At 42.5% G+C, this 71,445-nt stretch overlaps 2 protein-coding genes across 4 annotated transcripts; both read left to right on the forward strand.

Moving 5' to 3' along the window:
- Nucleotides 1-25,446: 25,446 nt before the first annotated feature.
- Nucleotides 25,447-39,903, forward strand: STX16 (syntaxin 16). 3 transcript variants are annotated; one of them, XM_086622787.1, is made up of 9 exons: nt 25,447-25,581; nt 28,106-28,117; nt 30,518-30,625; nt 31,845-31,985; nt 32,537-32,699; nt 33,639-33,730; nt 34,915-35,058; nt 35,600-35,680; nt 37,931-39,903. In XM_086622787.1, exons 1-9 carry the CDS (start codon nt 25,447-25,449, stop codon nt 38,033-38,035), a joined length of 981 nt encoding a protein of 326 aa, XP_086478913.1. In that variant the 3' UTR covers nt 38,036-39,903. The 3 variants fall into 3 exon arrangements, with proteins under 3 accessions (XP_086478913.1, XP_086478912.1, XP_086478914.1); XM_086622786.1 differs by lacking the exon at nt 28,106-28,117; XM_086622788.1 differs by lacking the exon at nt 28,106-28,117 and having other exon boundaries at nt 25,447-25,527.
- A 3,177-nt stretch (nt 39,904-43,080) lies between these two features.
- NPEPL1 (aminopeptidase like 1) lies at nt 43,081-58,467 on the forward strand. The gene is made up of 12 exons (XM_086622741.1): nt 43,081-43,230; nt 44,375-44,560; nt 45,727-45,897; nt 48,318-48,407; nt 49,091-49,172; nt 49,369-49,511; nt 50,063-50,140; nt 53,731-53,831; nt 54,483-54,606; nt 55,769-55,945; nt 56,623-56,733; nt 57,568-58,467. Exons 1-12 carry the CDS (start codon nt 43,081-43,083, stop codon nt 57,724-57,726), a joined length of 1,572 nt encoding a protein of 523 aa, XP_086478867.1. The 3' UTR covers nt 57,727-58,467.
- The last annotated feature ends 12,978 nt before the right edge of the window (nt 58,468-71,445 follow it).

A 71,445-nucleotide genomic window follows, 5' to 3' on the forward strand; every position in this document is an offset into this window, starting at 1 on the left:
TGCTTAGTCACATTATAGGTAAAACAGTTGTCCTGAAAAAACAAGAGTAGCTATCTACTGCTTTCCCTCCTCTCTGCAGTGTGCTGAGCAAACGTTTGGACTGATAGAATATGCTTAATCTATGGAGGAGAAGTATCTTTGTTAGTTTGAAGCATCATTTTTCTTTCAAGTTCCATTAACAAGGTTTTGTGTTCCTTTAGGTGGTGTTTTATTATGATTTTAAAATGTTAACATAAATCCTGTTGTTCATCACTATATCTGCACTGATCTGATTTCATTAATTCCTATCTTTGCTCCTGCAGATTTTATTAATTTTATTCAGTATATGATTAGATTTTTAAGAGCCATCATTAAATTTCTAGCATTTGAATTAGTCCTCAGAGAGTCACCCTGTAAATGTGACCATCTTCAAACCCTTTTTTCCCTTTATAAGGAGTACTGTAAGCTCTTTTGTTTTATTCATGAAATGTCACATTGTCTAATATCGCAGCACTACATCACATAACACATCCAGTTCTGTAGTAGTAAATCCCTTTATGTTTCTACATTGTATTCCAATTTGCAATATTAATGCTGCACATAACATATAGTGACAACTGAAACTTTCAAAAGAACATATAATTTCCATTCCAGACACCCACTATCATTTCCAGTAATGGGTATCCAGTCTGAATGTATGTTTCCAGCAGACTGTAACAGTACGACCATTAAAGCACCAGTGGTACTTGTGAAACCGCAAATATGCAGGTAATGGTCTGTGAATAGTAAAACATTTCCAAGAACTTTGACTTTTCCATTTCAAATCTTAGTTTCCTGTTATTTCCCCAAAATACATAATAATAACAACAATCATAATGATAATAATAATAACAGTCAATGGCAGAATAATGGTGAAGTGTCTTCCAGTAACACATCAGTGCACAACGAAATTTCTGTACGTGGTAAAGCAATTGATCCTGCCAACCCTGACTAGAAGGACCCAAGAATTTTATGAGTAAACCATGGATGCCATCAAAAGGCAATTTTGATTTTATGTCTTGAAGGTCTCAAAGGGTTTCTCACTTCTTTCTGTGCCACCAGGTTTACGCAAGCGTTGCCACCTTCCCACTAAGTGACCCTTCCACCATATGTTTGGTGGAAGTCCATGTCTTCAGGGTTTCAAATCAGCCTTATCAGAGCCTCCTCTTCACCTCATCAGAAATAGCTCAGGCATTCACATACATGATGTTCCTGCCCTGCCTGCAGCTCTACTAATACCTGAAAATGTAAGAAAAGAAAAATGAGGAGTAGCTTTTGAAAATGTGATCGTTGAAATTTAGAAGACTTCAGATGAAGATAGCCCCATCCCCTCCTCCTCCTTGCACACCTCAACCGCAAGTTTAGATTTTTCAAGTTCTGGCTTTTCCTGAGGCCTCCTCCTCCATTAGGAAGTTTTATCCTTTCTTTACTAACTGTTTATACCAGAGGTAAATCCTCCCAGCTGTCCACGAGGAGTGAAGAGGTTCCCACAGTGCTGCTATCTCAGGGAGCACTGCAAGCCTCGGGGAACGTTTAAAAGGAACATACAGCCTGCACGTCAGGACCACATTTCTTTCAGACACCGGTGATTCAAGCTTTTAATTATCTCTTAGATATGTCAAGACAGGTGACAACATCACAGGCAAGGCTCACAATTCTCTGCTGGCATTGCATCAATGGTAAAGTCTGGCTGCGAAGCTATGACGGTGCCTGAAGATAAATGAGTCCCAGCATCCCAGCCTCTCCAAGCGCAGCCACTTTCACCCCTGGAATTTCACAGGTCACGTTGGCCTCAGCAAGTCAATAATTCTGCCCTGTGGATCTGTGTATACCCATTCTTTATGCACCAAAAGGATGTCCCTGGCAAGGCAAACAGTCCCTGCCATGCTGCGGGGTGGGAGATTCAATTCATCAAACCTCTCGGGTAAAGAACAGCCATCATCACAAACCTGGCTGAGCTCTCAGCTGCACCAGGTTCATGCTGTAAACTCTGCTTCTGTTTCCCTGAAGCTGAGCAAAAGTTGGGCTGAAAGTTTCCAGCATACTTCAGGACGGTCTTGGGGCTGCTGCAGCACACTCCAGCTGCTGGCCCAGCCGAGGAGCTGTCACGGTGTGTGAAGGCAGGGACAGGGGACAGGCAGCAAAGAGGCAGCCAGGGCAGCTCTGCTCTGCCCCGGGGCTCCTGGCAGGAGAATCCTCTGTCACTCTGCACAGGCAGTGTCTTGGTGGCTTTCTGCTGCCTCAGCAGAGAAAGCAACCTACTACCTCGACCAAAGTCTGAGGATTTAGCCCATAAATCTCAGGGCTTTGATTAATTCCTTTCCATTTTTTTTTTTTTTTTTGCTTTGCAGATGTTAACATTTTCCAAGCAGTTACACGCTACTTCGGTGAAGTGCAAAGAAAATAGAAACCATGTCTGAAATTACACAAAGGATAAAGTAGAATAGCATGCATTGGTTTAATGCAGCAATCAAGATTAGATAAGGAGCATATGCTCAGTGCTGGATCTGAGAAATTAGCAGGAATGCAAAAGACATTTTTAGCATGTGTTTCGGATATAAAGTCACTTTCTCTCCAGTGGAAACACGTTGTGCTCTAATACTGGTGTTTTCTTCCCTGATCCATCAGGTAAAAACATATTGCAAGAGGTAGAATAATGCTATTTTCCTGACAGTACAATTTTCTCCTTGCTAAAAACGGATTTATTGTGCCTTCTCAGTCAAAACCGATAGCATCCAGCATACTCCCATTTACCTCTTGCTGCTTCTGTCATCTGATATTTTTGTATAAACAGCTGATGATTTAAGATTTCAGCAGAAATGAAATCATTTTGCCTGGTAGAGGATGGTAAGCTTTGAGGCTGTGCAATCTTGATTATACTAATTTAACATGAAAATACACCATACATCTAAAACTTGCTTTCTTTTTTTCTGAAACTTGACAATTCAAGAGCACAGTTGCTTTCATCATCCACCATCATGATAACAGTGATGATGAAAAGGCGTATTAGCCATGCTTAAGTTATTTACTCAGAAAAATAAGTTTTAATATGGAAGTACTACCATAAAATTTGGGAACTCAAAAATGAAAGTTTTCCTGTTATGGTCTGTTAGTTGAAACATGGCAGTACAGATGTACCTAATAGCTGAGAGAAATCTGGAGTCTCAACAAAGACCAAATAAGCAGTTTTCACTGGGAATGTTTTGGGTTTGCCAGTCAAACTGACATGAGAAAAGATTCATTTCCACTCTTGAGGTTCTATACAGAATTGATGGAGATTTTTCATAATATGCTGTAGGAGTCTCACGTTGATGCTGTGGATCCAACAGCCAGGGACTGCTCTGTCCTTCTGACTCACTCTCCGGAGAAGCCCCAGTCTCCTTCTGTGGGTGTCTGGTGAGATGAGCCTCAATTTTAGGGACTCGAGTTAAAGCTAAACAGAAGAGAAACCTCCTACAGATAGAGCGATTTCTTTTGCGAAGAGTGGCTGAACAACTGAACCATTTCTGCATGTTTTCCATTTATATATAGCCTCAGTTGTTTTGCAAATTCAAGTGAGATATAAACACGTACATGTAGACATCTATCCCAGCAGTGCAGCGATGAACTACCGCTCAGTCAACCCCGTGGCACTGCTCTTAGACCACTCCTCTCGTTAAATTCCCAGTTTTATGCCTGTATGATTCTCTATGCAAGAAACAAATTAGTCCCATAGCACATGGGCTTCCACAACATAGTCATTAACCTCGTGTATGTGAGGCTCATCTGATGCTGCTTCTGATATATCAAAATCCCAGGACTGGAATACATGACCTCTTCTTTCTCCCTTCCTACTAAAGGGAATCACAATACATTTTTTATAAGGTTATGTACTCCCATATAGTGAAGGAAAACGTGCTGCTCTTGTGTGTGTGTGTACCTTATAAAAGAAATTCTTTTGTCAAAGAAGTCCCACAAATTATAGCCTAAGGCATAAGACAGAGATCTAGATCCCAACCCAGATTTAGATTTGAACACACTGTGATCAAAGATCTTGGAACTAAAGATAATTACACCCTGCTGCAACGATCATTGCTGCTTTAAAAATAAATCAAGCTGGTTAGAATCTTTTCACTGAAAGCATTTCCAAAGCAAAAATGGGAGTTGGATCAAGTACAATTTTAGGAAAATGTTATTTTTTAACTATTAAAAAAGATATTAGAAATTTCCGGGCACAACTTGGATTTTTTTACTAATTATATTTTCGCTCGAAACAGAGGTAGTGTTGACATTTTGTTACCTTCAGAAATCTCCCACCAAACACTTCAAGTGAAAAAATGTTAAGCAGAAAATGTTCAGTTAAAAATTATACAAGAAAAAAACCACAGCCTCCAAAAAAAAAAAAAGGAGAAACTAACTGGAGAAAACTAAGCTTTTAAATTCATAAAAATAGGATTACTTTTTATTTACAAAAGCGTAGATTTTAACTAGACATCGACCTAGCCTTTAAATGTGTGAGCCCAATGTATTGTCACCAGTACAACCGTAACAACAGTCATTGCTAAAACGGACTGGTGACATACTGGTGTACTGGAGTGTTACTATCTCAACACATGAGTTAAGGAAATCATTGTTACCATGCACAAAGCATGTGTCTTATAAATTAGACGGATGAAAATCAAAATCCCGTATTATTCTAAGCCCAAAATTATGGGGATAAACTTAGAAACTATTTTCGGATTTTCAGTATTCCCATGCCATTAATCTCTCTCTCTGCTTCTGCCATTATTACCATATTAAGTTAATAAGCCTACAGCCAGAAGAACCATCACAGAGTCCACTGATAACTAATAGAAATAACTTATTTCAATTCTGAGATTAATCAATACGTGGCCTAATTTTTCTAGCTCTGTTTTCGTCTTTGTGTAGAAAATGCACAGAATTTCAATGGCCATTTCAGAATCCTTTTTAAAAATTGAACACTAGAGATCATATTTTCCAAACCTGCCCAATCTGTCTCTTCTAATTAATGATGTGGTGCACTAAAATAGGTTGCTGTGTATTTTGCAGAGTGTTGCTTGAAGTTTGACTTGTATGACTGCCACTGGCTTTCACGGCTGTTGCCATGAAAACTCCAAATCATCATGAAAAAAAAAAGTATCTGTACAGCAGAATAAAGGCAGAAGGAACATGCTGAGGAATGAATATGCCTAAGTAAGCGTGCCATCATTGCTGTGTACCAAACATTGCTCCTCCAACGTGAGTTCCATCAAGGAGAGAAATGGCAGAGATGAGTTCTTGCACCGTTTAATCCTCAGCCTTGAGCTCAGCAGCACAATTAGCACCAGCACCTTCTGAACCAATTTAGCAGAACGAAGAGCAACGAGTCATTTCACAGGAGAAGTCAAAAACTGATCAGCTGAGAACAGCTTTTGATCACAATCCCTTCAGTGGCCCTTCCCTGGCCATGACCCACCGGCTCACCCCGGTGGCCCCTGTCCGTGGCCAGTGGCCCACAGAAGCTGGCAGCTTCTGCAAGGGCAACATGTCGCTGAGGGTTCCTTTGCTGGTGGACCTGTTCATAAATGAGTTCTGTTTAAAACCACCCAGCTGCAGAACTTGGCAAGGGGGCGGCTCCACGCCACAAGCACTAACTCAGTTGTCACTCTGGATACGGGGCTTTTACACAGTGTGACATTTCCACTGATGGATGGCGCACCCAGACATGGTGTCTATGTAATAAATGCATAGCAGTGAGTAAGCACATTTCATTCCCAAACAAAAATCATGCCTAGGAGAACAAGAAATCAACAGACACATTAAGGAAGTGAAAGGTCACGGGAGGGAGTTTTTCTCATTAACTCTTTAACTACTGAGAAGATGAAGAGTAGTCATTTAGCCAATGTATGGAGAGCTAACAGACTCCATTGCCACCTTCCTTCCCATCCACACCAGCATCTAACAACAGCGTAAGTGGGGATTTCTGATACTGCAAAATATTTTGTGTCTTGACGTAGAGAAAAGTCACTGAGATGGCTATCTGCAGCAGTCAAGGTCTGAAAGATTCTGGCCTGTTGGTTACAGCTTTAGCTTCTGCCACTGAGCCATAGCATGCAGCAGAGGTCTGGCAGTGTTACATCTCTAGTAGTATCTGCATGATTTAATTCAGCTGGTGTCCTACATAAATGACTCACAAAGGATGAGTGCACGCTCTGCAGGTGAGACCTTGCCTACCACCAGGTCAGTGGCCCTGCAGATTCCTCCAAATCCCTCAGGGTTTGTTCTACCAGCACAGCACATCTCCCCGTTGGACACTGTTGCTGGGGAGTCCTGATGGCCGTTTGAGCTCGGGGTGCAAGGCAAAGCTGCACACAGAGCCAGTGCCTGCCTCTCTCGTTTCAGATCCAAGCGTCCTCAGGGCCTCACTATGGTGAGTTATCTCTGTTTCTGAAACAATCTGCTGTATTTACTTCACAACTGCATATCTTTCTCACAATGTTTCTTCCTGCAGATCACGAAGAGAAGCCTGGCTTTCCACAGCTCTCCTAAATTCCCAGTCACTGCAGGCTACCTATCCTTTCTACCCCTATTTTCTGCATGCCATTTCCATGGCCTTTTAGAGAGGGGCGAATTCTCTCCCTTCTCTCCATCAGCACATGCTCTTCCTCTCTCTCATTCCAGTGGCTGAGGCAGGAACAGAGCACGGGACCGACAGCAAAGTGAGCACAGAGCTACTTGTGCCAGAGGAGCGGCCCTTTGCAGCACGCTACACCCCAGAAAGCCATCGGGTGGTCCAGGATCCATAATTTGAGACACACTGACAGGGAGAAACAGGCTTTCTCTGTTCTAGTCCAACACCATTTGGTGTTTTCTCTTACAGGCTGTTCTCTCCACCTCACTGCACAGAGAAAACACCCCAGAGTATCCTGTTCAGAGCCACTTCCTTACCCTACATCCCAGTGGATGCAGCTTCTGAAAGGAAGCAGAGTCGGCAAGGATGGAGTGCTTTTGGGAATCATTCCCAGCATATGGAGACTGCATTCTGCAGCAAGCAAGGGCAGTTCCCTCAGCAAGTGGAAAATGGGCTTCACCTCCCTGTGGTCTCACTGTGGTTTGCTTCCCTTGCGATATTATTTTTGAATAGCAGGCAGGAGCTCTGAGTTTCTTCTTCTGTTTAGTAAATCCAGTATCCAAACCTGGCCCACTTCTGGGTGGTCCTTGTGAAACACCAGAAAATCAGGCCAAGGCCATGTGATATAATAATCATAAGAAATACAGGGATTGCTTTGACAGATACCTCAAAATCAGTTTTTCACGAAATGGGATGTTTCAACCAACACGTCCACTTCATTTGTTTGGGTTTTTTTTTTTTTTTTCCTCCTGTTCCTTTTACTTACTCAGTGCCTTTTTTCTTCACTCTGGTAAGCCAGAATTACCAGCCTGGAAAATGAAGGTCACTGATGCATGATGCTTGACGCGGTCTTGGGCTGGGAGACGGTGCGCTGCACAAAATGCCTTCCAGGTTGAAGAATTCAGATCTGAGTTGCTGGGCAGACTGGCTGCTTTCATGACCAAGAATAAGAGATGCAAAAAGCCAGCCATTAAAGCCCAAACGTAAGCACGGTTTCCTTTTATTTTCCTGAATACTTTGTGGGCAAAGTTAGTGCTGAAGGGCTGATCTCGGCACACGGGGCCAGCCTGGCCCCTGCCAGGCGGTGCGGCTGCCCACGCACCCGCAGTGCTGCCAGCCAACTTCATGGGCAGCAGCCACCGCTGCATCCCACCGCACAGCAGATCATCAGCCAGTTTATCTCCCTGCGTGTTTGGGATATTCCTAAACATGCTAAACTCAGAGGGAAAATAAACATTATATTTCATCATTAACACACTTCTTCCCAGCCGCCAACTATTAACGATGTTATACTTAACTAACATTTTTTCATTCACAGCTTTTTGCAACTGCAGTGTATATATGCACAGTCATTTCTGGAGAGGAAAGGAACCCAAATCTCTTCAGAAGGAGAGGACGGGCTGGCCAGAGACACTGTAGTGAATTCCTATTCTGATAGCAATCAAATTAATAATTATTTGGAGCAGAAAGGCTTTTCCTTCTTAAGAGCCTGATCCAAATCACATTACGTCAGATAGACAAACTTATTTCTTCTCTTCAGTTGCCCATGCAACAGCGTCTAATTGGGCATTTATGCTCCTATTTGTCACTGCCCTGATTTAATTAATTGCCATAGGATTAAAAATACTGGTTTAATTCATGCTCACATTAATATTAATCATTCTTGTCTCTTTTTATAAACACAAGCCCTAATTCAAGTATCATAATTTTACACAGCAAACATAGCCAAAAATGTGATAAAGGAGATTTTCATGATCAGAGGTTGGCCGATAGAGACACATAGCTCAGGAACATGACCAAAGCAGAATAGTGTGATTGATTTTTCCCTTCCTTTACTCCCAGCTGCTGCGATTCCTATGAAATCTATCTTGAAACAGTGGAATCCTGTGAAGGGAGCAATCAGTGCTGGAAAGAAGCAGCCAGCATTAAAGGGGACACACACTGCCCCTTTCCTCCTGGCTCGGATATACATCTGGAGAGACAGTCATTGCACTCCTGGATGCCTCGTCATTCCCTTATGATCTGGGAACCCAGCTGCTGAGCTGAACTCACAGAGATGCTCAGGGTTTAACAGGCACACCTCGACCCTCCCGAAATCTTCACCCTCCAATTACCTGGCACTTTTCAAACCTGCTAGTTTTTCTTTGCTGTGTTACTTTCTTGCAGAGCTGCCTCTACCCTCCCAGCGTGTAAATAATGTAAAAAGACTGTTCCCTTTGTATTCAATTAGTGAGGGAAAACAGCTTTGTGGTTAATGGACCAGATGGGGACTCAGGAGAGCCGAGTTCATTTCCCAGTGCTGCCACACGCCTCCCGTGCCGCCTCAGCTTCCCAGGCAGCCTTGTTGCAGTCACCCAAGACGAAAGGAGAGTAACCCAGCAAGCGGGATTTCAAACAGCGAGCCCGGGGTGCCAAACCCACCGCTCATCCAACGACCTGGCACCAGTGACACCAGGACCCTGCCGCCCGCTGACGGCTCTGTGTGACCAGGGCCATGGGCTGAGCGGAGCACAGCACGGCGCCGTCCCTCCTTCGCTCCAGCAGCAAAGCTCCACCGTGGGATTTCTGACTACAGTGATTTATTGTCTGTTCCCTTGCACTGCATTGGACTGAGCCGCCGGGGCGCAGGGAAGCCGAGGACAAGCTGTGATGAAGGGGGCATCACTGCAAAGACAGAGAAAGGTTTGTATAACTGGAAAGGCAAAAGGTCAAATCTTTTATTAAAAAAAGTCCGTAAACAATTAAAGTAGCCACGAATACAGGAGGTAAGAGTGCAGCCATTAATATTTAGGGGAGTGAAGGAAGGAAGACAGAGAGATGAAAGCTGAACACTTTTTTGAAGCTCAGCCAAAGCTTTATCAACCATATAACTAAAAGAACATATCCTGCTCAGCAAGACACGTATTCACCCTGTTTCATTACATTCTGTTCTGTCCTCAGTCATGATGGATCCTGCTGAGACTCGTGTTTAACAGCTCCTTCCTGGAGTGGCTCGAGTAACAACAAGAAAAAAAATATTGTGAAAGTCACACCCCATTGAAATTGCATCCTAAAGGGACCTGGCGAGTGCAGTAATTACCAGAATGACTATGAACACCAGGGCCACACTTGGCTCAGAGGCTGCTGTACATGTTAGAATTAAAAAGGACTTTAAGCAGATGCAAGAAAAGTGGAAATCAGGGACCAAAGTGTAGGCACAAGAGCGATTCATCATTCCTGATAAGGAGCCATTAGGCTGGATTTTGATGGGAGCAGAACCCAGGGAAGCTGGCCTTTCTAAGCTTGCAAATGCAGCGTAATCCCCAACTGTTTTCAGATAATGGAAAACTGCATTAACCTTGTAATGCTTCCCTGGTGACTCTGTCACATTCACCCTCTTACAAGCCTCTCTGCTACTTTTTTTGTACCCTCTGATTTCTCCAGATTCTGATTTCCATCCTCTGGGGCCAATGTGAAATGCCTTGGTACATGAGATCAGAATCCGGCCCCTTGTTATTTCAGCCGGAACAAGATTTCTGGCTTGTTTTATCCATCAGGATAGCCTTGACATGCTTTGACTTGCCTGCACCAAAAATGTAAACAGCGGCACTAAGTACAACAATTAACATTGTGTCTCTGCAGATGTTTGTTTCCCTTGAAGGAGCTTGGAATTTGAGTGGGGAAAAGCAGGGTAGGCAGCAAACAGAGGCTAATGCAGTCTGGGGCAAACTTCCCAACTGCAGTTTTATAAACAGCTCAAGCTGCTCCCCTTTCTTTCAGTGATGTCACTCCTAACCTTGCAGCGGGCTTCGGCATTGCTATCCATCATCTGCCAGCTGCTATTCCTTCCACATCGTATAACGGGAGGCACATGGTGTGTGAAGGCGGCTGGAGTCTTGAAGAGTTTCAGCTTCATGTGAATGGAAGCCAACAAGCTTCAGATTCCCTGGATTTTTCATACAAACTATCTCACCCAAGTCTGCAGATAATGCCGTCTAACAGTTGTAGGTTCTAATTTCCAAACAGCAAGATAACCTTCATCATCAAGCAAAGGCAAAAATGCCATTAGCAGATAGAGAGGTGATTTCACTCAACCTAGCCATTTGCTCACAAGTCTGAATTTATGTCATCAGCTGTGATGAAATGAGTGTTTTCTTAGATAGATATGGACGACTAACACAGCACAGAACTCGGCAATCTTCAAAGGACTCTGAGTTTTAAATTCTCTGGCTAAAGTCAAACATTTGTCTTTCTTATCACTTTCACTCTAAGGATGTGTTTTTGCAATATTACATCAGGTTCATTTGCCAACAGAAGAGGCCAAAAGGTGACGTCCAAGAGATGAATGCTGCCTTCACTTACATGACAGTAACCCATCAGCTACACTGGAATTGCTCTGGATTTCCAGTGAAGGACTTGACAGCAGGACCATAACACTCTGCTAGAACATTTCTTACATCACCAGTGTAAGAGCTCCATAAATCCAGCACTTTCCAGCTGAGACGTTTCAGATGAGAGCTCAAAGCTGAGGTGATCAAACTAGCAAAGAGGTGACCGAACAGTGAGTATCAGAAAGACACTCGCCTTCCCTCCCCCATCAAAAAAAAATGTGTTAAGTTAGAGTAATGCTAAATGCAGAGTTATTCTGAGTCTAAACCTGATTTGTCTGCAATTATACTCCTTCGCAGCATGAGAGCTGGAGGCTTTAGGAACAGGACATATTCTTTAACAGGTCACCTGCATTTTCTCATTCTCTTCTCAAATCACAGCACCTTGGATGATCTTGTATCCTCCTTTAAACTGTTTCTGAGCCAATCCTGTAGGATTCCTTGTGGTGCTGCTCTCATCCCTCAACAGGCCATGAAAATCAAAGCAAATTTCATCTGCTTTGGAAGCAGACGCCTTGTGAAAAAGCCTCTGTCTGTTTAGCAGCATGGCAGATTCATTCCTCCTGCAGTCAAAAGGTTTTAAGTTTAGTGAGATCACATAGTCAGAAATTGGCCAACTGAATAATCACCAGAGAACCTCTGCAGAAGCCTGATGTGATTCTACAAGACAGAGAAGTATCTTCAGCATCAGGTAGAATATTAGAGCATCTCCCATTATTCAAATACAGCGAAGTGGTTTCACTGGAGTACATCGTTGTTAATATATACAGCAAATGTTGCTACATCAGTTTTACTTTCCTGCAGTCTCCCATGGAGCTTACAGCAAAAGCACATGAAGTGAGTGAAGAACCGTCGCGGGCACCAGACTCCTTCAGGCGTAGGAAAGGCTGAAGGTGACTGACTGTTTTACGCAATAGATGACTACGAATCCTGAGCTGATCGTTTGCCACTTCTCTACCAAGATGAACAAAACATGCCCCTGCTCAGTGCATGCAATTTTGTACAATGCTATGAACTCTGCAGGTGACACCCTGGGCAAGGGAACAGAGCCAGCACTCTGCGCACAGGCTGATTGGATTTCAATACACAATTGTGACAGATTTGGATATTTTTCAAAGCTATCTATGTACTGGAGGATTTGAAATGTTTCTTACCTGAGGCTACCTACCATAACTACTATTATTCTTTGCAGCTGCAGACACTTTCAAAATGAAAGCAAGGTTCCAACTAAGCCTGATGTTCAAACTCCAGCTCCAGCTTTAACGTATGTGGATAATTCAATCAACTTAGTCGTGTATCTTGCTGAACAAAGACGAGTTGTTTTTCATGCCAATAGCTTCTGGACAGTCATGTCAAGCTTTTTGCTATACCTAGCCAAAGACTCACCTAAACCCAGATGCATCACTAGGTTAGTGAGGTTAAGTCATGCCAGTATCTCCACAGTGACATTAAAGAGATCAACACTCTCTACATCACAAGTAGCCATCTTCATGTTTTGAGGCAGACAGGTCAGCTGGGAACACCTAGGCAAGGATGACCAGAAGGTTTCTGCACAGAAAAGGCTGAAGAAAAGCACCCTAGCACAGTGCATTTAGCCATCGCTAATGCTTATCGAGTGCATCATTTGAAACAAAAATAAAAGTAGCCATAATTCCAGTCTCTGCACTCCCTGTCCTCAAAGAGCTTCTAAAGGCTAAGCTTGAATTCTTCACCCTTTTGCTAGCATGCTCAGAGTGACATTAGAAGCCACTTCTGGCGCTAGCTCTTATCACATCCCAGTAACTGCAGCCCCCAGCTAGCCACATGTTGGCAGCTGCAAAGGAACACAGCTGCAGCGCTGTCTGACACACACCAGCAGAGTTTGCACAGCCCCACTCACAACTCCACTACGCAGCGGATATCAGCCCTAGACACTAAGTATAGACTTGCTGAAACATTATCATATATGAAGGACTAATTAGGTGTGCTGGGCCATCTCTGAACATTGACTAATGAGAAACATAATTAATGGCAGATTTCATAAACAGAGCCCAGAATGTAGAATTAAATTAAAAGGAAAACAGCTGTTGCTAATGGAAATAAGGGCCATTACTTGATTAAAATATCTGCCTGTCTTTCCGTGGGAGTTTCTCCAGAATGGTGGGATGGAAGAGTGTAAGGAGATCTGGGAGCAGAGAATCTGCAAAGCTTCCTGCTGAAGAAGACACAACTTCTCTGGTTGATGAGTCACAATGTTTTCTTTTCACAGATTGGAGTACGGGAAAGAGCTGTACAATTGCCTTGTTCATCTCACTGCCAGTCCGAATGGCTTTATAAACCTTGGAGATCAACTCTGACATAAACAAATTCAGCTCAGCTTTAACATACGGTGATATTTCATATTACATGAACCCACAGATATAGGAGGGTCTAGATTTCAAAAGCTGCTCACTAAGGCCCTACATACTAGTACAGAGCTCTGAATCCAGAAGACAACATCTCCACAAATCTCACTTAAGCACATATATTGATTCTGACACCAAACTGCAGCCGCGAATGCACAGCTGAAAACATCTATCAGAGGGAGACTTCCACCCAGAGAGGGCCACTACAGACTCAGTAAAAGTTTGCTGACATAAATTAAAGGGTCTGAAGGACAGAAAATGTCAGAAAAAAGGGTTTTTTTTTCAGGTCATGAGGCCTTTCCTTCATGCTGTGATGACTCTGATCGTCTCTAACAAGTAGTACTGTGGGAGGAACCTACAGTTCGGGAAAGTCGATATCCAGATTTTCATAGACCGAGCAACACAGCTTCATCTGCCTCCTACCATCTTCTGTGTGACAGAAGTTACAAACCTGTGGGGTTAAAGTCTTCTTTCTGAGTCCCTGAAGTAATTTACTTTCGCATTTACTTCATTTAGCATAAAAATTTTTACTGTGCTTCCAAGTCCCATTGGGACCTGTGTGTCAGTAGATGTGATCTTCTCACAGTTTTACCCTGTGTGTTTCAGTGTGTCCTCTCCAAGTCTCACTTTAGTCTGTCTTCATATAAAGTCTTGAATTACGGGTTTGATGCTTTGGGAGGGCCCTGAGCATGGCATGTTACAGATTAATACTGGTACTTAACCGTTGAGCAGCTCTTTGTAGATTTGCACCCCGTTCTGTACCTGGGGCAGGAGATCCTCTGCTCTACCACACCGACTCCATCAATCTTGCTCTGCCTTGTTCAAGATGACAGATCTTTTCCCTTGCTGATGCCTGAGAGCTAAGCCCTGGAAATCCTATGCCCCATGAAGCCTGCTGACAAGGAAATACATGCTCCATACCACCTGTGCCTCGAGGAATGAAGCCATATGAAAGGCTGTGTTCAGGCTGCATTATCAGATTCAAAGTGGAAGCTAAAGAGAGAGAAAGGTCTGAAAGATGAGCCAGCCAGGAATGCCTGTTGCTTTCACCTTTGATCCATGTGGTGCTTTGATGTGGCATTTCAGTCCTTCAGACAAGGTAACTCATCCTACTCTGCAGCTCATGGCACCTCTGATGGATACAAATGAGGCAGCAAGCCATGCTCTTCAGCTCTCACTGAGGCACTGCCAGTTAGTGGCATAACTCAGTCTCAGCTCCATTCTCATCCCCATTTTTTTCTCTGCCTGCAGAGTCGAAAAGGAAATTTTCTCAAATAAATGCAAAAGCACTTGATGTTCATCTAATGGCATTTCAGGGAAAGGAAGCACGAAACCACACAAGTTATTAATCTCCATAAAATGGTTTTATCAGGGGCCCAGACACAATTCCTTAGCCTGAGGAGGTCTGATCTTCCTCGTGAGATTTAAATGCATGACATTATGTGCAGAATGGGTGCTGCTTAAGAACCCAGATAGATACGAAGCAGGCATGTGGGACTGATCAGCATAAAATATTTCCTTTTAATGATGTGCACACTTCTGCTCCTTTAAGGGAGAACAATAGGTGCGCTGAATACTGCAGCACATTCTTCTAGTGATAGGGAGGTCTTGATCTGCTGGTGAGGGCTCAAACTCGAGATGTTATTTGTATCACTGACTCAGCCAAAGGTTTGCCTCTCCATTGCTCAGGATCACTCAGCCTCCCTGTGCCAGGGTTTTTCCACCTGCAAAATGGAAACAAACTTCATGTTCATGGGTTCACCGTTTGGGCAATGAGCTGAGCTGGAAAACCTGGCTCCAAACTCCCTGGGGTTTGCTCCTCTCTGCTGTCAAGAGCAGCACGAAGTTTATTTTTCTCGCATAAGATTAACCCTGCTTCTTCCTTCCCTCTCACAACAGCACCAGCGTGAGCCTGAACTCCTGAACCCAGGATGACTGAATCATATTCAAAGGAGCCCAAAACCAGTGCGGGAGCATTGCCTTTCTTGCTGAGGGTCTGGGTACAGAGCAGAGGGGTCCCACTGGGTGGGAAAGGATCTTCCGGGCTCAGCTGCAGTGATTCGAGGTGGCGGCACCAGAGCTGATCGCTGCTCCTCCACTGGACGCGGCTGTCACAGCCCGACAGCTGTGGCAGAAATCACAGCTCGCAGCCACCGCATTTCACAGTTCAGTGCCGTAAATTAAATCACCAGCGTAAGGTAATACAGCAGGCTGGGAACGGCAGAGGCCGAGGACCTGGCAGACATTTGTGCCTCTCTCCCTGTCCGTTACAAAAACAGAGGCTTATACTTTTGCTGCCCCGGGAAGATTTAGCACAGTTTGTCTGTCAGAGCCCCAAGCAGCTCACTGGAGGGCACGCAGGGAACGTGTCGGCAGAGATTGTTGGGCAGGGTGTTGGATTTGTGTCTCCGGAGGCCCAGGCAAACAGCCCTTCACAAGACTAACCTTTTCCTCGGAGCGGGGGCTGGCGGGGAGCATCAACCCCGAGCCCTGCGGTTACCACCGTGGCTGCCTGCCGGGCGCGCGCCTGCCAAGCTGCCTTGCCAGTGGCTGGCCCCTGCGTCATGAGGAGCATTATTCTGTAGTTGTCTTTCTAAAGCCCTGCTGAAAAATCTGCCCCGAAGAATGTAAAGAGAGGTATTAGCTTAAACAAGCATTCCTTAACATGTGCATGAAACGAGCCCTGGGAAGGGAGCAGAGCTGGAGCTATTCTTATGTGCTACCTCCTGTGCAGCCTTTAATTGCACGTTACTCATTAATCCTTTGCTCTTCAGAGCAAACAGATCCATTTCAAGACATTCGTGTTACATAAACAGCCAGAAACCCTGGATGAGTGTGTGTGTACACGTCCACCCAAGGGAGCATTGCAGACATGTTGGAGATTCTCATTTCCCTTTGCAAGCACTGTGCTAGAACGGAGAGAAATTAGTATTCCTTGTGTGGCTTTGTTGGGCTGTTTTGGAAATTGGTTTTACAAAGTCCATGTGGGAACCCGAAGAAAACTGCCAAGCTCCTGGTTAAGTTAGGAACAGAGATGCTCTCAGGAGCAGCACTTGGAGGGAGGCAGATATTTGCAAGACTGTCCCGAGGTTCAGGAGGTATCTCAGCGAGGCGCGGTTCATAACACAGTCCCTGGCAGGAGGCAGGTTCCTCCTGTCACCCACCAGCTGTTTGTGCCTGCTGCCAGCCCCATGTGCTTGCTCTGCTGTCAGACCACGCACGCATTAGATAGGCAATCCTGGGTCTATAACTATTAGCGCTCACCGCAGTGATACGGTCTCACGGTCGCTCCATAGACAGCATCATTCTGGAGCCGGGGCCATGAGAAGAAAAAGAAACTAACAACGGAGCTGCGGGAGAGGGTGAATTTTCTTTGTTTGAGGCTTTGATCTCTGTAACGCAGCTGCCATCTTGCTTAAAAAACGAGAACAGTTATCTGGCAACAGAAATAAGGGAGAGAAAGGTGGAGAAGCAAATGCAGGGAGCACAGAAAGGTGTTGGCAGGTCTCTGTCACGCCTGGACCACATGTTTAGGAGAATCAAACACAAATGCCGCTCTGCCATTCTTCGATTCGATAGGAAAGCAGGCGACTGGTCCTACAGGGAGGAGGACGGGGTAACTGGCAATCCGTGCAGCAGGATTTTGAGCTGGATCTGGATCCAGACTAACTATTGGCCGAAGTTGTCTCTGATACAACACTGCCAAAAGCAGCTCAGCATTCTTCACCTCTTTGAGCTTCACCAGGGACAAACCTGGACGGGCTGTGCTCAGCTTGGATAATCCAGCTTCAGGAGGACCCAAGCTCAGCAAACCAAACGGCCTCGCGGGCACTCGCCAACCCGACACGTCCGAGTTCACGGACTGCAGATGGTGCTGGCCCGTGTGTTTCATTTTCCCATTTCCCTCGACGTCCCCAAGCAAAGCGAGTCAAGCGCGCCTCACCACAGCGCCTGGGAGACGGCGGGCAGGAAGGGATCGAATTTTCCAGTTTTGCCTCAAGCGTGTCACCACATCAGCAGACAACTCCTCTGCCTAATGCCAGCGTATTGTGTGTCACCTCGCATTTCACATGGTAAGACACAGTCCAGTGATGCAAGTCCCTTCTCTTGCCAGCCAACTGGTTTTTATGGAGATAGCCATTACCAGGAAGCCAGGATTTAGGGCACGAAAGGGCTGGTGGTGGCACAGAGCCCTTGCTACTGGTGGGTGGGATTCTTTTACCTCTCCCTGAACTCCTGCCAGGCCACTCAGCACATCTCCAGCCACAAGAAGTTTGCAGCTGTTTTGGTTTGAAGCACCAGGGGAGGGAAAGAAGCGGGGGAGGCTCTATCAGCTCTTCCCAGGGAATGCGGTTCAGTTCCTCACACCTCATCTTTGGTCAGGAAACTGAGATGAGGATAGGCAAAGCTGCTGAGCCTACTTAGACAGAATACCTCAAGAAAACACATGGAGCCAAATTATGTCCCGTTAACTTCTCCCAGCCCACCATCTCCCACAGCTATGCTGCAGGGAAAGCAGGTCAGCATTTGGAACGTTACCTCAGCCCCCTGCTGCTGAACACCTCCCTGTCTCTAATGTGCTCTCATTTGCAATCGTGGGGAAAGTCACTAGTGTTAGCTGAGACACTGAAGCACCAAGAATAGCCCAGATTCAGGCACCCTCAATCCCACCGTGGTCCTTGTGCTCAGTGTTTCCTGCTGGCTGCATGCTTCTGATGGCCCCTTCTACAGATTTTAAGGGGGACACAATGGACAGAAGCTAGAGTGGACATTCCCATGAGAGGAAAATGAGGTGGCTGTGTCAGGACTGGCACAGGCTGGATACATCTCTCCTTCAGGTATAAATATTCGGGCACAGGTGTCTTTTTTTCATGCAACTCAGCTCAGGGCTCCAAGGATCCCAATCACTCTATGGTCAATGGTGGATGTACTCCAAGGGTGGGAAGATGTGACTACCCCTGCAAAGCACAGCCAAAAGGCACAGGACTATGTTTCCCGGCAGGGATGCAGCAAGGACAGCAGAGCACAGAGATGAGGCCATACACCCTGGAGACTGCAGAGCCTCCCAGATCAGCCTAAACATGGCAGCACTGAGGTGGGAGATCAAAATAACACCCTGCCCACTCTGACCATTGCTGCCATCCTTCACAGTGCTCTGGATGATCTCTCCTGGCAATGGGGGGGAGTGGAGAGCTCAGGGCTCAGATCATTGAAGGGGATATTCCCTACTGCTGCAGACCAGCTGGAGCCCACACGCAACAGCTGAAGGGTCCTGGCCTGAAGCCATCCACAGGGACACTGGTGGGAGGTAAACTAGTTGAATCTGGACTGCATGAGTCATCCAAGGTCGGACATCCATGTCTTCAGAGGGATCAGACAGGGATAGCTTGGAGAAAAACTGGTTGTCAAATCAGCATCACTCTCCCTTGCCTCAGTTTCTTCATGTATAAACTGGGAACCATAAGACGTGTTCCCATGAGGCCTTGCTCTGTGCAGTGGAAGTTCACAGATGGTAGTAAAAGTGTTTCTAGAGCCACTTTTATCTGAGCAACAGGAAGAAAAGAGAAAGAAATGAGAGCAGTCCCTTTCTTGGAGTTGCTGTTCTGCTGTTCCTAGCAATCCCTTTGTTTTGATTTCAGATATATGGTTTGCTCTTTTTTTTCTCTCTTTTTTTTTTTTTTTTTTTACTGTGATGCTCTTTAAGTAGAAAGGGGATTTCGTCATCTCCCCATGGCCATTCTCAGCTGCAGCTCTGACCCACCCTCCCCGCTTTGCTCCACTTGGTCTAATAAACTTTGTTTTTCACTTGGTCTAGTTCCCTTCCTTGCGCTCTTACATCATCTTTGTACTTATCTCAGATTCTAGCATTTCCCATTTCCAAGCACCTCTGAGAACAGCAATAAACACCATGTACGGCAGTATCTTGGCATAACACGTCAGCTGCAAGCAGCAGCCCTAAGTGACAGAAAACCAGTCTGGAAATCTACGATTCCTTCTTTAGAGGATAACCACTTGCTAGCCACTTGGCACCAGTTCATTAACAAAATCAGTATTTACAGTTCCGGATTCTACAGGAAAATCCAGGCCAAAAAAGTGAAGATTTGTTAAGTAGGAACCCGCTCTTATGTGCCCTCTGCTGCTCCCAAATAGCACTGAAATTAGCAGGGTCCTTCCTTCTTTCCCTCTTGTTTCAGAATGATTTATGGCTAAATGCTTTTCATTATAAAGCAGAGTCAGACTACTGTGCAGGATAATACTCATTATGCAGACTTTCTAACTAGATTTTTTCTCACTATTTCATTGATTATTTTTACATTGTAATGTGAAAAAACTATTCATGTCTTTATTAGCCTGACTTGTTTCCTACGTTTATGAAAAAGATCTTTCTTTGATAACAGTTGTTATTGCTGGAATGAATGTCAGACTGTGATCTACTGCAATACATCTTTCTGAATTACCTTCTCTAATTGTATTACTTGAAAAAACCACCACCTAATTTAAAGAGATAATACCTTCTGGAAGTGGAACACTGCCACTAATTAGGATAACAAGAACATAGGTATGAGTTGCTGAGGATATTGGAGTCTAAGCTTCTTTTTCTAACACAAGCAGAAGCATCTCGTTCTAGAACAATCTTCCTTCTCTTTCTGAATTTCTGCTGCTTTTAGGGAAACTATTTACATTAATCTCCTTATCCGTGATTCCCTTGAGAAAAATGCTGACCAGGACTCAGCAGCTCCAGACTCAGGTCCCGGGTTTGCTATAAATACCCTCTGTGACCTTAAGCAAGCCACTATTGTTCTGTGACTTGGTTTTTCCATCCGTAAAATGGCAGTAATGATGAATCCTGTTTTATTGCCAGCTCTTACATTATGCATATCTGTAGGGGAACTTCTAACTGAACATCTTCATGGCTTGGTTCCTCATCTCTAAAAGAGGAATAATAATACTTCCCTTGTCTACTTACTCTGATTACGATCTCTTCATGTATGCATGTACTTGAAGTACTATGGGACTCTGCCACAGTATGCCAACAACACATTTCCCTCCTCTCTTACTCCACACATGGTACCATTTGATCCTCGAATGTGGGTTTGCAGAGTGGCTTTGAGAGAACTCCCCTCAGCACTCCAGTGTATCAGCTGCTTGACCTCTCAAGGAAAGCTGCTATATTAGTAACTAAACTGATTGGCTTGCACTAAAGCACATGAGAAGCACTCACAGAGCATACTGTGCCAGCTAAATTGCAGGGTAGCATCACTGCTATGGTCAACAGCAAACAGCTAGGGGACAGAAACATCTTGAATTCATGCTGCAGTTTCTGCAGATGAACATCTAACCACTGCTGTACATTCAGTTCCAAAACTTTTGCTCAGCTAAACCATACGTCCATGACAGCTAGGCATGCCATCTTGAGCTAAAATCTTTGTGTACATATCTTACAAGAAAGATACTAGTGACAAATTTTTACATTTGACACATCAATTTAAATGCAGAATATCTTCACATGACTACTGGAGAGGTAATTAGGATAAGCAGAGATATAAATGCCTACAATAAGCCATATTTTATATTTGCTGCAGAGGTGACCTAACACCATGGTGACACAGAAGATTTAATAGAGTACCCAGTTGAGGAAAGGAATTTTGCACAATATTAGATGACAAACTTGTTCCATTGTTGAAGTACCACAGGCATTATTATCCTGTCACGAGACTGGGGTACAAGCTCACAGGCTGTAACTCTTACATCTGCCTTTTAACAAGGTTGCCTGCCTAGTTATGTATGTGAAGTATGTCTGCCTGCAAACACAAAATGTTTGCAGCTGAATTTTGATTTAAAAATTCCTCCCACCCCTCCAAGCAGACACAGCAATCTTCAATGCCTACTCAGCTTGAAGTAAAACTTGATTCCACCTGGATTGATTGCATTTCACTAGCAGGGGAGGACTACAGCCACGTTTGCAGGGTCCATTCTACTGTTTTTCAGTATGCAGAAGAGCAGCTGAACTCAAGGCCACATTTGAGTGTACAGCAAAATAGGACAGAGCCCACTTAGAGAGATGAATTTCTTTCTCTTTGTAATTTAAATATCCATTACCTGGGGTCTCTGCATGACCAGCTGTTCATTCTTGTTCAGATGTTCTTCTTTAATTCATTAGATTCTGCAATCTGCTGTTAAAATTCTGGTAAAGTTAGATCCATATGAAAAGATAGATTGTTCAACTGCAGTTTTCCAGGAAGTGTACATAATGCCAACAGTTTGAACCCAGAGAAAATAACAGTTCCTCTCTGTTTACATTTCCAATGGGTGCGTTTAAACTATAGCTCATCAAAATAAAGAAATTATAGGCAACTATGTCTAATTTTCTTTTAACAAAGTTGGAATACCAAGAGATGGTTAAGAAGGCAAGGGACTGCATTTTAAAAATAGCTTAGGCGATTCTTACTCAGCTCTCTGTGATGTGATCATTCTTACTCACATCCCTGCCTTGCAGCACCACCTACAGAGAGGCTGTCAGAATCACACCGACTGCCAAAACTCGGGAAACTCCCAGTGCACTGGCCGAATAAATCCTGGTTCAGTGATTAACACGCTCTGGAAACTGCGAGTTTGACAGCCCTGAAGCCTGAAAATCTTCTGCTACAGGATAAAAGGCAAGAATATGGTCTATTGTTCCAAAAGCCTTTCAATTCCCGTGCAGAAAATGCACCTCTAGCAATGACAGAGCTAACCCAGCCGCTTCGCTGATCTTTTCTTTAGAAACTTTCCTGCGGGCGAACTTTTCTGGCAGCCAAGTGTCCCAGCTGCAAAAGGATGGTGGGATTTTCCAGGGCAAAATACACTTAATGGTCCATTAATCCGCCTTTGGCACAAGCTGATTGTTCAGGCTTCAAAAGGCAGCAATATTTCACCTCCTCCGTGTACCTACTCAATTACACAAGATAAAACGTCGTGGGGATTGACCTTCATCTGATCACTAAAGCATAAGGTCTGTTTGCCCTTGACTTAGCCTGGGTAGCTAAGCAGTGGTGATACAGGGACTGGACTGTGAGAAAGGAGTTTCAAGCATGGTTTAAAAGCTGGCTTTTGAAATATGGCTCTGATTATTTTCCCATTAAATAAAAAAAAAAAAAAAAGCTTAGCTGTTTGCCTCAAAATAGAACGTTCTTCTGAAATACGGAGTATTCTTGTCTTCCTCCAGAAGCCTGATCCAAATGCCACAGTAGTAACTGGAAAGTTCCCACCATTTTGGATCAGGACCTGGCTGCTGGAGGCGGGGGGTGCAAGAACGTGCGAGTGCAGGCAGCAGTGCTATCTCACTGCTCGTTAAGAACAGCAGAAAAGAACAGGCATTAAAAAAACAGATAAAAGGGTAAAGGAAGATGCAGGCTCCAAATCAGTGGCAGTGAGCTTTAGCACCAAGAAGCCAACAGCCCAAAATATTAACAGTATACATTTAGAAAGATATATTTAGGGATAATGTGCTGTCTTAGGAGGGGAAAATATGATCCTTTTTATGAATGGATCAAGTGCTACCGTATAATGAGTTTGTTTGTCCTTGCCATGCCTGTAGGAAAGATATACCAGGATCTCATTTCTCTGATGGTTAAACATTTTCTTCTAATTTCCATCCTACATTTATTCATTACCAGACAGAATAGATCTACTAGCTTTCCTCTGTTTAGAAAACTAGTTACCTTACAAAGTTATCAGGTTAGTCTAGCACTATCCACCTCCAGTAAATGCATGTTGTATTTTAGCCCGTTTCTATCTGCCATCATGTCTGGTATTATTCCTTTCTGCTAAATTTATCCAAAATTCTTGTATTTTATTTGGATTAGACTTCAAAATTTTTCCTTTTTTTAAATGCTGGAAAAAGTTTTCCTGCTCTTAAATTGTGTTGTGTTGCTCCTCCGGTGATGCTGTGACACAGACAGATACAATCTTGATAGGCCAGTGCTGTTAGATATCTGGGTTAGAAATAGAATATTTCAGATGAAACGGACCTATAAGGATCATCTAGTCCAAATTATTGTCACATTATGGTCTTTATGATTTGTTCCACTTGGATGAGATAATTTCTATCTCCATGCATTCATTTCCTCTATGTACATTTCCACTATATATTATGCATTCGTTCATGTCCTGCCTCTCCCCCTTTCATCACCCCTACCTCTTCTCTCCGTCGTCTCCTGGTATTTACGCCTGAAGAACACTTTGCTATTTGTTTTAATTTCCTTTGCAAGGTCTAACTCGGCTTTACTTCTGGCACGTTTCCCTTTATGCCTACATTTCCTAACCTCTAAGATGTAGTTTTCTTTGATTAATCCTTTTTTCCATTCCTTCTACTCCCGTTGCTTATTCCTCATATCCACTTTGAAGTGGTTATTCACCAAGTTAGGTCTGGACCCCTTCCTTGCAGAGTTTTATCCCTCTGTGTCCAAGTCCCAAATACCTTTTATAGCCTCTATTATTCCAAGCCTGCCCAACATTCGAACCTTTTTGAGCTGTCAAAAATCATGAAGCAAAAGACTCGAATTGCTGGTGCGTACCTACTTCCAGCACATTAGACTTTCCATTGTGTTCATGTTCGCCATCCCATCGTGTGAGATATTCCAACCGGTTTTCCCTGTACGCGCATCCAGAGCTAAAAGATCATGGGGAGACTGCCGACGGCAGGAGAAATGCCTCTCAACCTACAGCCATAAGAGCAGTGCCAAGAGAAGGCTAGGTGGTCATTAGCTAAAACTCTTCTCATAGAATAAAAAATTTTTACAGTAGATTAAAAATTAGCATGAAGAAATGAAGTACGTACATATATTTTTAAAGCCTCTGTCAGGCAGCCAAAATGAAAACAGATTTCACCAGACCACGAAAAATGAAACGTGTGTGTTAGTCCTTGTACGACTGGAGCTTATTTCCTTGCTAAATTCCAAGTTTCGGGTCTCTCCCGCTGAGGCAGAAGGGCTGCTCAAGAAAACTCCCTGAATGTCTTATAATAGCAAAGGAATACTTTTTTCTATTTCGCACTGTACACGTTTGCCCAGGCGGCTAGATAAAACAGGGTAACATTTCCAGACAATGTGGTTGTGATTATAGTCAATGTTCCTACCACATGTGTAAATACTAGTTGTTTTGGAAGGGCTTTTTTGGAAATTTTAAGCTAGGGAGTCTCATGATGACCAGCGTGGAGCAGCTGCCCTGGCCGTGCCGGGCAGTGGCCGCTGCCGTTTTCAGAGGGGACATGTTGGATGTCCCTCGGGGTGCCAGCACAAGGTGCAGCCCTGGCAAGGGGTGTGGAGGAGGGAGCCCAAACCTCACCTGGTGCCACGTCTGCCCCGTGCAGCCAGGAGCCAGGCCAGCCTGACAGAGCGGCAGGGAAAAATCTTTTCAGTCCGCCTTATTAAAAAGTTTATTTCAGGAAGTCAAACTCAACATTGTCATTTTAAACAGCTTGTTTATTTTTAGGGAACATCCTGATTTTTGAAGGGTTGTAGTCAGCAAAAAGAGCTATGCAAGGTTTTTTTTTGGAGAGCAGAAAATTCACTGAAAGGAAATTGAGGGGAAGGTGGGGAGATTCAGAAGAAAAAAAAAACAATTGGGAAAAGAGACGCCATCAAACCAAAACGGTCACACTGCAGCATTTTGCTTTGAACCAAACTCGTGCCTTTTGAGGAGGTTCCGCAGCCGTTTGGGCTGCATGTGCGCTTTTCTCGCCCCCCGGCCCCGCGGAGCCCGGAACCTTGGAGCGGCGGCCGGCGGGCCCGGGCGGAGCGGGCCGGCGGGCCCGGGCGGAGCGGGGCGGAAGGCGCCGCGCGATGCACAGCGCGGAAGTGAGCGGGGCCGGCGCTGGGGCTGCAGTCGGATCCGGGGGGGATGGATGGGGCCGGCGGCCGGGGGGGGCCGGCGCTGGCGGCCTCTGCCCGCGCCTTGTGAGCGGCCGGCGGGCGTCGCCGGAGGCGGCCGCCGTCTCCGCCCGCAGGCCCCGGGCCGAGCTAGGGCCGAGGGCCCGGCGGCGAGGCGCTGAGCGGCCCCGGGGCGAGGGGCCCCGGGGCGGGAGGCCATGGCCACCCGGCGTCTAACGGACGCGTTCTTGTTGTTGCGGAACAACGCGGTGCAGAGCCGGCAGCTGCTGGCCGAGCAAGTGAGTAGTTACGGCTCCTCCAGCCCTCTGAGTTCACGTAGCATGGCTGCTGCGGTGAGTCTCCTCCCTTCATCCTTCTGTACCCGCTGCGCCGAGGGCTGCCGGGCAGCCGCGCCGTGTGCCCGCTCCTCCCGCCCGCCCCGGTCCCCTCCCGCCCGCCCCGGTCCCCCCGCACCCGCCCCGGCTCTCCCGACCTCCCTCCGAGCCCTCGCCTCAAAACCCCACCGCCCTCTGTACTTTCCCCCCCTGCCCCTCCCTCCCCACCGTGTCGGTACCTTTTTTCCTCCTCCTTCACCTAAAATGAATAGAAGAGGCCTGTCTTTGTGCTGATCGCGCCTCTGTTCACTCCGTGAATAATAAATACAGTTACTGTTCTAAAAACTTCATTGACATGAGGTTTCTCGTCCATTGCACTTTTTGATGCCTTCTTTCCTCAAAGGAAAAGAATCCAATTTATTTCATAGAGCAGAACTCTTCTATTCACTTAAATGTGGGCACTGTTAAATACACTAGTGTAGATTATTCCCATTGCTTGAATTTTTCCATAGTTTGCTCTGATGTCCATTGCCTGTTTTATTTTATTTTTTTTCCCAAATACAAGTAATACTGAAAGTCATCTGTAAGAGAGGGGAGTCAGTAGATTCTAGTGTGAGCCCTCGTTACAGAAACTTCAAAAAGCCATTTGCTCAGCAGCGGTTTATGTGGCTTTTTCTGAGTTTTGAACTAGTCAGACTGTGATGAGCTGCTTGGCAGCTCAGCTCTGCTGAGATTTTTACACTTTCTGTTCAAACTTATCGTTTGTCTGTAATAGGCACCAGTAGATATCTGCTGGCAGTCTCATAATTCTAAACTGCTTTGCATTAATGCATTTTTGTTAGGAAAAGCAGTATTTGATGCTGCAAGTTTTATTTCAACCGATTGCTGTTGAATGGTCTTCGTTCATTGTTAACTTTATTATACCTGTGTCTAACAAACTGTATGTTAAATTACATTTGCAGAAAAGGGAATGTCAGTAGTAACGTGTATTATACATGCTTGATTTGACACTGCATTTAGTTCTTGTTAACGTGGTTTTTTTGCCCATATCAATATCACCTTTTTTAGATCCTTGGATTTTTTAGATTACCACATAGAAAAGTCAGTGATAGTTTAAACTCACAGTCCACTGAGCAGTGAAAGTGCACTTTTACTCAACAGTGAGTGCAATAACACTTAGCACTTGCATAAGATGTTTATTTACAGTGTTTGTTCATTAATTGAAGCTATTTTCTAGGGTGCTCATTCAAATGCAATCAAAGCTCACAATGATTGGAAACTGTCACTCTTGTGCAGTGGATGAAGTTAGTCAATGGCTCAGTCTTGGTCGTGGTCAGTTCAGAGTTCTGTAGTTACTTAGCTACAAGCGTGCTGTTGTGGCAAGAAGTGAGAAGATGTTAGTGTGAGCTGATCACTTTTCATGTTTCTAAGGTGCCTGTCACTGTCAGAGTTGCAACTAATTACCTTTTCTTTTGGGTGTTATCTCCAGAGCAGAGCTGCTGTGTGCCAGCAGGGCAGTGTTGCCAATTCTAGCTCATAGTGCTTTGACTTACCTTAGTTCACTCTCCAGGCTTCTCCTGAAGAAATCCTTTACTATGAGAGCTCTCTATCAAAAATTGCATTCTGCCCTGGAAGATTCATTCTCATGTGGGCAGTCAACCACTCCTTAAACTCAGATAATCAAAGTAGTGTTCTTAACAGGATAGTCCTATTTCAAAAGTTTGGTGTAGGATAAAAGAGATCATTAGTTGAAGCCTTCTGCTTCATTAAAACACAAGTATTTTCTCCTTGTTCTAGGTCTGGCACGCTTGCTTTATTAATCTTTCAGTGAAATGTCCTGTTGCTTACACATACCCTCTACGGTACAAAGACTGATGAATAGAGAAGGTGTAGATACGTTGTCTTCCGTGTTTTTTCAGATGCTTGCAGGGTTAATGTTACCTGAAATTAGAGCATAACTGAAGTGTGTACATAAGTGAGCATATACTACATTTGCTTTTGCTTTTTGTCTTTTGCTGTCTGTTTTATCCTGTGATAACTGGGGTGCTTGTCAATAAATGTCTTACAGAAGCTTGTATGTGCATCTTCCAGTCATAATCGAACCTTCTAACTCGCCGGTCGATGTTGAATACTGCAGTCAAATTGCTCTTGCTGTCACACTTCAATATATTCTATTGCAGTTTTTCTACCTGAAATTTCAGTAACTAGAAACTTCCCTGTGCAGTTACTTTGGAAAACAAACCAAGCTCTTAACTTGATCTCTTATGTTCTTTCTGTTTACCAAGCAACTGAAATATTTTTACAAACGTTTGTGCATCAAGCAAAATGCTGACTTAAAAAGTACAATATCATGATGTATTTATTGAATAGTTGTGTTTTAAAAGCCAGTTTGTTTTGTTCTTGGTAAACCATCATGCTTAAGAAATAAATTACTATTTTCTCAACTGACCATACCCTATATCTGTCCTATGTCTCTTTTTTCCCTTTTATCTTTTGCTGTCTCTAACTGGATGGGGCTGATGGGATCCACAAATCACTTCAGGAGCTGGATGAGGTATTGTTATTCACATTTTATTCTGCCATGGTGCATCAAGCGTACATCGTTGAGCTAAAATGTTCCTTTCTTTATTCTGCTAGTTTATTAAATTTCATTATATAGGATAAGCTGTCTTTGTGTACAATAGAAGAAGAAGGCTGCATAGAGAAGACAAGCATTTTGTAATATAATGTTACATTGTTAATAGATACATGTATAGACTGGTCTGACTTATTGTATACATATGGGATATAGTGACTTTGTACAAGAAAGCTAGTAACTATTTTTTATGCTGTGCATAAATTGTATAAAATTTATTGGTCAGGAAGTAAGGTCAGGGATTAAAAAACAGGCTTTCAGGAAAGAATTGCCCAGGAAGGAAGAGGGACTGCACTTTAAAAGGGGAGGGGGTGGGGACCCACAAAGCTTTCCAGGCCTGATAAAGGAAAATTGGAAATCTGGGAGAAACTGGGAAGTTAAGTTTTAGTATGAAATCTTTCCCTGAGAACAAGCAATGAAGTAATTAGGTATGTTTCAAGTGGTATCATCGATGATGATCTCCGGTAAAATAAATTATTTTATCTCTGAAATTACAAGGCCTGGTTCAACTGGCAACAAGATCTATATTTGTCTTCCAATTCCATCCATTCCCCTGCCTTCCTCTTAGAGGAGGAAGATGACTGGAAGCATCTATGGCCCGTGTGCTAAATGTTGCTCTGTGGCCCTGCACACTGTTAGGTGTGTATCATACTCAGCCTCAAATTGGAGAATCATAGGCATGCCTGTTGGTACCTGTGGAGATGTTCTAGTCTAAACTCCTGCTCAAACAGGAATATTGGTAATCTATATAGGATCATCCATAACTTTGTTTAGCCAAGTCTTGAAAACCTCCAAGAGTTAGAGATACCTCACTTTCTTTGGACCACCTCGTCCAGCGCTGTGCCATTGTAGAAACAGGTTTCTTCGTACCTGCACTGTAGCACTGAGTCTATTTACGTAAGTTTCTAAACTCTACCAAGAAAAATCTTCTGATCTGTTTAAAGGTCAGTAGTACTAATACTGTCCTTAACAAAAGAATTCTCTTTGACAGTGAACAGCACATTTTACTGGTAATGATGTCAAAGCAGATAAAGAAATCTGTACCTGTATACTCAAGATCAGACCATGGCTTTTGGGTTCTGCCAAACTGTGCTTAAAAAAAAAACCCAAACAAAAAACCAAACCAAAACTAAAAAAAAAAAAACCACCAAACACCCTGCACATTATGTTCGTACTTCTTCATAGTTGTCATATTTTAAGCTTTCTTGAGGTTGAAGTTATTCAACCTGCATCCAAAAGTATTATTTGAAAAATAAGATTCTGATAGATTTATCACAGGCATTTTGTTACTCTAAAAAATACTTTAAATTATTTATGTGGGTTTTTTCCTAATGCTTTTTAATATTTCAACCCTACAAATTGGATTCTATTCCCAAAAATAGTCTCCGAAAAGTATATCATGCCCTTCTGTGACTGCTGTACATCAGTGTGTGTCAGTCTCCAGTAATACAAACCCCTGATTTGTTGCACCTGAGTTATTAAAATTATGACTATTAATTGTGATAAAGGGTTTCTTTTTACTCCTTCCTCACCTCCAGTCCTCCTGTGAAAAGCTATGTGTAAGCTGGCAGGCACATTATCTTATTTATTCTCTGACAATCTCTGGAATGTTATGGAGAATTATCTACCAATTTTCCTGCAAGGTTCTTTGCCTCAGACCATACAGCTGAAGCAGCAAGTGTGTATCATTGTGCAGTAGGGAAGTGTGAGTTGGTCACTGCCTTGGCTATTTTTGTTTAGCACCTTTCAATTTCCATTAAATAAATAATATAACAATTCTAGTTGCATGTCAGTTTGCAAGAGTGTTTGTTTTTCAGCTACCTAGTAGATGAGTGGCTAAATACAACATTGTTTGAGAACAGTCATGGGAAACTGTTTTTATTTCTTGGAGATATAATAACATTTTTATTGGGAGATTCTCCCAAACGAGATTTTCAAACTTGCCTGCCCAATATAAACCATACTACACCATTAATTAGAGATCCCTTGGCTGTGAATTGTCTTCTAATAAAAAATGTACCAACATGAGATTTACTTGAGTTCTCACTGCAATACCATATTTGCTCCTTGAAAATCTGCTAAGAATTTATTGTAAGAGTAACGTTTGTCTTTCAGATCCTGTAGAAAGTGGGAGGATGTAGTCATTAGCATACGGGGACAAACCAGGATATGTGGAGCTTGATCATACCTGCATCATGTGCAAACACATTTTTGAGGTTAATTTTTACAGGAAGACATACATGCACTTTTTCCTAATGCTGAAGGATTTGGATCTAATTTGAGTAAAATTAATTTGCTGTCTTTTCTTATCTTTTGTAGCTTGCTGATGATCGTATGGCACTGGTATCAGGAATAAGTTTAGATCCTGAAGCAGCAATTGGAGTAACAAAACGCTTACCTCCCAAATGGGTTGATGGAGCAGACGAGGTAAGTTCTGTGGCAAATACAATACAAAGTTTGATTTCTCGTGTAGGGATCTATTAGTGTTGTCACTTACGTTCTCAATGCTTGTAAGTTTTGCGAAAGAAGTAGTATTAGAAGAAAGACTAAAATAAGTGTTTTCTAAATTGACACTGTTGTTTAGAGGAAAAATCAGGCAAGCTTTGACTTACTATCTTGAAGGATAGTGAAATAAAGGGAGGTTATCTAGGGCCAGAAATGCCAGAAGTCTGGGTTTGCATCATCAGTGGGAGCCCATCATTAACAGTACACTGGGACTGTTAGAATAGACATGCTGTAGCTGTGTGCTTAGATGTGAGACTGCAGGAAGGTCCTAAAGCTCTTAGCAAAGCAAAGCTGTTCTCAGTTTGAGACTTAAAAAGAAGGGTACAAAAAAATTAGCACTTTGAGTAGACTTTTTGCTTGAACCTGTTGAGGGGTCCAATTGAATAGACCATAAAATGGTGGAGATTTGCAGTTTACTGTTTGAAAACAGAAAGTGTTAGTGTCTTCTAGCAGGAGAATTTTGCCTGCCTGTGCAGTACTGATGCCTTGCAGAGTATGGAAATATTTGGACAAGTGTGAGGGAATGATTCTGGAGGCATCCAGTTAAAAACCTTTTCCAGTATTTGCAGTGTGAAGCTATTCTTGACTTCCAGAAAATTCTTTTAAAATGTACTATCAGAACACACGTTGGCTTGTCAGTTTGTGCATACAGAACCCATTGTGCAGAAAAGTGATCAGCCTCCTTTGTACTACGATAATAATCATCCTTACAGATTTATTTTTAGTGACTCATTTGAAAGCATGTCATTTGATTTCTTCTGTTAAGTTCAGGCTGTTCAACGTTTGATGGAGTTGAAGGTCTGACCTGAATTTTCATTTGTATTTTTGGAAGTTGACTAAACCTTCTTACTATGATATTAATCATATAATGATAAAAATATTATTCCAACTTAACGAAGCATATCTGAAAACAGCAGTCTTGCCTAAGATTAATGAGTAGATTTAAAAAGTAGCAAATTCAAAGTATATGAGACTATTTAGTTCTTAATCAGCTTTTTATGTGGGTTTTTTTAATGCTTTTTGGTCTGTTTTTTATATTATATAGATTTCTTTCAGTGATGTTTGCGTAGCGTTTGTCAGAACCTTTTCCTCTGAAACATTAGTCACTTCTCTTTCTTCATTGTTGGGTTTTCTGTTGTAGATTCAGTACGATATCACTAGGGTTAAACAGAAGATGAAAGAATTAGCCAGTCTTCATGACAAACATCTAAACAGACCGACACTGGATGACAGCAGTGAAGAAGAACAGGCAATAGAAATAACAACCCAAGAGATCACACAGGTACAGACTGCTTTCAGTTCTAAACCCACAGTGTAACATATCCATAATGCATCGTGATGGGGCAGTGTTTGCCTTTGAGTAAAGCATTTGTTTTGTAATCAGTATTAGAGTGAGCCAGAAATCCTGGGCTCTGTGCTTGGTGCTGCACTCACTGTCTCAGTGAACTCAATGAGTCACTTAACCTCCCTGTTCTTTTACTTACCTGTTTGCTTTCCTACTTGGAATAGGATTGGGAGATTTAAATCAAATCACATTTACAGATATCTCAGAGAAATACAGATATCTATTCTAAGGCTTCCAGTCCAAGCAGTTGCAATGAAGTAAACGTCTTTGGTCAGAAATAGCTGTATTACTTTGCTACGTTGTTAGCTTTAAGTTGTTTATTCATCTGTGTTCTGTGTTTCCATACCTTTTTTAAACATTGCATTGGGCAATAAGAAATTAATTTTAAAAATCTAAAAATCAAAATATTACTTCAATTCGGAACTTCTGCAATGTGATATTTAAAGTGTGTGTTGCTGTATTTTTTACTAATGGAATTGTTTTTTCAGTTATTTCACAGATGTCAGAGAGCAGTCCAAGTCTTGCAGAGCAGGTCACGTAGTTGTACAGAACAAGAAGCACGTGTTCTCAGGAATGTAGTGTCTTCCTTAGCACAGTCTCTTCAGGACCTATCCACCAACTTTAGGCATGCACAGTCTGACTATCTCAAACGTAAGCATAAGAGATACAATAATACATGGGGACCTTCTGTGGAAACCACTAATTAAGGTGTGCTTATTGTCTTGGTTCTGAAGACTGAAGCACAGAAAGGTTAAGTGATGCACACAGAACTACCAGAAGTATATTAAGAGTGGAGGTTAGAATTTAGGAGTTTCGGGTTCACAGCCTGTTTTCAAACTGGTTTACTTTGCCTCTCTATTTCATATTGCTAAAGGAGAAATTTCATGGTTAAATATATCAATGAAACCAGTGTATTTCGTCCATCCACATTTCTGATGTGTCATCGCTTCTCAAATTGTGGTCTGCAAAGTCACTTTTTACACTGGTGAAGCAGCCTTTGGTCTTCAGACGTGACACCTGCTGTTGATTGGTAGTCTGTGATAGGTTAAACTTTAAAAGGTATTCTGTGATAAAATTCTGCATCCATAAATAGATCAGAAATGGAATATCCTCTGTTTAAAATTGCGCAATTCTCTTTTCGTGTAAGTAAGATTATTTTAATCTTGTAAGATACCCACAAAAACTTGATCTTCAAATTTATTACTGATATAATATTTCTTTCTCTCATGGTATAAATGGCAAAGGTGGAACTTAGGATCACAATTCAGATGAAGGATGTTCCTAAGAGAATTTATTAGAAAATAGCCTAGAGTTATCACACTTTAAGGCTCTTAACTTACCTATTTTTTTTTAACTTCATGGAACATTAAAATCACTGATTTAATCGGAGTCTTCCAAGTCTGGTTGAATTTGTTATGCTTTGTTAAATAGTAAACCTGTGTGACAGTTAAAATTTAGATACTGCTATTTATGTCATTTATTAGCCAGATTTTCTTTCTTGTGCTTTTCTATCTCATGCTTCAGTCCTAACTCTTACTCTGATTGTAGTGTGCGTAAATATTATGCTCAAACATAGTTTGTCTTTTACAGGCATGAAAAATAGAGAAGAAAGATCCAAACACTTCTTTGACACCTCAGTCCCACTGATGGATGATGGGGAGGATGATACACTTTATGACAGAGTAAGTTATTATTACACAAATCCAATATGAAGAAACTTTTTAATGTACATTTTATTTTAGTATGAAAGTATCAAAATGGTATGCTGTGAGCACCAAACTACGTGGAAATTCTATTTCTGCAGATTTCTGTGATGCGTTTTCCTAATTAGTATTGCTGCTGGAATGTTAAGATGATTGTACCATCAGCCTCAGTGTTGCAGTGTGAGGGAACTCGGTTTGATTTCTGAATTCTCCTGACATGACTGACAGGGACTAGAAGGTTTGTAAATATAGTGCTGTCCTTTGTCACACCACCTTTCTGGGCAGATGCAAGAGTAACTGTTAGAAAATTATGTGATTCTGAGAAACGGGTGGAAGGTGGCACTCACTTCAAAGTGAACTTTAAAGGGTAACTGAAGATTTTCAGTATTACAAATTGTTGCGAATAATGGTATAATGGTTTGTTTCTGTACAGTTAAGTTGCCGTGTTGTGGAGCAGTACCAGACCCACCTCTTTGTTTTACTTTATTGTGGCATTTGGGGATACTACATTTCTGAGCAAGGGTGGGATGTCTTCTACTGCGTCCTATCTAATAGTGCTACAGAATACTCTTTAATCATAATGCCTAGTGTCTAAGTGAAAACTTACAGAAAAAGTTAAGGCAACTTTTCAGCCAATCTTGTGTATAAGAGCTTTTTCACTTATCTCTATACGAGAGTGATGGTGGAGGGAAGGATAGTGTTCAGTTGTGAATGGCCTTGGGAGACAACAGTAAGGTCTCTGTAGCTTAAAACAAAATCAGAATTGCTGCTGTGTCTTTACACGTTTTAATGACCGTTGGCATTATGGGGCTTGCTGTAATGCTGACCAATCAGTAGATACTCCATAATTACAAGACACATGTATTGATTTTGTATATAAATAAAAAAATTCTTTAGGACAAATCTTATTTTTAAGAGCTGTTTATGTGTTCAGGCAGGATGTAAGGCTTACATTTTCTCTGCTAAAACTATAAATAGCTGTCCAAGTTATTTTAGTGGCTCTGAAACTGTATTTAAAGTACAATAAGATTTTTTTTTCTTAGATAGTTGTCTGCTACAGAAATTCCAAAAAGACTGTTGTGTTATGAAATCTTATAATACTTAGAATTGTTTCTAATGTTTTCACACTGTTAGTTCAGCACCTAAATCTTTTATTTCAACAGGGTTTTACAGATGACCAGTTAGCATTGGTGGAGCAAAACACATTAATGGTGGAAGAGCGAGAACGAGAAATCCGTCAAATTGTACAGTCAATCTCCGATCTCAATGAAATATTTAGGGACCTGGGAGCAATGATAGTAGAACAGGTACGTTGACATCACAGTGGTAGTAGGAAATGGGAGATTCCATGTAGTGTTTAAGGCTTCTAGACTCTTCCTATTGTAACATTCTGTTTTCATGTGCTTCTCACTTTTCCAAACTTGCCTCTTCAGGCTAAGGTTTCCTCTGCTTAAAATCTGCCAGAAGATGAATTAATGGGGCGGGGGGAGAAATTCAACTGGTTATGGGTGTTAAGACTAAAAAATACATAGAATGCCAAAATTCTGTTGGTTATTTCTCCCAGAGATTCAGTTTAAGTTAAATATGTTAGCCAAAAGCACCTGAACTGTAATTAAGATGATGATTAAGGGACGTGATGTGAGATGGTGACAGAGCTGCCAGTTAGGCATTGAGCAAGGAGGTCCTTTTCTGAAGTCCCAACTAGTTCTTTTGTAAAAGTTCATAGTTTTTATACTTCATTAGCTGTTTGCTGTGACCATTGTTAATTATTCTGCTGCTCATAGTAATAATTGCTTTATGAAGTTTGTTTAGGTTCAATTTGGTGCTCATTCTCTGCATTTTATTTAGGGGACAGTTCTAGATAGAATTGACTACAATGTTGAACAGTCATGTATGAAAACTGAAGATGGTCTAAAACAACTACATAAGGTAAGCTGACAGAATACTTAAGCTGCATTGCATACCTGATAAACTTCTATAAATAGCCATTAAGTTATTCAGTCACTTTTCAACTGGTCATCATCCCTTTTAGAAATCATTGCTGTACAGTATAAAATGTCCAACTGTACTCTACTAAGAACTTTCTGTATAACTCTGGTTAACATCATGCTTGATGCCTAGTGTCAATTTCTGAACTTTCTGGGCATCCAAGCAGTGTGCTTTGATCTTTATATTGCTGACCTGGTGGGACCTATCTGCAATTTCTTCTCTGAGAACCCAGCACTTGTGCAATAGGACTGGTTATTGGGTACCTCACTATAGATTTCAGTCAATTGATATGTCCTGGTTGGAAAACATTATCTCAATAGTGCAAAGCAGCAAGAATAATGTTTAATGTTTCCTCTTACCGTCTGACACTTGTCAGAAGTTAGGTCCAAACTTATGCTTTTAATGTGAAACTTTTACTATGAACATCTGAAGTTTGAATTGGCAGCAGATCACAGAGTTTTGTGGTTGTTTTGTTGGCTTTTTTGTTTTGTTTTGATTTTAAGCTAAGTTCTGACTTGTCAGCTCAGTTCAGTCCTTCCATTACTGGAAATAAAGTAGGATGAGAGATTTATGCAAAAGCCTCTATTTAAGTAAAACAGTCTGTTTTGGAAAAGTGGACATCTTATTACTACACACTCAACTGCATATTATGGTAGATTTCTAGTGTGGACAGCAAAAAAGTGCTGTTTGAGGCAAAGCAAAATAAATTGGTTATAGGTTTATTCTTGTTATACCTAAAAGTAAATTGGGAATCACTAAAATAAGGCATTGACCATTGGTGAACAAGGCTTAAAGTAATTGCAAGCAATTTGCACAAACAGAACTGGAAACAAAGGAATCAGTTGGAATCAACGCTATTTCTAATCTAGTGGTAGTTAATGAATTGTCAGCAAACCCCAGTTTGGATTGCTGACTGGAGTATGGATTTTTGATGCAATATATGCCTGTTTTCAGTACAGTATAAGAATTTTTTCAGAGAAGACATACACACAAGTCTGAATAGTAATACCAAAGACAGATACCCTGCTGTTTCTAATACCGTTGGTAACTTTGTCCTGATTTAATATCTATAATGCCAATTTTCTTTTCTGTTTCAATTGGCATAATTATTACAAACTACTGAAACAGTACTTTCACAGAAATTGTATTAATTCACTGCAGAAATCTGGTGATATGAATCACTAGTTACTAATTCCTGCTTCACATGAAAATTGGAATCAGTTGTGATACTTTGTCAGGCTTTGATACTTAAAGCCTAATTAAGTAAATAATCGCAGTGGTTGTGTGTTACATAGTTTCAGGTCAAAAACTCCTCTTTAGTGGATCTGATAATAAGTAATTACTTTCCAGGGACTATAAAGGAGAAGAATTAATATATTTTTCCCTTTAAATTTTGAAGTTTATTAATTTAAAAAGAGTTAAATGCAAGTTTTGTTTTGTTTAGCTTCTATTAGCAGACTTTCATTTGGCTTTTGGAGAGTTTTCTCCACGTTGCCTCCTTTTAATTCCCCTGGGAAACAGAGGAAAGGGATGAGAAAATGTGGTTAGAAGAAAGAAGGAATGAAGCAGAAAACAAAGAGAATCAAATGAAAAAGAAAGCTTTCAGTTCTAATTGAAATTAAATGAAAATGCACAGCCGAATCAGGTACAACAAAAATGCCTATTAAAACATGAAGTTTTGTTGTGAATTTTAATGTCCTTCAAATACAGTACAGGAATCTTATATCAGCAAAATGAGTTAAAACATCTTACCAACTTTTGCTGTTCAGATTTTCACATACCCAGTTGCCTGATCTTGTTTCCATGATCTTCAGAGCGAAGTGTTCTTCCGGATGAAGTGTCATTCGTCTGAGTAGCTTGGATGCCCTGTGGAAGCATAGGGCCCTCCCAGGGACTGCTGAAATGAAGTCACAGTAAAGTTGCTGAGCTGACATGAGGATGCATTCTTCTATAGAGTCCCTGTTTAATGCAGATAAATGTGACTTCAGAGTTCCCTTACCTTCACTGAAGCCTATGGTGCAGACCAGAGTTATTTTGTGGGAGTTGCTTGCAATATATATTGTATGAAATGTCAGGTTACCAAAGATCAGTCCTGAGACACATGTACTTCACTTATACTAAACAAGACTGTACTTTGTAGCTTTGCAGAAATCTAAATATTAATTCTTTTCTTTTTTTCTGTTTCTGTAGGCAGAGCAATATCAAAAGAAGAATCGGAAGATGCTTGTTATTTTAATTTTGTTTGTTATAGTAATTGTCCTTATTGTTGTTCTTATTGGTGTAAAGTCACACTAGGTTTCAGTTCATTTTCTTATTTTTGGAATTTACGTGAACTTTTTTCCCCAATGTGAATGGATGGACCTGCACTCCAGAAAGCTGCCTTTGAATGTATAAGCCCTTGTGGTGCAAAGTCTGTGCAATGTTTCTGTACGATTCTTCGAAGTACAAGTTTGGTGATCTGTGAGGTGTTTGTGAGGATTTTATGGAAAATGTCAGGAAGTTTAACACTCCCATACATGTAATTGGGCACTCTATGTAGAGGTATTTGGAAACACAGTACTTAAAAATAATTACAAAATTGAAGTTTACCAGTGAGTACAGTAATTAGTGTGTTTCTGTGAGCAAAAATGTGTCGTCTTCTATATCCTTATGTCACAATTGTTGCAGGCTTCAAATTTAAACCATGTTACTGCGTCATGGGACTAGATAACAAAAATTGATCTAGATGTAAAATATGTTCAGGCACAAATACATTTGACTTCATCTCCTTTCTTCCAGACTCAAAACCTCCAAAGAACCAAAACATAATCCAACCCCTGTGATCTTAATTTAGATACTGCACCATTACTAAGAATCAGAGTAGTACTTGATCTTGTAAATAACAAGATTTAATCACTGGCATAATTTAACACATTTAGTTAATTAAAAAATTTTCTGAGCTTGTGTAATCATGGGAATGTTTTTCCTCACCAGAATGATCATACATATTTTTTCATGTACAATTTCTTTAGTTTAAACTACAGACACTACATTAAAGCAGTGGTGAAGTTAAACCTAAAAAACCAGAGATTTTTTCCTTTTGGCTTTCTACTCCAACTGACCTACTAAAGTGGATCTCAGCTGTTTCATACTTTAGTTGTTGTATAAGCTGTTTATTTTACAGTGCATCTGTCCATCTGTTATGTTTTTTGTATAAGTGACTTCACTACAGTATAGATTACATTCATGTTCCCTGACAGAAGATGATTTCTTTCAAATGCCTGCCTGGAAGAGGACGTGTTTATGGTCTTTCACTGACCATGAGTGATGTCGTGCAAGTGACATGTTACTAGGCCTTCAGTAGATAATTTGGGGATGTTTTTAACTGTTTTTTTCAGTGGAAAACTTTGCTGTAGGCCATAAAAGAGAAATTAGGGTAACATCTAAGTAATAAAACATTCACGATTTAATTTAGGCCTGAAGTGGTGTGCAATTGTAGAGGTCTTGCCTTAATATTTTTAATATGGCTTTTCTGTATGGAATTTTTTCCCCAAAGGGACTGTAACTGGTATCCTATATTTTCTGACTGATACAGTGCTCCCCATAAACTTGCAGAGATGCTCTGCTCAAAGCCCCTGATGTGCAGTTTCATCATATTATGATATTAATGTTGCATATGTTGCGTGCCCTGAGTTTATCTTTACTACGTACTAAGGAGGACTTAACATGTGGCTTTAAACTGACTTGGTGCAGGAATGGACCTGAAAGCAAAGACTACAAAGATGTGAAAGCCTTGGCTTTTTGTATGGCTTATTGAGAAAAGCTTTGTACCACTCTTGTTACCTCTAGACAAAGGGGATGTTGAACTTCCAAAACTGGCAGTTCAAAACCTTGATTAAATTCATAAAGTAATTTGGTAGAAGAAAGGATGATGCTTGTAGTTGGGTGTGCAGCTCCCCTGTTCTGGTAAGAGATCTTTTCAATGATCTTTGAGTAAAACTACTGTCTCCCTAGTGTGCTGTCTGCATCAGCTGGTGTGATGCAGCATATTGCTATAATTTAATATACTGTATTTGCAACTTTCTAACATGAGATTGTGTTATTTATTTCTGTCTTGACTGGTGCTTTTGACGTTTTACCGTGGCTAATGAATTCAAAGAAGTAATAAAATACTTCCAACCTAATTGGTCAATTATTCATTTAAAAAATATATAAACTGAAACACACTTGTGTGATGTTAATGCGTCTCTATATATTCTTCATCATTAAATGAAAGCAGCAGTGACATGAAATATCTTTGAAAAAAAAATTGTAAACTTTCTGTAGCACAATGTAACTTGCATTGTAAAGAGTTATTTCCCATGAGTTATGCCCATGGTATCTTAACTCCACTGAGGTAACTGGCTCTGTATTTTCTATCCAAATTCTGTAAAAGGAAATGCACTTTTAATACACATCACACAAGAGTTTAAACTCTAATGTCAACTATCCTGTATAACTTGAGCTGGAATTTATTGAAGCTGATTATCCAGGAGAAAAAAAAAAAAACCTAACTAAAAAAAAAAAGCCTTCTAGGCTTCTAAATCATTTCAGATGTCTAGCTTGTTACAATTCAGTCTACATAATTACCAGCAGCTAAATCAAACCCTTATGCTGTGTTTTGTAAGAATATCTCTACATGGTGTGTTACAGAAGGGGTGCTGTCAGTGCCATTGGGCAGTGGAAGCCCAAAAACGCCACTGCAACTGAGAAGTAGCTTGGCTTTGATCATTGCTGCTGCCTGCTCAGGTGTACCAGGAGCAAGAGCTGCCTGAACCTACTCACCGCGCTTCTGTCTGGCCCTGTAGTCATCTCTGTGTGCTGCTGCAGGGGAAGCTGGCATGCTATTCTGCGGACTGTGGCGTCTTCGTGGTTGCTGGATTCTTCTTCTTGGCTTGTATTGAACCTCTGATTCCTTACTAAGTGCAATGGCAAACTGTGTGACTCAAACTGAACAGCATTGCTAGAGCATCTCCCAAGAACCTGTGGCTCTGCATCTGTTGGGAATGACCTATAAAGCTGTTGGCTCCTGCAGAATTTCTTCATTAAAATGCATGCAGGTGTGAAAAATGAGTTGCTACTCCTTGTTAACAGAAGTTCTGGTGATATGTGAAAATGACAGTACTAAAAGCACTGTAATAGCAAATTTATTTCTCCTGCAAGCCTTCTCTAGAAACTGAAAAGTAAAATGGAAGAATTAGTTTCTTACTTGGTGATTTTTGTAATGTGCTAAAAATTTGAATGAGTATAACTAACACAGTGTTCACTGAGGCTGCCTAGATTGTGTTGGTTTAGGGTTCGCTTTTATGAAACACCACAACACAAAGGAGTTTTATCTCCTTTGCTTAAATCCTTGGAAATCTTGCTTTTGGTACAGCCTTGCAAAATGTAAGTTCTTGGACAGGTGATAGTGAAACGGATTTTGTTGGGAAAAAAAGTGTATTTACTATCTTCAAAAAAAAAATCCAACCAACAGCCTTCCTAGATAAAATTCATTAAAACAGGGAATCCATTATTGCTTTGCATATTATGATGGATTATGTATTATTGTTTGAGTGGTTTAATTCCATAAGTACTTGTAAAGGATCAATAGTTGGTGTGGCCATGGAAGATTAGCCCATGCCACAGCTTCCACCGTGGCTCACATAAGTAGAAATATTTGTAGGTACTGTTAGTGGAAAATATGCAGGAAGTTTCCGTCCTGTAGATAGAATTTATTTTCTCAGTCAGTCTATTGCCTGAGTAGGACCCTCCTCTGCTGTCCTTAACTTGAATGAGAGAAGGATTGGGGATTAGATGAGTATTTCCTAGTGCTTTGTTTCCCTGTCAGATAACGAGGATTCAGGCACAGCGCTGTAGTGATGTTCTTGCAGTAGCAGGAATAGCAGAATTTGTACTCGATGACAAGGAGCTTACTGCCTCATAGAATCTTTGGAATGTCTCAGTCCTGAAATAATTGCTCGGTGTTGCTGTCTTTCTTATCTCCCACACTGTCCATATGTATTGCAGTAACAGTGAACCCCTAAACAGTTTATGTTCTGTGGCTCAGTAAAGAGACTCGTAAAAGTTGGGAGGTGGAACTTGTTTATTGAGTTATGCCTTCCATGAGGATGCATGACTGACCTCTGCAACAGATTTTGCTAGATCTTTTATTCAGGCTAATTTTAAATGTATCAGGCAATAAAGTTTCCTTAATGTCCCTTCCGAGACTGAGTAAGACCTTACTCTAAGGAAGTATTTTCTGGAATTCAGTCTATTTTTTTTTTTTCTTTTTAGGTGTATTTCCATTATATGCATCAGCATTCACTTTTTCAGTGTAAGTGGAAGTGCACTCCCTTTCTGATGTTTAGACTTTCCTATCTTTCATAGCTGCAGATTAACAAGTATCGATTCCCTCCTGACCTAACGTTAATAGGAGGTGCTTGGCAAACACGAAAAGATGAGGATAAATATCCTATTACATTTAAAACAAACATTTAAATTTACTATTAAAGCTGGCATTTGGAAAATGTTTCCTTTTAATGAATTCCCACACTGTACCTTGGAGTCTATTTTGGCTTTTCCGCTTCTGGAATATTTTTTAGGTATATGTTTTATCCAGTATTTAACTTCATGAGGAAGAGAAGAATTCAGATTTTTCCATTTTTATCCCCATGTCACTTCACACTTCCAAAATGAACCATTTCCATCCTAAAACGGTATTATGAAGGGGAAATAAGGACTTTCAGCTTGATAAATTGCACGTCCGTGGTACAGGGAGGCAGCTGCCTCCGTACTATCACCTTTCCCTCTCTGAAACGGGAACACAGGGGATCTCGCACTTCGCACGGTGTTACCGTGTATTTTTTTTTCCCTTTTCGTCCACAACCTATGAAATTGTAAACACCCTGATCTACTCGTGCGTTATCTGCAGCCCGGGTCAAACACAAAGCCCCGGCACACGGCTTTTTCCTCGCCCGGAGCTCCCAGCGCTCGCCTGGTGCGGGAGAACCCCGCAGCGAACGAGCCCCGCATCGCGCCCGGGTGCGGAGCCGGGGGCGCCGGGCCGGGTCTGGGCTGCGAGGCCGCAGCACGGGATGCCCGTTTCGGAAGGGGTCGGGAAGGGCACAGCGACCCCCGGCCCCGCCGGCGGCGGGCCCGCCTCCCTCCGCGGCATCCGGGTCCCGCGCCCCGCCCGGCCGGGCGCGCCGCCCGCCCGCGCTGCCCTGCGCGGCCGCCGGGGGCCGCCCGCGCCGCCGCGGTGCCCGCCCCGCGGAGCCGGAGCCGGCGCCGGGGCGGGGCCGTGCGGGCGGGCCGAGCCGAGCCGGGCCGGGGGCAGGAAGATGGCGAACGTGCAGCTGGAGTTCCAGGCCAGCGCCGGCGAGGCGGACCCGCAGAGCCGCCCGTTGCTCGTGCTGGGCCAGCTGCACAACCTCCACCGCCTGCCCTGGGCCCAGCTGCGGGGCAAGCTGCAGCCGCGGGTCACCGAGGAGGTGAGGCCGGGCTGCGGCGGGAGCGCGGCGTCCCCGTTCCCCACACCGCCCCGAGGCGGCGGCGCGGGGCGGGGAGCGCGGCCCCCGCTCCGGCACCGTCCCCCCGCGGCGCGCCCGCGGGCCCTCCCGAGGCCGCGTCTCCCCGGGCGGCCTCGTGGTGCGGGGGAGGCGGGGGCGCGCCCGGCCTGCGGCTGCTTGCGCGGCGCCGGGGCCTGCCGCGGCGAGGGGGGCTGGCGCCCGCGCCCGGGAGCCTGGCCGCGAACCCCGCAGCCAGAGGGGTTTGCCCCGTGAAACCTCCTCGGAGCGGCCCCGAACGGAAGAACCAACGGGGAACGAGCGGGTCGCCGCGCCGCGCAGCGAGCCGGGCGCGGGGACGGCAGCGGGGTCCGGCGGGAGCCTGTTGCTGCGGCGGGGGGACCCGCGCAGCCCTTCCCGGCCGGCGGGTGAAGCGCGGCGGCTCCGCTCCCGCACCCCGTGTGCCCGCGGCGAGGCGCGGAGGGCGGCTGGATGCCCGCAATTAACGGAACTGCTGAAACGCGCCTTGGCGGGGGCCGGATGGCCGGCGGGGGTGGCAGCGCGTCCCCTCCCCGGCTTTCAGCTCCTGCGCTGGGATGTGCGGACCTATTTTTATTTAGATGGTGTCGATGGCTCGTGGTAAAATGATAATGTTTTGCGCTGCGGCTTTTAGGTCGCTAGATGTTTGGCAGGGTTTTTTTGCTGAACTCTGAGTCTCTCGTGGCAATATTTAGCTACCCTTTTTTTTTTAATTAAGTTTATACACGAAAGGATGATTCAGGACTAGTTAATCAGTCCATCTATTTATTGCTAGCAAAACTGTCTGCACTTAAAAAAGGCTCTGAAGCAGCCTTTGCACTAAATGCTGTGGTTTAAAATTGTAGTTCATATGGCTTAAAAGAGATGCTTATCATGGAAAGCATGTTTATGTTTTCTGGTTCATAAACAGGTTCACAGTATTTCCCGTCTTTTCACTCTGGAGGTTATTGCATTTAAAAGTGGGTGCACAATGTCTTTGTTCACGACACCTAAAACCTTGCGATTAAAGAGTGCCTAAATGTAGTGGGAATGAGATGGAAGGAAAAGTCTGATACAGTTCTTTGTCTTTAAATTCTTCTTTTCTCCCCAGATATGGCAATCTGCTTTAAGCACTCTGAATCCAAACCCCACCGACAGCTGCCCTCTCTACCTGAATTATGCCACTGTGGCCGCTTTGCCTTCCAGGGTCAGCCGGCATAATAGTCCGTCTGCAGCTCAGTTCGTCACCCGCCTGGTTAGAAATTGCCTTCCAGGAGGTGTCAACAGATGTATTGTTGTAAGTGGTGGTTTGAAAATGCTTCTAGTGAAATGTCTAGTGAAGTATTTTCTCGACTTTTCAGGATTTTAGTTGTATCCAAGGAGACTGGAGGTGGGCAAGCTTTACCAATATAATTATGCTGACATTTATAAGTGGCTTTGCACTGACGCGTAAACAAGACCTAACTATAATAGCTTATGCATGCTCGAGCAGCTAGAGGGAATTAAGGCTGGGTACATATGGAATGTCTTCAACTAGGAATGTCCATGCAAAGGGAGTCAGTAGTGGCTTTTTTCAAACCAGGATTTATGACATTAGCACATGCTTTAGCAGATTGACATAGCCTGCATGCAGGGTGCTATGTCTATATTGCATAACCCATTTAAGGTGCCGTGGTTGTGTTATTCAGTGAGTTCTAAAAGTCTTAATGCAAACTAATGCTCCCATGTGAGTCTTTTTGCAGGACAAGCTCTTGGACTGCTTTGGTCATTTTCTGTATGAGCCTGATGAATTCGTTACTTGTTTCTGTGGCTCCTCCAGATTAATTCGGATTTCTAGGTTGTTAGAGAAAGTTCACAGAGTCAGGAGTAACAAAATGTAATTATACTCTTTACTGGGAAAACTTATTTGCAAGAGTAATAACTCTGCTTAAATGTTTTTCCCTTACAGTTAACTTCGAAGCAGCTAAAACTGCTTTCCATTGGTAGTTTCTGTAATGAACTTCAGAAAAATATTCTACATGTTAAAAAGCTTCGAGTTAATGTTAGCCACATTCTCATATCACTTCTGTATTTGTTTTGAACAAACATTGGTGATTGCCATGCTTTTTCGTCTTGATCTGTAAGCCAGCCTGTGTTAATTGCACTAGTATAATTAAAGTAGTCCAGCTCCCTTATAAGGATGTACTAATTCCCCCGCAGTCAAGTCCAGCAGTGTAATTCACTTCCATATGGGAAATGAACTGAACCAATTCCATGTGGTACTGTTAGTACTGCCACTCCATCCATGCAAAACATGACGTATGGGTATGTCTTGAGTCAGACATCAGTTATTTCCCACTCACCTCTTTCCCCCCCCCACACCCCCTCTTCACCAGTAATATCACGGGTAACAGATCCTTTTAAATGTAGTCTTCCACATCCCTGATGTTGTCTGACGTGTTTGTCTTCTGGCTGGTGTTTCAGATGGTCTGTGAGCGGTCCGAAGTCTTTGCTTCGGCTTGTGCGTTGGCCAGAGCTTTCCCCTTGTTCACACATCGGTCCAGTGCATCAAGACGCACAGAGAAGAAAACTGTAACAGTAGAGTTTTTCCTGGTTGGACAAAACAATGGACCAATAGAAGTAGCAACACTTAAAGTAAGGTTTTGTTTTTTTCCATCATCGTTTTTTTTTCCCATTATTCCCTGAAATTATTTTTTTTCCTTCAATTTGTTGCAAGCACAAATACATCTGTCTCGGGCTACGTATGGAATAGATGTTGTATCTAAAGTAGTAAGTTATCCTAGATCAAAGTTCCTTGAAATTGATTGACTCGCAGCACCTCTGACTAGAAATATTGAACGTATTAACTGCAGTAAAGGCTGAAGATGTTATTCAGAATTTAGATTTGAGGGGTGGAAAACACCAAACAAGTAGCACAAAGAACAGGTCTGCTTTCTCGTGTTTATCAGAGATGCAAATAGTGTCTTTTTAGCCTTTAATATTACATTGCCTTTGGTGTGTGGGCTTCTGACTTTGCTTTGCCCAGGAAAAATCTGTATGTGGCTGTGCAGGTGAATATCACAGCGAAGTCACTAAAAATTGCTTGTCCTGGGATCACATATGGCCTCTGCTGTTTCTGTCCGATGTATCCCTCTGGCTGAGTTTTTCTAGCAGAACTGTAGCCAGAAACAAGACCCTAGGAAATGATACAGCTTGGAGATGAGCCGTACGTAACAGTTAAATATGTCTAAGTTGTCTTTCAGTAGTAGATAATCAAAGACTCTTTCCCTGGTACTTGACTGTTATAGAGGAGAAACTCCACATCAGGTGACTTTTAGTGTGTTAGGTCTTTCCTCTTCAAGATCCTAACCTAAAAGCTCTACCAAAGTTTTCACTTAAGCTGTTAGACAGCTCTCCAGGTTCCATGCTTCACTATAGATGGACACACTCAGCTGATCAGTCTGTGAGGTTATACAAATGCATTTAAAATTTTGGTAGTGGATTTTACTAAGGAGACAGTGTTGCTGCATCTGAAATTCACAGAATTGCAGCTTTAGGGTATTTTTTTTTTCTTTCAATATCTTTTACTCCGTTCTTTGTTCTTACTCTACCAACTGAATGGACACAGTAAATGATGCCAGACCAGTTTTCAGGAAAGTGACAGAGACAGATATGCTATGAGTACAGCCATTGATCACTGAATTTTTCCTTGCCCCAAATCAGAAAAAACAAAACTGGTGTCAAAAACAGTTCCTTCAGATAGGTAGATTCCAAACCACTTGGGATATTTATGATTAAAAAACAAAGCTGAAGTGATTTCTACCTTCTGTTCTTCCCCTTGATGTCAGTGCCAAAACTATTACTGGCTTCCTCCAAGCTAAGTTTTCACCCCTTAAATTCAACCAGCACCAGACAGCTAACGTAGAGCATGGAAGAAGCACGTGCTAGGATTCTTTTAGATAAACCTCTCCCTTAGCGTGTTGCTATATTTTGCGCTTAACTGCATTGTCCAGGATATTTTATGGTGAGGACTAGAAGGGACTGTCACAGTTTCACAGGGCACTTAAAGGCTGCACAGCTTATTTCTTTAAGTCATATTGTTTTCCTCAGACTTGACGTTTGGGATAGAGCACTTCCATTTACATGCGTGATCCTAATGGTGAATCACTCCAAACCTAGCTTGGCTCCTGAGGAGGTCCTTATCCCTTTAGGGGAAGTAAAGCAATCAAAAGTAATTGTAGGGAATCGGGCACCATTCCAAAGCAAGCCAAAGTTGGAGTCTTCTGGATATGGAATTTATGGAGTCCTTAGGCCAGTCTGGCCAAGCCAAATTTTAGATGCCTCAGCACGAATAACTATCCAACACATCAGATTCCTTTGAAACCCATCTTGACTCGCCTTTCTGCTGTGTGTGGTCTTCAGTGTAGTGCGGCTACTGGAAAGCTTGAAGAAAGTTTCCGTCCACCTAGGCTTTTTGTTTCAGGTTGTTGATTCACAGGGGTTAAAAGTTGAAGCATACTGTCTGGTGCCCCCATTGTCCGTTATGCCAGGAGGATCCTTCTTTAAGGAAACAGCCTCAGCATGCTCACTGTGGACCGTTTTGGTTCTGTCCACTCCTCCTTAGATAAGTTTTTAACCTCAGTCCAGGTGAGGGTCAGTCCATTTTGCCACAAGAATGAGGAAACAGGTGCAGCCTACAAGCTCACTGCGACTACCTGAGTTTGCTTCCTCTTATCTTTCTTTCCTCCACCTCACATTGCCTTCCTGGTCTCGCGTTGGTAGTGGAGAAGGCTACTGGTTTTGCAATATCAATTCACTGTGAGAAGGAATACAGTTGCTTAGAAATTAGAGCACAGGGGAATATAACGTAAGCTTAACACAGATGAAGAATAACCGTTAGCTTGGTTGACGTTATTTAATACTGTACAACTGCCTGTGGTCAGTTGCAGTTCAGCATTGATGTGCTCCAGAGGAACCACGTATCTGGTGTAGGCTGCATAGGACTAAATGCAAAGCTGTGCAGAAAGCTAGCCAAACCCAAGTCAGTTCTCAGGTGTCCTCACTTCTTTTCATAGTGTCTGGCAAGTGCTACAGAAGGAGTGAGGCTGGCTGCTCGAATTGTGGACACCCCTTGCAATGAGATGAACACAGATAACTTCCTGGAGGTAGGTAATACACCTGATGAGTAAGAGTTACTAATTGTAAGTCTAGACTAAAGTAATCAAAAACTAGTGTTGCCATCTGTTAGCAAAACCTGTATGTCAGCAGTGGGAAGCACATCAAAGAACCCATCCAAGGTTGCTGAGGTAGTTTCTTTGGCCTTTAATATTTCGTAGAACTTTGGTAAGTTGAAAGGAGATGGAGTGGAAAGCTTGGAGTAGGCACTGGGAGTCAGAAAACATGAGTTGTTCATTTGACACTGGCTTCTGTGCCAGTGCTAGTGATGTCTTAAGCCTGATGATGATAAGAGTTTCTGAAATTATGGGACAGAAGTTGATTTGTTTCCAAAAGAGTTTTATCGTAAAGATCTGGAAAGCTGTTGACAATGAAAATATTCCTGTCCTATTGCATTATGATCCAATAGAGTCAACAGCTGGCCTTTACCTCTGAAGATTTCTTTTATTGGCGAAGCTTAAAGGTCAAATTTGTATTTCATGCCGTAGTAAGTCAAGGATGTCTCAGTGGAATTAGGCCATTGGAAAACCAGCACCACTCCCAAAATTGTGAATGTTTGTAGGTGTGCAAAAATCACACAAAACCCTTATGTGGGTACCCATATGTGTGGAGAGACACAAATGTGTCCTTCTGATGACTGACTGACGATGTTCTTTTTCTTTTAATGATTAAGGAAATCAAAAAAGTTGGCAAGGATCTTGGGATTACTCCTACCATTATTCGAGATGAGGAGCTGAAAGAGAGAGGCTTTGGAGGTATATCTTGTTGAAAATTCAGCTTTTATCCTGGCAATTAATTGGAACTTTTTGCCCTCTCCATTGTAATGTTTTATTTGCACATTTTTCAAACAGTTTTATTGCCCACAGTATTCCAAGATGTTACAGAAAATAGATTCAGATTGCTCCCCACAGTCTTTCTTCCCCACAAGTGGTTTAATTCTCTGTTTTCCAGGTATCTACGGAGTTGGCAAGGCAGCTCTCCATCCTCCAGCCCTAGCAGTTCTCAGTCACACTCCAGACGGTGCTACACAGACCATTGCATGGGTGGGCAAAGGTATTGTGTATGATACTGGAGGACTCAGCATTAAGGGAAAGGTACATAAGCACTTGTTCTTCTGCTGCCTTTGCTTACAGTGCTGTTTTCTAATGGAAATAATTCAGTTAATGTGTGTAGAAAACCAAAGTATATTTATTTGAGTAAACACTTTATCTACTGTTATCCATATGGACACAAAATACCAGGGGAGAAGACTGAATAGGATTCAAAGAACGTTTTACAGAGCAGTTAAATGGCTACCTGATATTTTGCTCTTTAAGTATTTTTCACTGCTAGGAGAAAGCTAGAAACAAAGATGTTTAATTTCTGACTTTAGATACAGATCCAAAACCCATGTGAGCTGGCCTCAGTGTGAATTTGTAAACAACCTTTTTCATTCTTTTTTTCTAACAAATTAGCAGCAGAGGTTTAGTATTTTCCAGTTCTAAGGGAAGATCCACCAGTAAGCAGATGCACGTGTTCTGTGTTTCTGTTATGACTGAGCACTGTCAAGACCAGAGTTACAGAAGCATCAGAAATACTAGTTTTAGAAGGTGTTAGTGTGAAATTCTCTTCTAAAGGAAACTAAATCTCTATGGTTCTGAAACAGACTACTATGCCTGGAATGAAACGAGACTGTGGTGGAGCAGCTGCTATTTTGGGTGCCTTCAAAGCCACTGTAAAGCAAGTAAGTAAAACGTGTTAATTGATACCATGTAGCCTAGTATTGCCAAGGAGCAGTCTGGCTTTTGGATATATTCCCAGGTATGGAGGCCAGTCTAATCCTGAAGTTCTGACCTGCCACGGCTGTTAATGATTTGGAGCCACTCTGCTCTTTCTGCTATTTCAGGAAAATATTTCAAATCCTTACTGGGATCTTGAGAATTGTGAGAAATTCCTTGAGTGCTAATTTATTTTATTCTATTGATTTTATTTTATTTATTTTAATTTCAAGTTTTTTTTTTTCAAACTGAGTGGTTTCTAGTTCCTTGAGTTGGATTTATACCTGAGTTATCCAGTACTGATTTTGTTTAAGCTGTGGGATTTGGGGCAGCTGTCATCCCCTTAGCAAAGGAGATGAGCGACTCTGGGATATGAAGTCTGTCCATATTCCAATTCCTGTGCCAGTTCTAATATTAACTTACTGGGGAAGTGGCAGCTCTAGTCTCATCAGGAGCTGCTTGTTGGTTTGCTCCTGCGGGCAGAAAGTAGTGGGGGAGCTGAGAGGAAGCCAGGTATTGAAATAGAAAGAATTAAAAAAATGGATATTACACTTTAACAGTATGAACTGGGGAAAAGAAGTGGCCACTGCCAATAAAACTGCCTTCTCCACAAATCCCATGTCCGAGTCTTGCTGACAGAGCAGCTATTGCCTCCAAAGTGTATCCAAAGTTCAAAGAACATTTATTGCTGCAGATTAATGCATAGATCTGATGGAAGCTTTGTCCAGGGGATGATCAGTGCCAGATTCCCATTTCTCAACAGTTTAGCTCTGTGCCTTGGCCCTAGGAGCATGTTTGATGTGGAAAGATTGTAAACTTCACAGTTATCTGCAGAGACTTAAAATTGAAAACAGATTTGTGAGCTGCATCTTAAGCAAAACGGCTCACTTCCCATAACTAAGTTTTTCAGAAAGTTGGATCATGCATTTGCAAGGGACAAGAGCTAGAACTTAAATGATGCTTTGGGAGAGTCTGGGAAGGCCGTGGATGTGGTACCTTCTTTTGGTGATTCAGTTCTTGTCTCCAAAGTAGTTTTGTGTGTAGTTGTCTGCACTGAGAGAAGGGCATTCACGGTCACAGGAGGTGTGAACATAAGTGATCTGTCACTTTATCTGCAGTTCTTGTAACAGTGAATAAACTGGCAGTGGTATGTTTGGACAAACTGAGCCTGATGAAGCAGTCATACCTCAGAAAAAATCTGTGCCTTTATGTTTAAAAACAGAAGAATGATCTCGTCGCTTAATTTTATGACCTCGTGTAAGAAGACCTGTTAATGAAATCCCTACAGAAAATGTATTCAGATAGACAGTGGAAATAATTTGGCATTGCTCTTTCAAGACTTTTTCTTTTAAATGAAGAATAATACAAAGCTGGAAGGGATTTAAATTAGCTATGCTTTGTCACAAAGACTGAAGTTGGAAACGTGCGTTGGATAGAAAGCTCTGTGGGAAGAGGGGCAGAGGTTATTATCCATCTTCGGAAAATATCTGCCTACATGCTGTTCAATAGTTTTAAAATGCAATTTTAAAAGGCTTTGAATAACAAAATTAAGCAAGTGTTTTTTTTCTAGATAGATGCATTTAATCCATTGTGAGCTTTCCAACACAAGGGAGAAGAGAAAAACATTCACTTAAATTTTTGAAATCTTTCTTGATCCTGCATGTTAACATAGTAAATCTTGCTTTTAAAGAGCTACAGACGGAATGGGATTCAGGAAAAGACAGTAGATTAACCACATCTCCCACTTGGAGGAGGAAAGTTTGGTGCAGTCCAGTGAGAGATTGTGAATAGAGTGTGAGTTTAGCTGCACAGACTGGTTTGGAAGGGCAAAGGGTCACAGATGGAAGATTATCTCATCTAAAGTGCTGTTTGCCCACTGCCTGGACTAGAAACTGCAAAGCTACTTTATGGCTTCTGGATGCTGCCAGTTATTTTGAAAGGTTTTGATTGATACATTTCCCCTTCAGACTTCAAAACAAGCTGATTCGGCAAGTCCAGCTTTCTTCAGCCACGGACTTTTATCAAGAGATTAACAGTAAAACTGACCCTGGTTTCCCTAGGAATTTGATGTTTTTAAGGCTAGCTATCCCAGTTGAGGAGGAACTATGTTTTTATTTGTTAAATGTTGTTGTGTCCCTCTCTGATTCTAGGATCCCTTCACACAATACAGACATTGCATAAATAACAAAATCATCATACATTTTAAAATATCATCCATAACCAGATAAGCACTCGAATTTAAACCAGAGTAAACCAGAACAGGATATGCCAGAAGAGACGGGGGGAAAAAAAAAAAATTTTCAAAATGCTATGTGCCTCCCAGCAGGAATGATATGTTAAAAAAAAAAAAAAACAACAACAACAAAACCAAACACCCAACCCACCCCAAAAAAACCCAACCGAAATTCATCTTAGCCCTGGATATTTTTGCTTTTACATGGGAAGAGATGCTGGTAGCGTGTGTCTGACCCGTGGTGCAGGTTGGATGGTGGAGGGCAGTGAGCTGTGTTGCGGGCAGCTGGGGGAACCATTGAGACACGGAGTACCACCACGTTCCAGGATTGCCATGATCAAGGTTACTTTACAACAAAATTCTCAGAGACGGAATCAGTTCAGCTAGAGTTGGCTTTTTAGGAGAAGTGTACAGTTCACAAGCGGCTTCATATTGGCATTTATTATTTCCATCATTTTGCACTCTTACTGTAGGCTCTTCCCCAGCGTGGCAGAAGTGATGGGAAGAAGCTCAGTTTCTCAAATGGCCCCAGTTGTATCTTTGTTGTCATTGGAGACTACATAAAAGCAGTGGAAAATACAAGGTTTGGAAAATAATCCCAAGCATCCCGACTGGCTGTGTAATGTCCTCTCACAAGCCTTTGTACCTGTCACGTTGGAAGCGTCTGTTGCTTGGATCTTTCCTTTGTGGCTGCAAAAGATGGAGTTACACAGTCAGGACGTGTTTGTGATCTCTGCTGTGAGTCTGTTAGAAGTGTCGCATCTTTGGAGGTGTATCCTGCTGATTTTCTTGCAGGGGTACTGTAGTTTAGGGACTTAGGGTTTGTTTTTGGTGAGCCTGGCAGCTTCCTGGTGAAACAGTTTCCAGTTCCTTTGGGGTTGTGCTTGTGAAGATCTTACTGGAGCTGGCTCTAACGAGCAGAACGTGCTCTTCCCAGGGAATCATAACCCCCTCCAGTCGCATCTGCACGCTGCGTGTCAAAGATGTTTTAATTCAGATACCTTGCCACCGAGAGAAGATTGAACTTACTGATCACTGCTTAATTGACAAGGGCTTTCTAGATCCCTTCCCCGTGTGTCTGTCACATGCATATAGGTTTTTATTCACTCTCCAGTGAGAACTCTAAAACCAGTATTAGGTGTTACCTCCTCACCTGCTTTCTATAGCTCTTGGTCTCAGCTTCAAGATGTAAGACATTCCTCATACATTTGCCATGCAGTTAGTGGCATTGCGGTCAAGAAGTTGTAATCCCTCATTGATTTTGGTCCCAGTAAACTAGCGTGATGTGAATCAAACCCCATTTCTCTCCTTTTGTTGTTACAGGGTTTTAAAGACAATCTTCATGCTGTGTTTTGTTTGGCCGAGAATGCAGTCGGACCACGTGCAACAAGACCTGATGACATTCATGTTCTTTACTCTGGAAAGTAAGATTGTAGCTATCCTTTTCACAGAAACATTGAGAGGAAACATTGTCTTCGATTCTATTTATCTGAGTACCCTGCAGATTGTGAACCTGTCCCTCATCAGCTTTCCTACATGTTGATAATAGGATTTCAGACAGCCATAGCAGTGAGTTATAAGTGTGCGTAGAGTTTCCTGTTGAGTATGTAAATACACATGAAAATGTGTATCATATATCATGAGCTGAAGTTTCCTTAAAGGACTCAGTTTTAGGTGTTTTTTCCAGTACAGCCAGTTTTCTGTGTCCATTTGTAGTCTGTATTGTCTCAGTCGCAGAGGCAGGCTGCAATTGTGTAAGAATCTCTTCTTATTTTAAGCAGGGAATGGTACCTCTTCGTGTGGTAGTAATTTTAAAATCCCAGCTCAACATGCCAGGCGTTACACAGGCCCAACAGGTAGACCTGATCACGAGGGCAATACTGTTGTAACCATTTTCCATGTTTGCTCTGTCTGGATGCTTGCAGCTGGGGAATAAACAGCCATACAGACTTGCAGAGTCAAATAAGACAATTAGGTTTGAGTCTGCTTTCTCATCCAGTGTTCTAGTCCAGATAGACAAGTCTTAACTTCCAGCCTGAAGCACTGTTGTGTTAAATGACCTCTCTTCTTCCTAGAACTGTGGAAATCAATAACACTGATGCAGAAGGCAGACTGATACTGGCTGATGGAGTAGCTTACGCATGCAAAGATCTCGGCGCTGATATCATTCTTGATATGGCCACTCTTACTGGAGCTCAGGTACCAATACAGAACTGCTAGTGGACAGGGACTGTGTGTCCCATCATACATTGCCTTGCCTCTGTCCTGCTAGTCTTTACTGGCAGGTAGATACTGTGAGCTATTGTGACTGATGATTGCTTCCAAAACTTGTGCAGGAGAAAGTTGCCAACAGCAACCCCAGTAAACGGTAATCCTGTGTGCGCGATGTGCTGTGAATGTGTCATGTTTGTAACTGCAATACCCAAACAGGGTTTTTTTTTTTCTTTATGCAACTTTTATGCTTTTGCAAACTGAAAGAGAAAATTTAATTCTTCTGATGACATTAGCAGCTGATGTAAGCAATCCAATATTCAGTATTTGCAATTCAGTAGCTTTATAATTAGCAAAACTGATTTGATGACAGTGATGAGAAATTTTCTTGTCCATAAAATTCTAAGTCATACACAGAAGGACACAGGGTACAAATTTAGTGCTATTGTTTTTTTAAATATTTTCCTGTTTTGTAGAAGGTGATATTGACAAGCTGTGATTCTTGTGGCTTAATTTTCTAGAAAATGAATTGGTCTTCTTATCAGGAGGAGAAATGGTGGCAAATTTTAGAAGCATGAATGTTGCATACGGTGGTGTAAACATCGATCCTTTGAAAGTCTCCCATCATTGCCCTACTGGAAAACCGATGTGAATGGTGGCTTCCGGGTTTTGTGTATTTGGAAGGAAGCAACCTTTCCAATGAATGAGGATGTTACATTCAGACTGTTTCTGTGATTGACACGTTTCTGGGGTGTGCTCTGTGTGTGTGTGTGTTAGATGTTTTATTTATAATTTGTTGCTGATTTAATTTTATTTCTAAGGATAAATAATTGTTAAGTGATACAGTTTGGTTGGTCAGTAACTACAAAGAAATATTTCTGTGGGACAGTGGTTTGAATAGGCCAGACAAGTACAGACTACTTCACTGCAGAATCATCTTTCTGAAATGTTAAAAGATTCCGCAGTAGCTACCGTGTCTTTGTCTACATTTGTAACTCTACCTTCCTGTGGAGTAGTTTTGAGACATTATTTTCTTGGTGGTTTTGTTAGATAGAAAGCATCTGTTAATGCTGAGAGGGAGTAGTACAGAATTATCCTACCCAGCACAGTTAAGATGGATCCTTCCTGATTTGGTCTTCTATCTCACTAGGGAATTGCTACAGGAAAGTATCATGCTGCTGTCCTTACCAATAACGAAGAGTGGGAAAAGGCTTGTGTTAAAGCTGGCAGGAACTGTGGAGACTTGGTCCATCCTCTTGTGTATTGCCCTGAGCTCCACTTCAGTGAATTTACCTCTGCTGTAGCTGATATGAAGAACTCTGTGGCAGTAAGAATTTTTTTTTCTTTTAACTTACTACATAAAAATGTGTGTTTTCTAGGTAATGTGCTGGCCTGTTGATAGCTGGCTGAAAGCTTTTCATGTGGGCTGTAATCTTTTAGAAATGGGCCATATAATTACGGTGTTCAGGGTCTTTTACTTGGAGATTTCGCAGGCTGTATGTCACTACACTGATATTTAGCATCAATTTTAAACAGGGTAGCTTGCTGCAAAAGTGTCTTTAGGCTGCTTGCCTTTTAAGCATGGCCCTAAGATAAATGCTAAATTCCTGGATGGAGACCATTTAAGAAGTAAAGACAAGTATTCCTTAGGTCATATATAACCAGCAGAGACAGTAACTGGGAATGCAGAAACCAAAACCAGGAAATTGAGAGCAGAGGCCTCAGGGATTGCTGCAGCTGCTTTTGCTGTGTCTGAGAGCTACTGTGTGCGCTAAATTCCAAAAACACTGCAGAAAGGAACTTGGGCAGAAGAGGAGTTGAGCAGCACCAGGCTGCTACCAGGGATTAAGTCAAAGAATTTACAGTAGAGTTAGTTTGCAAAAGTGTGTTTTAGGGCCATTTGTTGAGCTTAGAACTAGGTTTGCACTACTGTCTTTTCTTCAGGCAAGAATAAAACATTGACCTTTTCTTGCAAGACCAACTGTATTTTTATTATTTCTACAGGACCGAGACAATACTCCAAGCTCCTGTGCTGGGCTCTTCATTGCTTCTCACATTGGCTTCGACTGGCCTGGAGTCTGGGTCCATATAGACATTGCTGCACCTGTTCATGCAGTGAGTATGTTCGTATGACTCCTGACACTTTCCTGGACAAGCGAGCAGGGTAAAGGAAACTGCTGGTGCCTGCAGATACTCTGAATTCTCTGCCATCCAATTCCAAGCAAGAGAATTGGGTGGAGAAGAGTTCTTTTGAAAAGCATTGACTCTTCATCTGTGTTGGGAATTTCTTTGTTTTGATACCTTCATCTGTTCATATTTTTCATTTTGGTTTTAAAATATTCTAACGGTCACTTTAATCAGCAACATCTTTACCATTTTAAACTTTGACAGCTTGCCTGCTTTCTGTTCATGGACAGTACTCCTGGCCTTCCGTTTTCACCCGTACCGTTTTAAGATGATTGACCAGAGTTGATCATCCCGCCTGCTGACCTGCAGCAGAGAAAACATTTGTTTTCCCTTGGAGTTTTCCCCTCCTCCCTTTGATGGAACTCATGCATATTCTTTTTTCCTAAAAAACAAGCCAATTTACTCCCCTCCCCGCCCCCGTCTCCTTTGCTTTTAAACTCAACTTACTCAGCTCATACTCCAAATCCATGCTCATGCTGGGTGGAACATTTCCTGCCCTGGCCAACGCTAGTATAAATCAAGTCAGCGTGAGCTCTGTCCTCATGTGAATCAACTGATGTGTTGGTTTAATGTAGCCAGGACAGACTCCAGTAGCAGTAAGGATAGAGAAGCACAAGCTGAGGGGCCTGCCAGGGACCCTGAGTATTCGCTGTGACCATAAGCCATCACTGCTCTTATTGAGTGAGTAGGCAAATTAAAACTAGGTGGAGATTATACAGTCTGAAGTGTGAATTTTTTTGTTGTTTTTTTTTTCCCCCCTAGGGTGAACGAGCTACTGGCTACGGCGTGGCTTTGTTGCTGTCCCTGTTTGGAGGGGCGTCTGAAGACCCTTTGCTGAACATGGTGTCCCCTCTAGGGTGCAATGGAGACTCTCCCACCGAAGACATGGAGAGGGATTCGAAAAGGCGGCGCCTGGTTTAACGCGCCCCAGCCCTAAGTGCTGGGGTGCATGGGTTACCTCACTTTGCACTGATTCATTCTCAAGCAATGAAAATGTCACACATCAGAAATGGCCATTTTTTTTACTGTCATGATAAGATTTATTACTTGTTTCTGATAAAAACAGCCTGATTTCTTGGGTTTTTTTAAATTATTGGTGCACACAGTTGCTGAACAATATCAATGGTGCAGAGTCCAGGCTCAACTAACTATATCAGGAAGAGGGCGCATCCTCCTCTGAGCTCTTCACAAAACCTAACTAAGTGCATTAATGCATGAGAAGCGCTCTCTAGTCTGAAGAAGCAACTGCAGCTATTGCTTACAAAGCCTTCTGAGTTACTTATTTTATGTGAGGTTTTATCAGATGTTTATGCAGGCCCCACTACATCTCGGAACACAGGACAAGGAAAAAAACCTCTTTAGACTTGGCTTATTCAGTGACCATTTAGCTTAGCAGCAAAGGAGATGTAATGAGAAAAGGCCTATAGTTTTAATAAGGTGCTGTTTCCGCATGTTTAATGTTTTTCTGATGAATAAAGTCAGCGAGAGTGGTCCAGAACATACTCTACATAAATCTTTCACATACAAATTACAGAATGTATTCATGTTAAATGAGGAAAAAAATAGAGGGACTGTGATTAAGTAAAATCGGTTTACAAAGCAGAGTGGCAAGACTTCTTGCCACTTAATAATGATAAATCTATTAAAGCAGCTTACATATTCCGTGTGGCGTTTCATGGTGTTATTTACATTTCTGAGAACACAGAATGCTCCAGATTTTGTGTGTGGCATCATTACTCCGCTCATACATCTGAAAACTGACCTAATAGAGTAACAGCTTACACTGAATGGTTTGGGGCAGTTCTGAAGGAACTTGCACTGATTCACTTCATTTGTTGGATTCAGCAGTAATCAGGGATGCAGAGTATTAGTTTCTGTATAAGGCAGTCAGAAGGAGCTTGCAAACACTAGTTTGGCTTGGACTCCCATGGGAAATGACTTGCCCCAATTTATGTAATGTCAGGGGCAGAGTTGGGAACAAAGTGACCAAGTTTTCGTTGGTGCTGGTTCCTGCCCAGTGGTTCAAGTGTCAGCCTTTGGAAACATTCCTTGGCTCAGCCAGGGTGTTGATGGTGAAAAGTCCCACCCAGCACACGGTTTTGGCTGCTTTGTAGGTAAAGTCAAGCTGAGTTGTGATGAATTGCACCTTTCCCTGTGTTGGAGGTCGTCTCTGGAGAGAACTGGTGCTAGGTTTTAGGTGGAGTTCCAACAATGAGGTACACATCTGGTTTAGGTATGAGTCTTTTTGATTAAAGACCTCATGGAAAGCTTAACACAGAAGGGAGAAGAAACAACATTTTTCATTTTGGTTTTGTGGCTATATTTGACTCTTAGGCAGAATATTACTTTGGGTTTTTTTGATAGAACTTCATTACTTCCTGTATTTGCTTCTCCCCTGCTGTTTTGGTTCCCTGGTCTACTTGATCATTGTTTTAGATCTATATATAAATGAGTTCTGCCTTTGGTCATTCTAGACAATCAGTATAAAGCACTGTCTGGTACCAAAAACTGTTGTGGGAAATGTGTTGTTGAAGAGTCATTGTCATTACTAACTCAGTCTGACCACTGAAGCTAATGGTAAAATATTCTTAATTTCAGGGCTCTGAAATCAAGTCTTCAATCACCATCCTATAGAAACACTCTTCAAATTAATCAATTCTAATTTTGAAATTTAGTGTTTTGCCAACATGAGGCAGATTTTTACATGAAAAGTAGCCTGCAGGTTCGTGCCATGAGGTTAAATTCTATTGTTATTCACTGAATGCAGCAAGCCCAGATAAAGGAGAAATTAGGTTTTGATGACTCATTATCATATTCTTTGATTTTGCTGTGTCTCAAAGCATATCATTCTGGTGGATTTAATTTGGAAAGCACTTAATAGAAGCCATCTTAAAAAAGTTTCTAGTATTAAAGAAATCTAATGTGAAATACCCAAAAAACAAATTGGATACATATATAGGAAATCAAAAACTGAAAACCAACTTGTTAGCTTAAGCAGAGTAAAATAAATCGATCCGACACCTAATAGAACAAAGGTCTGGTGCTTCCTCTGTTTCTGAGATACAAAATAAAAATCAAGGCTTCTTTTTTTTCAATTCCATAATAAAATCTCTCACTGTTCCCAATATATGTTATTCCTTCTGTTTAGATAAGAGGATTGTTCTCTAGAGCAGAAGCTTAGGACCTACGCAAGACAGTGATTTGTGAGTGATATTTACCAAATAAATGATTCTTCTGTGTTTCACAGAGCTTGCACTGGGATCATTCCTGTTAAGCTCACAGTGTTTCTTAAGCCCCTAAAGAGCAGAATTTTAGTTCCAAGACCAGCTTCCACCACCTAGATTTTCTTATCTGCTTCCAGGCAATGGGCAATTTTAGCTTCTGCTGCAGCATTTGCCCTGAAGCATCTTGATACGAGACCTGGAGGCAGTGTCTGAAAGGGAAGATCCAAAACTGCCTTGGAAGTGGCAGATACTCAGTGTCAGAAGTGAATATATGAGATAGTTGGCAAAGACAAGCCTGCACCGAGCAGCAAAGCTGGAATTTGGTCTCTGCAGCTGCAACCCACTTCTGCTAATCACTATGCAGCCTGAAGTGAGCAGATTGCAGAAGCTGTCTGATGTTCTTACTGCCTCTGTGGCCATCTTGACCAAGTGCTCCACAATTACCAACACATTCAGCTTTACAGTCCCCTCCGTGTGACAAAGCAGCTCGGTTATTCACGGGAAACAGTTCCAGACACCAGCGGTTAACCTCAGTGGATTTAGGTGACTACACTTGAATTTTCCTCTGGCACCACTTAAGCAACTTTAAATAGAAACACTCCTACGGCGGGCAGGGTGCCCCTGCGGAGCTTCGTAAAATGCTGCTAGGGCCTGGGTCCTGCACACTGCCAGTGCCCTGTACCAGCCCTTCAAAGATCATGAAGCAGCACAGGGCTCAGTGAGTTGCTGAAGTTCACCTCTGTCTGAGCAGGGAACTGGAACTTGAGAGGTCCTGATGTCTCCCCACTCCTTGGCTGCCTTCTGAGCAACCATGGGAGATGGAGCAGGGTCTCACAGGACCTGACACCAGGCTCCAGAAGCAGCACAAAGCCAGGGAGGTGCCTCTCTAGGCTGTTTTCTAGGAATTAGAGCTTAAATTACTACAGCTGTGAGCACAGTGCTTTTAAGAGGAGGTTGACAATTAGGCACAAGCTAATATACCCCTCCAGGAGATTTCCTTCTTGTTTCCTCCTCCTCCTTGTTTCGTCTTTAGAGCTGTGCTGCTGTTACCCGAGGATGTTCTATAGAAGCTGATGTGGGCAGCAGGTGAGTCAGCAAGCTCCTCTGCCACGGCCACCTAGCTCTGGGGTGATGGTTCACAGCAGGCCAGTGCTGCTCTTTATCTTGGTGACCTTCTCTGGGCAGTAGTTTGCTATGAACTGCATGGCAGGCTCGGGAGAGGAAGACCAGGGTAATTTGGTTTGCTTGTTAAAGCAAAGAGGAGTTGATGTTTTATTGATTGTCCCAGACCAACGTGCTCAGTCAGAGGAAAACCCATCTGTGATGTTCTGATTTATCCTGAATTTGTAAAGCCTACGCAGGGCTGCGCTGTGTTTTGTTGGGAGCAAATTAAGCTAACAGCATATTGTACCACATTTTGGTACTACTAAATGCTGAGTTGGCGACTGGGGACAGGAACACCACCAGGGTTTTATTGAGGGCTCAGTCCCAAGGGGAAGGACGGACCTACCCAAACCACTGCTTAGGGATTAGCTCCTGCTGGGCAGTTCTGACCCTGGGAGCCAGAACGGTTACATGGTGCAGTAGAGATGAGTGTGCTCTTCACACGCACTGATACTGCACTTCACAGTGTCTCGTATGCTGCCAGACACGATGTGTTGGCCAGGTCGAGCGCATATCAACGTATCTGTAAGGGCACGATGACTTGGAGAAGGGTCTGACAGGGTGCTCTGAGTGCAGCCCTTACAGCACCAGGGCTACGTGTAGCCTCAGGAGGTGAATTAGCCTGGTCCCTTACTAGACATACAGAGAAAAAAGCTATTCTGGAGAACGCCACAGTCTAACTGCCAACGAGAGTAAACCCTGCCTGGTAAATCTGTTTGGTGGGTGTTTGCAAATACCTCCTCCTGCATCTGGGACAGCGTTTACCAAAGCAAACAAAATCTGTAATGTTGGAAGGCAGAAAGAAACTTAAGTGGGATCTGCTGCATCCACATTTCTCATTCTCCTTCGCCTTTTTTCTATCGTTTTCCTCCCTGCTGCTTCATGCGTGGGACTGAACAGCCTGCAGTTAACAGGAAGGTTAAAGAACTTTCTCCTGTGTTGTCTCTTAGCTGTTGAGTTTTAAACTCATAGTTGTGTGTCACACTTAGTTCAAAGGAACCCCTCACCTCGTAACTGCTCCTTGTGAGCTCGACAGAGCTCCAGGGGCTGGTTGGTCTCCCCTGCCATGGACTGCAGAAGTTGCATAAGGAGCAAAGGAGGCCACATGGTACCAATCATTATGAGGATGATGCAGCCCCTCCATTTTGCATTTCACAATCGTTTTCCTTTCCTGCCCCGTAGGCTGAGGGAATTTCTGCAAAGAAAGAAAATTATCGTTAATTTGCCACAGCTGTTTCAGAAGTTTTTGTGCAAAGGGATTGCACAACAGGAGTCGTTCACCTTCTTGGAGTCTCTCCAGCCTTTCCTAATGAAAACGTTGGCATATAAATCATATCAACACAGACCCAGCTAGAGAAGCTGAGGGTTGTGTCAGTTCAGACCTGTCTTAGTTTCCTTTGGGTGTGTTGGACTTTACCTGCAGCTTCTGGTTCGACTTCTGCTGGGCAGCTGAGCCATGCTGGGTGTCTGGGGGCTTACTGCTTTCTTGGGCTACAGTATGAGGGTGGGAGGCATGGAAATCCCATCCTGTTAGTAATTTGGACAAAATTTTGGACAAGGTAGCTTTTGAAAAATAATCTCTGGGTCATCAAAACAAGTGCCTGTATTCCAGCACTGTTCTAGGTGAGTCAGGGTATCTGTTTGTTTTCTAGTACCTATGTGCAATACTGCTATTAAACATGTTTGCTACAGCAGTGGCTAGGGACCTGCTAAAAAAGCATCTGTACAAGAAAAGGGTCCTTTCATGCTTACGCTGCACTGAATCAGAAGCTGCACAAAGCCATGCTAGACAATCAAATTGACTTTTTTCTCCATCTGCACGTGTAAGGGATGGCATTAATACATCTCATTCCTTGGTCCCCATTGTGGTTTGTGTCCTGGAAATTCCGTTGCCTTGATGTGTGATGACTTCTAGGCTCCAAATGGGCAAATAACAGTTCTCAAAAATTGCACTGTGGGGGGATTTTTTTTCCTTTTTCCCTTTCATGTTTTCTTTCAAACACTTCTTACACAAAACCCACAGAGAGACTTCCAGGCAGTGTCCACCCATATGAAACCAGACATTTTTTTCCATAATCTTTTTATAGATTTGATAATATTTAACTCAGCATGTATTAAAAATGTATGGAGTACATAAAACTCATTATAAATGTCACCAAACAGGCCAATGGCTTTTTAATATCACTGCCGCAGGGCTGCCTTTTAACCTATTTCCTGTCTGGATCCATTCCAGTGGCAATTCCAGGAGGGGAATATATTTAGTCTATATTTACTTAGTCTGTTTAACTTTCAGTTAGTGTCTTTGGCTCATCCCATGGCCATGCTATTTTGGGATGATTTATACAATATTTACATTAAATTCTGCTAATATTTCCTTGCCTCTTGAAGTTGGATTACACTATTTACATCTCAAAGGCCCAAGCTGGAGGAATACGCAGCTGTTCCAGGCACCAGAGAGAATTTAGCGTAGCGGAGGCTGCCAGAAATGAGACCATGTGTCTGAAATGCTCGTGGAGGAATCACTTGAAATTGGACCAGCCCTCCATGAAGGAAGGGGGAAGGCTTACTATAGCAGTAAGAAACGTGGTTGGTATCTAGAGGTCAGACGATAGCATTCAGACGTTGTTTCTTGTTTCCTGCAAAGAATTTCTGGTGCACATTCCATCAGTTGCAAATGTCTGGAGCTAAACCACAGCAGGACCATACTGTGGGCTCCTCTGTGGGCAGGACTGGTCTTGCAGTTTTTATACGCTGTTGTAAAAGGTGAAAGTCACTGCTGTGCTTACCCCTGAAATAAGGGTTGATGCAATTGTATCTCCATCATAGCGTTGCCTGGGACTGGGCTGGGCTATAGCCGTTCTTGATCTGATAGTCTGACAAACCAAAATAGGTGCGTTTGACCAAGTACCAAAGCTGAGCCACGTGGTTTCTGTTAAACCTCCTGGAAATGAGCAGAGCTCATCCAAATCACCAGAGCGGATCCAGAGATTTGCTGGAGTATTTTAAAGAATTTCATTTTAGAGAACAAAAACATGACTACTTAATAGTAACAGATTTGACCTCTTTGTTAAGGCTGAGTGAAAAAGCAAGCGGACAAAGAAGAGTGGCTGTAGATCAGAAGAAATTCCCACTGTGTCCCCAGTAGCAGAGCAAAGCAGTCAGCTAAAGGGAATAAAGTATATCTCTCATTCAGGCCTCCGTGCGGTGTAGCATGAGCAGTAGGGATGATGGTGCTTAGGTGTGTGATTTAGCCTTTTAAAAAGCTGAGAGATGTCTTCAAACCAAATTTTGAATGCTGAGGCCATATTCCTTAAAGCAAAAATGTAAATTTGGAGTTTATAACTAAAATTAAGACAAAGTACATTCAGCGACCCTTAATATAACTGAAAACATGCATCTGAGTCAGGAAAAAAAGAAATCCTCTCCGTATGTATGAAAATTTACCTTCAGGATTGACTTGTGAAGTAACAAAGCAAGCAGCTGGATGAGATCAAAGCGCACGTAGCCAGCCACCTTCTCAATCCCAACAATATTTGGCAGAATGAATGGTTCTTCTGCATTGATGGCACAATACAATGTAGTGGTCCAGGGAAAAAATCCAAACTGTGAAAATATTTGACAACTACTGTTATTTGGGGGGGGGATGTGGAACAAATTAGCTGAGATTTGGAGCTATAATTGTTCTCGGAGGAATCTGCAGATCTTTTAAATACAGGGGAGGGTTCCAACAGACATTCTTAACGGTTTGAAACTCTGGAGAACAAGTCTTGCACTTAAAGCCAGTGAAACATTAGGGTGGATAAATATTTTCTCTTTTTACTCAATTTAGTTCTCATTTTCAAGTCAATGGATTGTCTACAGTTTGTGAACTGTTTCAAGTCTTATATCCCTGCTTATCCACTCTAACATTGGTCCTAAAGGACATTCATTGTACTTCAAAAACGTCTTGTTTGCAAGGTTACTCACTTCAATACTAAGAAAAACTTTAGCAGTAATAAGAAAAATGTACCTGTGTATAAATAATAGCTGTCATCCAGAAGGATTTTGTTGGCCTTGGAACACACAAAATGACCCAGAAAAAAAAAAAAAATGAGCAGAACCAAACTGAGAACTGAAACAGAAATCCTTTGATTCAGAATGGTCACGAAACAGCAAAGTCTTTCTGACTTGGACACCATAGCATTGTACAAAGCAAAGCACAAGGCAGACTGATAAAACTTCTCTGACTCCTCCAGTTCGTTGTCATGAAATATCCTGAACCACAGCGAGGTGAGGAGGCAGTTCAAATAAATTGATTTTATATTCTAGGAAAAAGGGTGTGAGACTGCTAAACAGCATTTTTAACCCAGATGATTAAATAAATCAGACCAGGAGATGGCATAACGGAACCTCTTAAGAGCTGCAGGTGTGAGGTGGTAGCATGCTGTTACCCAAGTCTTTCATAAAAGGTTTCGCTGGCTGAGTCACTGACAACCACAGTCCAGGACTCTGCGTTTATACTAGATGGATTTATAGGTACTAAAAGGATATGAGTTAAATCATCTAAATTGCACCTGCTCAGTAACCCCCCTAAGTTACAAGGGTGTGTTTGCACTTACACATCAAACAGGGCACTAAACAGTTCCCAGGTTACTTTGTCACAAGTCTAATCTTGTCTAAAAGGCCATACAGACAATGTACAGTGAGAAACTGAGCATCAGTCCCTGCGTACGGCACCAGCAACCGCCCTGGCAGAGGCCAATTCCGAGAGGCAGCCCCGTGCTCACGACTGGCACCTGTGCTCTGTCAGTGCAGTGATGCTGATTTAGGACAACAGATTTACACCATCTTTTTTTTGTCCCTATGTGATTCAAGTCCTTCTTGGAGAAGTGGGAACTATTAAGTGCTTTTTTTTTTTTTTTAAGATGTTTTGCACCAGTGAAGTGCTTATGGTAACACGTGGGTTTGCTTTTAGGTTTTTTTTTGCCTGTTCAGAAGCAGTTCACTGGCAGTGATTGTAACAGGAACTTCATTCCCACTCCCTGGGATTGATGGGGATGGATGTGATCTGCTGCAGCTGACAAACGTTATCCTGGTTGGGAAACCGAGCAGAGGAAGCAGGTGAAGGATTCACCTCTGTCATCTTGCCTTTGATGCTGTCTTCAGCTTCTATCTTTTCTGTTGCTTCAGCTCCACTTACTTCTTCAGTATCGTGGCTCAAATCTGTTCTTTTGAACATCTGAACTTAACAGAAAAAAAATAATAGATGGTGGAAATTTTGGACAGAGACAACAGAAGGCTCTTGCCAAGTGGCAAATCTCTCACCTGTGCTTTCCTGTGTGCTCTGGATTGTCCTTCTCTTCACTCTCAGTCTCAAAGAGGTGATAACCACCACTTCAAATCACTAAAACAATTTGAAAAACGGTGGAGTTCAGAGTTGTGTAGATGATTTAGAAAGATGATTCTCCTCAAAATCCAAAGGAACTGTTCCTGTAAATCACCCGCGTGCTGTTGAATATCCTAGTGCATATGCTTAACTTTTTAGTACAAGTTAACTATAGCATAATGGAGCATACGATTAATGTTTTTATTCTCTTTATTAATATTTTTAATGTGATTTAATATAATTTAAGGCAGTTATTGAGCTCTAAATAGGAACATCTGGGAAGAAAATAATTTTCCAAGCACATTGAAGTATGTTGGGCAACGATAGTGTTTGGGAGGGATAGAGTGGAAAATTGTACACATCTTGCTAAAATACACACACGCCCTTTAAATGAGGGTAGCTCTTGGTGCAGCTATTGGAGAGCACCAGGGTTTCTTTCCCACAGGTTGTGGCTGTGTCCAGAGACACGTCTCTGGCAGGGTGTGTTTGTTTCCACTTCTACACATCATCTTTCCTACTAGTAATGGCTCGTTGGCATTCAGCTTCCCCAAGGTGTGGTTCAGCCAGGGTTGCCACTGGGTTTTTTTTGCCATCATGTTTTCTGTGGAACCCAAGGAGAGAACAGGGACAGAGACACAATGTGATGCTTCTGGTTTCCCTGCATTTTCAAGATGCTGCTCTTCCTCTGATGGGATCACAGGGCTAGCAGTTTGCTTCAAACTCTCACGTTTCTTCTGTTTTATTTTGATTAGTTTCATCCTACTGGTTGAAAACAAAATTAAGGCAATAGCTGCTCTAAACTAGGTGTGCACTTTATCTGAATTCAGTATCTTACAAACACTATCCTTGTGACAACTCTGCTACATAGATTCTGCAACTTCAGTGTTATAGAAATGATCAGAAAACTCAGATTGGACTTTGAAATTACTTAAGAAATTAGAAATGTTCATTTTTTAGTCTATTTTTTTCAGCTAGTAAAATACATTTATTATATTGTATTTTGCAGCATTTTTTATTTCCTGTCAAATCAGCCCTAATGAATACTTCCAAATTTGGAACCTGGATTTATTTTTCCCAAAGATAGAAGGTTAAGACTAAAGCCAAGGAGACACTGGCTCTGGGTCCAGTGTTCAAAATACCAATTGCTTGGTTTTTATGAGTGACTTTCTTCCCCATTGGACTGTCACACTCTTTCTCACAAGGCTGGATATCCCACCAACATGCTGCTTTTCGAATTGTACTTCACAAGCAGTTTCATAACGTTGAGCCACTCTTCATATCTCTCTGAAATACTGTCCGTGATGGCAAAACAGCATTGCCTTTGTTTTCAGCAGACTTGACAGTGGACAAACTCACAAACCTAAGCCAAAGCCCATTGTATGAATATCAGAAGGGATGGGGATGCATCTTAAATGTGTATTTTGTTGGGTATCACTTTGACGTGTAAGATATAAAGGCTGTGAGAGTAACAGAGACTTTCGTAACTTTGGCCAGCAGGAATTTAGCATATGCCTTTTAAAATTGCCCCCCTCCTATGAACACATGTAAGCTTGCAAGCCAGGAAACAATAGAGAGACAATTATTCATCTGAGTATTTATACTTCTTCTGATGTTATTGTTTTTATTTTTGCGAAGCACAGCTTACTTTGGACCTGGCCAGTATTTGGAAGCTCTCCATCCCGAGATCTAATATCCAAAACAGGAAGCGAATTTGACAGGCACATGCAATACTATAGGCAACCACAAAACAACATCGTAAAGGTTTGGCTCTGGACCAGCTTTGTATGTGATGTTGAAACATCTGGTATTCTGCTTAAGGGTTCTGCAAGGAAACATCTGTGAGATTCTGCAGCAGATAAGGTAAAATGTTTAGTCAATCTTTGTCCACCTAGAAAGGCATTGAGAAGGCTTCACTTAGTCTTAACTGTAAAATCAACATGTGCCTCGTTATTCCAACACAGAAAGCCCACGTGCTGTCCCTAATGGTTCTCCACCAAGAAATGGTGGTGTAGCACCCAGGCAGATAAACACTGCCCACAACAACCCTGTTCCATCCCTGCTGGGCCACAGATCAGGGTCATTATTCAGATCTAGATCTAATATTCTTCTCGCTCTTCAAAGGAATTTCTACTACTTTGTCTTCTCTCCATCTGCAGAGAGGCATCTCCAGTGGAGGACTCTAATGAGCACTGCTTATTGTAAGGCTTTCATACTGGTATGTCTACAGAACATATTGTCTTAGTGCCAGAGCTTTTTGGAGAGCCAAAGAGTGACAGAGAATGCAGGTTCTATTCTGGTTTACTCTAATGCAGCTGTTTGCACTTGTGCAGTTATGGTATCAACCAAAGCCTTAATGAGCGGATGGCCTCGATCTGATCGTTGAGCCATTCACCCTCAGCTGCAAACACTGAAGAAGCCACAATCCCTTTGGACAGACCAGGCAGGTGTCTCCTGGCAGAAAACACTGCCTTGATGAGCACAGACAGCTCCTCTGAGGCAGCAGCCACCATGCCAGGCTAACAGCCTGTGGCCAGGGATAGGCCAGAGGGACACATGGCACCAGGGACAAGCCAGTGATGCTCTAAGAAGCAAACAGGCAAGGACGAGTGAAAAGATGAACACTCAGCAGCTGTAGAATACACAGTGTATTCTACAATTCAGTTTTAAAAGAGCAGGAGGCTTGCTATCTTCTCAGAGCCCGTAGGGATATCGTCTCTTCCTGCACTCTCTGCAACACACCTTTCTTCAGCATGGCTGCAAACAGCTCGGCTGCTCCATAGGTGTGAAACGAGCCCCACTGCTTGTGAAATGCTGCTCTGGGCAGCGGGCAGCTGCCCCTGGGCTGCCACAAAGGAGCAGACCCTGCTAAACCAAACAGTCGACTGTGGTTATCAATCGGGGCAATCCAAGAACAGGCTGCCTCGCTCCTAGCAGTACAGTGGGAGACTTTACAATAACATTACTCTGCTCATTGATAGAGTCTGATAGCAGAAGTCTGGCATTAGGTATTTGGTTCTGCTAATAGAACAGATTAGTAGTAAGAGGGAGTGAAGAACCAGACTTGTAGTAAGTTGCACGAGTTGTAGTAAATCACAGGAGTAGGAATAGAAGGGCTCAGATGATGTTTCCCAACAGTCCTCGTAGAATGGGTGAGTTTTTCTTTTTCAAACACTGCTGTTTTCTGAATGCATAAATATACTCCTAACTGTGGTAATATGCTTGCCAAACCCTTCCACTTTTCAGAATTACAGAATTGTGATCCCAAGACAGCCCTACCATCAAGAGAAAGGAGTTCAAAGACTTGCATGCTTCTTTTAAAGATTATTTAAATTTTATAAATATTTTTATCTACTCATTGTAGACATATATTGAAGAAAGTACTGTTTGGAAATTTTCCGTGCAGCATGAACTTTACCTAACAATGCTCAAAATCTTTGTATAGTGTATTGTTTTGATGTGTCATTGGGGATTCTTTAGTATGATAACCTTTTTCTGGCATTATGGCTTCACATAATTAGATGGTGATTTGCCTGTTTCCAAAGTACGTAAGACATGGGCACTCTAATGGACTGTTAATACTAGGACTGCTGTCTGGGAGCAGGAGCTTGACAACACTGGGTTACTTTATTATTTAAAGGGAGAAAAGTCATTAGATGGTAGAGCAAACTGTCAAGAGAAATGGGAGTGTCTTTCAGTTTCTTCAGATTAAGACTCTATGGTGAAGACACAGCCGTCAAATGTAAGGCAATAACTCAAGGAAATTGCAGTCAGTTCTTGATTTTTTTCTGGAAATTACGTGGTGGGATATCCAGGATAAATGGGAAAAAAACAAACAAACAAACAAACAAAACCAAACCACAAAATCACAAAAGATAGGTAAAATTAGCCAAAAAAAAACCCCTGTTATGAGAGGTAATGGGAGAAAGAAGAGTCAAAAACAGCACCTGCTATGCAGAACAGCAATCTCCAAGTTAGTCCTGGTTGAGCTGGTAGTATTTGCCTTTCTCTTCTGTAGTCTCTTCAATCAGATCAAAAGATCCTTCCTCTCCATCTGTAATAGCTCTCTGGCTCTTACCTGCAGCGCACCATGTTTGGCGCAGGACAGCAGTTGCTGAGGGCAGCCAGGTCGAAATCATCCTCCCAGTGTTGTCATGCAAGCATTGCTCTTGTTCTCCAGTACTTCCTACTGGAGGGAGGCAGAAGGCAGAAGTTGAAAGTCATCTGGAAAGACACAAGAGCCAGAAAAGCATGTTGCAGTTTAGCTTTAGCTGTAGCATTGCACTAGGCGGCTTCAGGTCACTCTGCAAAATCAAGCAGGTAAAGCCATTCATCCCGGTTGGAATAGATGGGGCAGAGAGAGCCCCTCCATGGGTAAGCTGTTAGCAGAGGGGTTATATTCATCACATATGATGCCTCTAAACAATTTATGTGCTTGTGATGTAGGGACACAGACATTTCTCTAAAGGAAAAAGACGTGTCTGACAAGATGTGCAGAGTGACCCATAAATGTGCACCTACCTTCACAGTGCTCTAACACCAGTGACAAACGATGGGAGATGCTATGTGAGTTGACTTGGGCCCTGGGAAAAGTCAACAGGAGCCTTTGTAAAGGAAGATGGATGTTTACAGCTGCATACGCTGCGTGCGGTTCAGCGCTTAGCAACTGTTGATTTGGGAATATAATAGAAGGAGCTCATCAGGGTCTATTCCAAGATGCTTTCTGGTCTCTTCTTGTCGTTAGTCACCACTAGCTGAACTCTACCAATTGCTAACTGAGCTCTGGGATATCCCTTCCCCCTTTATTCTTACTTCTTTTTAATATTTCATTGCAGTGACTGCTACCTTCTGCCACTCTTTGTGCTCTACAGAGTGGTGGTTGAATCCTGG

The sequence above is a fragment of the Tauraco erythrolophus genome, chromosome 18 (genome assembly GCF_009769465.1).
Source record: "Tauraco erythrolophus isolate bTauEry1 chromosome 18, bTauEry1.pri, whole genome shotgun sequence".
NCBI classification, from domain to species: domain Eukaryota; kingdom Metazoa; phylum Chordata; class Aves; order Musophagiformes; family Musophagidae; genus Tauraco; species Tauraco erythrolophus.

Coding starts and splice junctions, on each gene's coding strand:
- STX16 (XM_086622787.1), top strand. CDS start 25,447: ATGGCCACCCGGCGTCTAACGGACGCGTTCTTGTTGTTGCGGAACAAC. Junction 32,700..33,638: donor ACAGTCTGACTATCTCAAAC/GTAAGCATAAGA, acceptor TGTCTTTTACAG/GCATGAAAAATAGAGAAGAA. Junction 33,731..34,914: donor ATGATACACTTTATGACAGA/GTAAGTTATTAT, acceptor TTATTTCAACAG/GGTTTTACAGATGACCAGTT.
- NPEPL1 (XM_086622741.1), top strand. CDS start 43,081: ATGGCGAACGTGCAGCTGGAGTTCCAGGCCAGCGCCGGCGAGGCGGAC. Junction 50,141..53,730: donor TCAAAGCCACTGTAAAGCAA/GTAAGTAAAACG, acceptor TTGTTGTTACAG/GGTTTTAAAGACAATCTTCA. Junction 55,946..56,622: donor ATATGAAGAACTCTGTGGCA/GTAAGAATTTTT, acceptor TTATTTCTACAG/GACCGAGACAATACTCCAAG.